At 41.6% G+C, this 72,089-nt stretch overlaps 1 protein-coding gene across 1 annotated transcript; it reads left to right on the top strand.

The window, feature by feature from the left end:
- Positions 1-54,613: 54,613 nt before the first annotated feature.
- Positions 54,614-67,541, top strand: LOC104610221 (hydroxyproline O-galactosyltransferase GALT2-like). The gene is made up of 7 exons (XM_010276733.3): positions 54,614-56,351; positions 57,840-58,072; positions 58,655-58,945; positions 59,205-59,333; positions 66,399-66,572; positions 66,769-66,876; positions 66,985-67,541. The coding sequence occupies exons 1-7, from the start codon at positions 55,445-55,447 to the stop codon at positions 67,189-67,191; spliced, it is 2,049 nt and encodes a 682-aa protein (XP_010275035.1). The 5' UTR covers positions 54,614-55,444; the 3' UTR covers positions 67,192-67,541.
- Positions 67,542-72,089: the final 4,548 nt, after the last annotated feature.

The raw sequence follows: 72,089 nt of genomic DNA, 5'->3' as shown, positions 1-72,089 counted from the left end.
CAATCAAAATTATGTACTTTATGAATTTATTGTAAATGAATAAAAGTGCATATTTGATTCATGTTCCCTTGGTATGTTTCTATGTACTACCCTTAAAATGGACACTTGATGAGACTCGTGTTAGTTTAGAATGTTCACAGCCAGTGGATCGGTCTGGGGAGACCTATCCTGACAAGGTTGACACTGTGGTGCCACCAAATCGGTTGGGGTGGCCTGTCTCAGCTGCCAGGGTGAGACCCTAGGCATATACAGTGTAGGATTAATTAAATCTTTGAACTAGACCAGATTTCCAGTATTGCCCTGGACCTTGGAGATTGATGGGCAAAACTGGAAAGTTACACCCGACCCCTAGACTCGATTATGATACTGCACTAGGTGTCGGATTGGGCTGTCTTTGATGTACCAATCAGTGAGATCCTTAGCGGGGGTCAAAACCTGGGTATGTTGGGACAGTCCGAGAATTCATCTGAGTGGGTGATCATAGTGATAGGATCAGCCCCTTTGTCGGACAAAGGTAATGATCGGGGATGCACTCTCACTGATGGAAACCAAGACTGCCGGCAGCCGATTTCAACCGTTGAGATTTGTTTTGCAAAGTATATTTTATATGAGATATAAAAGTATATATATTATGGTTTCTCAAATATTTGCAAGAAGGTTTTAATTCCCGGGATCCATATAAGTAAAGAGTGCAACACTGTTCCTTGCAGCCGAGGGAGAGGTCCTCTCTTGTCGGGTAGTGTATGATCATTATGGGCTGAGAGGTTATGTGTAAGACCATTGAGGATAATACCTGATGGGCTAATCTTGCATCTACCCACAGTCCCTGGGTGTTACAAGGTGGCTTGGCCCAGGGACCACTTAGGGTAAGTGTTGGGCCCATAGAGTCCATTCGATGGGTTTTAGGGGGTGCACTGTCTTTAACAGTGTATTCGGCCAGGCCTTGTAACAAAGGCTGGGCCGAACCCATGTGGCTGATGTGTAGATCAATGCTTGGGTCCCACACCATACAAGGAAGCCCAACTGGGCAGCAGTTAGGACGGTTAAGTGAGCATAAGACCCTATCCACTCAGAGAGTCCAGATCTGAATGTGATTCAGATCTAGAAACCTCCTAATGAGATTAGGAGAAAGCTAATCTAATCTGCAGATAAGATAAGGGTTTGTCCCTATCACCTAAAGAGAGGTCTTATCCAAAGATGATTTGGATAAGCTACTCCTAATTGGATTAGGTGCTGATCTTTTAGGTTAACAAAAGAAGGAGGGGGCAGCAGCCTTTAGGGACACACATCAGATTTTCTTTAGTGCTGAAATCAAGAAGAGAGAATTCTGCACCCTATGAATACTCTCTTGCCGCCTCCCTGTTCTTGCCACCCTGTTTGCCAGTTCGATCTCCAGTTGTGGGAGAAGTCAAGATTCGATCTTGAGATCAGTTCTTTGAGAAAGAATTGATAGGAAGTTGTGCTCACGTGCCATCCTGCTGATTCTTGTGAAGGACAGAGTTCTTGGAGAAGAACACTGCTGATTCTGCTCCATCCTGCACTGCGCCATCTTCAGTGGGAGCAGTCTTTGGATCCTTCTTTGGGCGTGAACACCTCCATTGGGAGATACTACTTCTCCGTATCAGGTATAATTCTCTCCTACTCCTTTTGGTTCAGATCTGGTTCAGTTTAAGGTTCAAGAATGATCCTTGAAAATATGATTTTCTAAATAGGGAATGTGATTCCCAGTTGAAGGGAGAGAAAAATTTTTGAAATTCGCCCCTTATTCCGCAATCTTTGGGCGTCCATGGGATGGATCTCTCATCCCTTCAGTAGTATCAGAGCCAGGTTCAAATCTTGAACCAATTTGTTTCAGATCTGAACCTGCGCAAATGGGCAGAAGGTGTTCTACTCGATTTGCACGGATAAGGGTTTTGGGAAATTTGTTCCCAAAATTAATGGGCGAATAATCTGAAATTAATTTTACATAAATCTGATTATTATTTAGAATTGTTCTTTATGATTTTCTTGATTTATGGGCTGTTCATTCAAAAGGAGATCGAAATCTTGATTTGCGCAGGGAACCTGCGTTTTTGTAGTTATTGAATTATTCTTGGTTTGTAAATATTTTTTTTATTTTTTAGACTCAATGTATAGGTATTCGATCTGATGTAATTATTAATAGAAATAGGATTTCTATTTATTTTATTTTGGATCGAAGATGGCGGCGCAGAAAAGGAGATTTCGCAGATGGGAGAACTGCAATCTGTGATTTGCAGTTTATGAAACTGCAAACTGTGATCTAACTTCTGTTTTGCAGGATGGATTGTGCGAACAGCCCTGATTGACTGATTCTTGTTTTTCTTTTATCAGTATTTAATTTTAGATTATTTTCTTGAATTAAAGATTTAATTAAAGATCAAACCCTAGACCCATTCGAATCAAGATTGGTTCAAATAGTTTGAACCGAATCTAGGTTTAATCAAGGCTGAAAGTCAGCCCTAATTTTTCCACTAATGGGCCTAAGGATTGGTGTTTAATTAAATGGTTAATTCGGCCCAACCTATAAAGGCCCAGTTTTAAAAGGTTAAAACTGCTAAAAGCCCACTTGACATTTAAAGCTATATGGGTTGAACCATTCGGCCCATATACCTAGATAATATTAATGGTTAATATTATGGATTTAAAATGGGCTTCAAATGGGCTTTACAGATGATTAATTGATTAGATCAATTTATACCTACATGTGATGTATGGATGTGTGATGTGCTACGTACATGGGCCATAAGTACTTGGCCCATGCTCCATCGACAGTGACTCTTGCACACACCATGGCTGAATGCACATCATCGCCATGGTGTCCCTTTTGGTCATTGGATGACCTCCCTCAGTGGTGGGCCCCACACCTCATCGAGAGGTTACGTGCGGAACCCTAGCCGTTTTAGGCCCAACGAAATCTGCCTTTATGAAAGTCAGTGGGAGCCACTTTGGTTTGACCTAAAATAAGAACTAGGCGTAATTAACTATTCCCTCCGGCTAATATGAGTGCATGTGATAGGGAGATTCATATGATGAACTCTCTAAAGGCCTTCCATCATTAGCATGAGAATGGGTCCTTCAGTAATGAGGAAACGCATCAGAAAATGGGCTATCCATTTGCTGTTGGGCTTATCTGAGTGTTTCATAAGATGATAGGGGCGTCATAGACCGATGTGGGAAGGGCTTCACCAGAAAATGGGAACTCTCTCACGGTACCTTGGCATTCACGAACATGATGGGTAAGCACTCACTGGACAGAAAGGTTTACCTAAAAACGGCTCTGAACCTTGTCTGACATAGGCCAAAGGGAAAACTCATATGATGAGTGGATATGATCCTTCACAGAAAGGTGGTGGGGTTTTGCAGCTGAAACAGTTGGCTCCACACACCCTATGTGATTTCCCACATTTCCAGAGACGACCCGTATTCTCTGTCACTGAGAAAGGAGGGAAATCTGAAAGATGAATAAATGGAAATGGAATGTAGATTAAAATCCATATCTATGAAAAGAACATGAATCAAATTAGGTTGTGGACTGATGTTTGCTCTTTTATCAGAAAATGGCAAATGGATCATTTGCAAAATTGCTTGATGATAACAAGTTGAAGGGCCCAAACTATGCCGACTGGTATAGGAACCTTATGTTGGTCTTAACCTCTGAAAAGCTGGATAAGGTAGCCAAGAATCCTGCCCCGGATCATCCGGGAGATAGGGCTTCCGAGGCCTGAAGAAGAGCATACCAAGAATGGGAGGAGGAAAACTCCCTTGCCCGCTGCTATATTATTGCCTCTATAGACAATCCTATTCAGAGGCAGTTCGATTAGATCGAACTAGCTAAGGACGTACTGGATAGTCTGAAGACAATGTACGAAGAGCAGAATTGTTCTACTCGACAAAAGGTCTTGAAACAGTTCATGACCGCGCAGATGTCCAAGGGCCAACAGGTTCACGACCATTGTCTTTGGATGATGGGCTATATCAACGAACTGGAGGCTCTTGGATCCGGGCTGGACCTGGTAACACAGATCGATGCTATTCTCAACTCTCTGCCTCCATCCTTTAATCCATTGTAGAGGGCCGAAGAATTGATTAAAAAGGATGAGCCCATTGCCATGCTTGTTGAAACTGGCAAATCGGGCAAGAAAAGGAAGGCAAAGAGAAAGCCCCAGAAGAAGGCTGCCAAACCCAAGAAACAGAGGAAGGACAAGGCATCAGATGCCTGTCATTTTTGCAAGAAGACCGGCCACTGGAAAAGGAACTGTCCTGCCTACCTGGAATCCAAGAAAGGTAATTTCTGCGTCCTGGTGTATTGACTCCGGGGCTTCAACTCATGCATGTAACTCACTGCAGGGGTTCAAGGTAAGCAGAAGGCTGAGTGAATGAGAAGTCACACTCTACTTGGGGACTAATGCAACTGTTGCAGCCGCGGCCATAGGAACCGTGGAGTTACTTTTTAGAGAAGGAACAATTGTACTGAAAGATTGTCTTTATGTGCAAAATTTAAGGAAAAATTTGATTTCTGTCTCAAAATTGTGTGCAGATGGTTATTCTGCCTTCTTTAGTAATATGATTACTATTAAAAGAAGTAACAGATTCATCGCATACGAAGAACTGGAGAACGGTCTCTATGTTCTACATCCTTCTCTAGAAACTAACATAACCGAAACTACGTCGGCTGAAATCCCCAAGAAGAGAGCCCGTGATACAATTAATCCTAGATGTCTGTGGCATTACCGACTTGGCCACATCGGTGTTGACCGAATCACAAGGTTGGTAAAGGATGGTCCTTTGGATTTTCTAACTGTAGAAGATTTTCCCACCTGTGAGCCTTTGCCTATGAGGCAAGATGACGAAGTGGCCATTTAACGGTAAGCCTGAAAGATGTACAGGCACACTTGACCTAATACATACTGATGTATGTGGTCCCCTGAGTGTTAGGACACAGAATCAACATGTGTATTTCATCACCTTCACAGATGATTTTTCACGATATGGTTATGTGTACCTAATGAGACACAAATCTGAATCCTTTGAAAAGTTCAAAGAGTTTAGACAAGAGGTCGAAAAACAGTTAGGGAGAGAAATTAAAGCCCTTCGATCAGATCGAGGTGGTGAATATCTCTCTGACGAATTTAGGGACTACTTAAAGGACAATGGGATAGTATCACAGTTAGCTCCTCCTGCTACACCACAACTTAACGGTGTTTCAGAGAGGAGGAATAGGACCTTATTGGATATGCTCCGGTCGCTTCTCATACACTCAGAGTTACCCACATCCTTTTGGGGTTACGCATTAGAGACTGCGATCTATGTGCTGAATCGGGTTCCAACCAAATCGGTTCCGAATACTCCATATGAACTTTGGACCAGAAAGAAACCAAGTGTCAGACACTTGAAGATTTGGGGTTGTCCAGCACATGTTAAAAGAACGACTGCAGAAAAGTTGGAATCCAAGACCAGCCATTGCCTATTTGTAGGCTACCCAAAAGGCTCTGTAGGTTACCTATTCTATGACCCAAGTGAGCAAAAAGTGTTCTACAGTCGAAATCTGCAATTCTTGGAAACCGACTATATCCTGGACACCCATCGTCAGGAAGTTGTTCTTGATGAGGAGAGCTCAGGAGCAGTGGGAGATGTCCCACAAGTTCCAGGTAGTGACCAACCTAGAAGATCCACTCGGGTATCCAGGCCACCAGTCCGTTATGGTTATGACCAGGATAGTTACTTGGTGGAAACCTTGACTAGTGAGGAGGATCCCGTGACTTACGCGGAAGCTATGTTGAACATAGAATCCCAGAAGTGAGTGGAGGCCATGAGAGCAGATGGACTCAATGGAGACCAATGGAGTCTGGACTCTAGTAGATCCGCCCTCCGGGGTAAAAGCAATCGGTTGCAAATGAATTTACAAGAGGAAGAAGGGCCCCGATGGTAAGGTTGAGACCTTCAAAGCTCGTCTGGTGGCGAAAGGGTACACTCAGAAAGAAGGCATCGATTATGAAGAAACATTTTCGCCTGTGGCCATGCTTAAATCCATTAGGATCCTGCTAGCTGTAGCAGCATACCATGATTATGAGATTTGGCAAATGGATGTCAAAACTGCATTCCTGAATGGAGATCTTACTGAAGATATCTATATGCAGTAGCCACAAGGCTTCATTGCTGCAGGTCAGGAAAACATGGTATGTAAACTTAACAGATCCATTTATGGACTTAAGCAAGCTTCTAGAAGTCGGAACATCCGTTTTGACTCTGTTGTCAAATCGTTTGACTTCGAGCAGAATCCGGATGAACCCTGTGCCTACAGGGTCCTACACCATACAAATTGAACCTAAGGCCCATGATTAATTTGATTAATCAAGATGTCACATAACAACTTAAGCAGTCATGTGACATAGGAAAATATGGGTATGGATATGGGTTTGGATCACCCATTCTCATAAGAGGATAGCTCTTATCCTCTAATCGATTCCAAATCCAAATAAAGATTTCGAATTAGGAACCTCCTAATCTAATTAGGAGAGGTGCTCTTTTAAGTCTTATAAAAGGGAGAGGTTGAACTGCTCTAGATTATCTTCTGCTCTCAGTTCTCTCTCTGCTCTTGCCGCCCAGACTCCCTTGTTCCACCTCACCTTTCTTGGACTGATTTTGATCAGTTCCTTCTCTAAATTTTGCAAGAAAATTACAGAGAAAATTCATGCTCATCTCCCTTGTTCGATCCATCCAGTTAGATTGTAGTTTTGCTAAAAACTGCATTGCTAAACTGGCTTCATTCCAAGCTGCGCCATCTTCATTGGAGGCCGGTTTTGGATTCAATTTGTGTGTGAACTACCACTTTGGGAAGCTACATCTTTGGATTCCATATCCGGTATTTTTCTCCATTCTTTTGGTTTCAAATCTGATCCGATTTCGGTACAAGAACAATCCCTGAAAAATACAATTTTTCTAAAACCGGGAATTCATTTCCCGAAAGGTGAAAGAAAATTTTTGAAATTTCACCCAACCATCCTGCATGGTTCATCCATCCATATGATGGATTACACCTTCCTTCATGAATAGCTTGGGCTCCTGTTGATTTTTGTTTGGGTTGTTATTCTGGCTAGTTACTGATTCGTGAAAGCATGGATTCCTTGCCTGATAGCAATTGGGTAGTAGTGGAGCTTATCAATTCGTCTTGTGTGTAAGACTGGAAGGCGCCACTTTGCAATGAACAAAATGTGTATTGTTTATGCGATGCAAAGTGATTTCACTCTTTAGGTAGGTGATTGTACCCAAAGTATATGACGATTGTTGCATACAAATGGTGGGCTGCCGCTCTGTTACCACCTGAGGTTATGCCACTCTGTTGCGGTGTGTAAATTGCTTATCGCTATTGCAGTCATGCCTATTGTAGTCACCATCTCGTCCCGGGCATTCTATACGATTGCCTCCTACAGAATGTGTAATTGCATGTGTGATCCCTTTTCAGACCATTGTGGGGTGTCCTGGTCATTTCATCACACCTCAGAATGCTAAGTTCTAAGATTCATTGACGCGCTTGATGTTGCTGCAACTTGATCAAGTTAAGTACTAAGGCCCATTGTTGTGCCTGCTACTACTACGACTTTTTGTAGTTCTTGTTTTTCATCGTCCTTGGGTTTCCAAGGTCGTCTTAGGTTTGCAAGGGCATGTCAAGACTTATCGTCGTACTTGGTGTTGCTAGGACTTATTGCCGCACTTGGTGTTGCCGCTGCTTCCTTGGGTCTATTAGGGTAATTCGTCGCACTTGAGATGAACAAGTGCTAGGATTTTATATCGTGCCTAGTGTTCCAGATCTTCCCGGGGTTTGCCAAGGTAATTCATTGCCTTATATTTTAGATAGATAAGTGTTGGGATTTTGTTATCGCACCCAATTTTACCAAGGTCTTCCTGGGGTTGCCAGGGTATATGTCATCACTTCTTAGAAAACTCATTATTGGACTGGTTATTAGGGCCGTTCATAACAAGACCCAAACCAACCAAACCGACCAACTCGGTCCGATCCAACCCGAGTTGCCCATTTTTTCTTCAGCACTGGTCGGTTTTGGGTTATGAAAAAATATAAACCGATGGTTCGGTTCGATTTCAGTTTTCATGTGTGAAAACCGAAACCGAACCGACCCAAACCGACTTAGATATATATTATATATATAATATATTTCAAATATTATATATTTATATATTTCATCTTTATTTCAGAAATATACATATTATATATAAAATTTCTAATATATAAAATATCAATTTTAATCCATCAAATCATTTTTAATTTCCAAGCATCCAGCCTTTGCTTTCTTAGACTTGAATCCTTTACCGTTCACACCAAGAGAATCATTCACAAAACCGACCCAAACCGACCCAAACCGATTCAAACCGACCAAGTCGGTTTTACTTAGTACTGGGTCGGTTTCGGTTTCATTTCTAGGTAAACCGACCAGGTCGGGTCGGTTGGAAAAATGCTAGTAAACCGACCCAACCCGACCCGTGAATAGCCCTAGGACCGGTTATCGCTCTTGGTGTTCATAGGGCCTTCCAAGCGAACTAGGGAATATGTCACCGCTCCTACCAAAACAGGGCCTTCCTAGAGGACCAGGGAATATGTCATCGCACTATCAGAATAGGACCTTCTTGGCAGACTAGGGTATATGTCATCACTCCTACTGGAACAAGGCTTTCCTGGAGGACCAGGGAATATGTCATTGCACTTGTCAGAGCAAGGCCTTCCTAGCAAACCAAGGTATATGTCATTGCACCTACTGGAACAAGACCTTCCTGGCAGACTAGGGTATATGTCATCACACCTACCAAAACAGAGCCCTCTTGATGGACCAAGGTATATGTCATTGCACCTGTCGGAACAGGGCCTTCATGGCAGACCAGGGTATATGTCATCGCACCCACTAGAATAGGGCCTTCTTGGCGGACCAGGGTATAGATAATAATATAGATAGTAAACACAATTGTGGAAGATAACTTTGATCAATGTATTCAATATTGATGAGAGGTACATAACATTCTTTACTCAAGATTGACGGAGTGCATGAAAGTAACATAACATGCTTTATTCTGGATTAATGATATGTACGAACATAACATGTTTTTATGATACGTATAAAATATAACATGCTTTTTTCAAGGATCTACATTCAAGCTTGAAAGGGTTTACATCATTACTCATTATATAGCTACAACCAATAACCATTCATTGTTTCATCTTGTTCATCTATGGATACATCTTTTAATACATAATACCCTATTGGGTGAACTTCTTGGATAATGTAAGGGCGTACCCAATTAGGGGCAAATTTGTCAACTGATTTTCTTTGTCTGACATGGAGTGTTGTTTTCAATACCTTGTTGCCCTCCTTGAACTTTCGGGGCTTCACTAGTTTGTTGAAGTTAGAGGCCATGAGTTGTTTGTATTTAATTTATTTCTATAATGATTTCTCTCTAGCCTCCTCTATGCATTCTAGTCTATCGCTAAGCAGTTGGTTCATCTCTTCTGTCAGGAAATGTTTTCCCATTACATAGGCTACTCGGGCGGACACTGTCTGTACTCCGCCGGTAGAATTGCTTCCTGGCCATATACCAAAGAATAAGGTGTTGCTTGTGTACTCTTTTTGATTGTTGTGCGATAAGCGCAAACTGTTTTGGACAACTTGTCTACCCAATCCTTTTGGTTCTCGACCACCATCTGGCTTACTATTTTCAACAAGGTCTTATTGGTTGCCTCTGCTTCTCCATTCCCTTGTGGGTAAAAGGTTGTGGATGTGCCTAGTTTTGCCCCATACTGTCCCAATAGGTTCCAAACTTCCTGATTCTTTATTGATAACCCATTATCCGTTAGAATCCTCATCGGGACCCCAAACCGGTGAACTATGTGTTGTCTTAAAAAAGTTCACAATGTTCTCTACACAAATTCTCCTCAGTGGTATGGCCTCTGTCCATTTTGTGAAATAGTCAGTGGCCACTATGATAAAGCAATATCCCCTAGAAGGTGGGTGTATTTTGCCTATCAGATCTACCCCCAGGTGTGGAAAGGCCACAGCATGATAATGGGGTGGAGGTCATTGGATGGTCGGTGTATCCTTTTGGCATGTACTTGGAATTTGTGGCACCTTCGTACATGCTTCTAGGTATCTTCTAGCATTGTAGGCCAATAGAAGCCTAAGTGCATGACATGATTGTGTAAGGCTAATTGTCTTTGGTGTGAGGCTGGTTCAAAACTGTGGGTCGCATCTAGTGCTTCTTCTATTTCCTCACCCGCTAGGCATCACAGGGGTTTCCCAGTGTAAGACTGTGGCCTCTGTCCATTTTCTAAGAGCTTTCTTCTCATAACCGGGTTGGCTAGTGTGGTGTTGTTTTCAATGTAGTCTATGTACATGTTTCTCCAGTTTATATCACCTACTATGAGGCACTCATTCTTGTCTGCCTCTGGTGTACACTTCTCACAGTCATTCTGAGTCTTGGTTGCATCTACTTTCATCTCTGGCCAATAGTAACCCAACCTTTGTAGTCTCCTATAAAGTGTTGTAGTCACATCTCCACAGTAAGTTTTATGAGTTTCGTTCAAGACTACTTTTGCCCCTTTGGGCCCTAAGCATCTTGCCCTGACTCCATCCGCCATTTTGTGGTATAACATCCCACTCACCAGTTGGAACCTTAGTAAGACCTTCCATCCTGCATCATCTCTGTTGGGTTGCTTAACTTTTGTATAATGTTGCCTCTCCAATCATCCATTGTTATGTCATCTTTTTTCTTTACCCAGTGTCCCAATCTTTCTGTCGATGGTTCATAGTGCATCAAGATTGTTATTTTGGTTAGGTTATCACTTGACTATATTTTGGATCCCAGTGTGGCTAATGCATCGGCATTTCATTTTTGGCTCTGTTCTAGTGCTCGTAGGTTACTTCTAGGTCCTTGGTTAACCTCTGTATCAGTGTTCTATATGGCAAGATTGTCAACTCCTTTACTATTGTGCTACCATACATTTGCCTGATCACTAGTTTAGAGTCCCCAACTACTTTTACTTTCTTTGCTCCAGAGTCCCTGGCTACTGTTAGGTCCAATACCAATGCCTTATACTCTGCCATGTTGTGTGAATAGGGAAACTGTAACATGAAGAAATAGGCTAGAGTATCTCCGATAGGCGAAGTCAACGTGACTTCTACTCCCATCGAAGGTCAAGGTCCACTCTCCATCTTCTACTACTGCGATCATGAGTAGCTCTTCGGTTATCTCTTCAGAGATGGGGAAGCTGTCATTGGTGGGGAAGGAAACTAGGAAGCTTGCAACCGCTTGGAACTTGATCACCTTTAGTTGGGTGTACTCAATGCTATACTCATTCAACTGCATCATCCACCTGACTAGTCTTCCTGAGAATGGAGGTTTGTCTATGAAGTACTTGATCGGATTGCTCCTTGTGTGTAGCTTTACTTTTTGGCCTAGGATGTATTGTCTGAACTTCTGTGTGGCAAATACTAACGCAAAACATTGTTCCTCTATATGGGTGTAGTTCTTTTCTATTGGTCTCAAGGTTCTACTGGCATAGTATATCAGACACTCAACGCCCTCATCATTTTCCTAGGCCAACAGACATCCTACGGCCTTTGAGTTTGATGCGATGTACACCTTAATCTCTCAACCACTCTTTGGAGGTGACACGGTTGGGGCTATGGCCAACGTTTGTTTCAGCTAGTTAAATGCATATTGATGTTCTGTTGACCATTTGTACTCTGTAGACTTTTTGTCCACATTTAGCAGGGGCATTGCTGCATGTGCCAGGTCGGGGATAAACCTTCTAAGGTAGGAAACTTTCCCTAAGATGGTCTTTAGTTGTGACTCGGTGTTTGGAGGGGGTAAATCCAAGACTGCCTTCACCTTTACCTCATCTAGGTGGATCCTGGTTTGGTCAACTCTGTACCCTAGAAACTTCTTGGACTGTACTCTGAACGCACACTTCAATGGGTTGAGGCTTAGGTTGAAAGCCCTGCATCTAGTGAACACTTTTCTAAGTACGTTAGAGTGATATTCTCTTTTCTTTGCCTTCATCACTATGGCACCACATAGCACTCAATCTCCTTGTGCATCATGTCATGAAACACACTCATCATCACTCTCTGTTATGTGGCTCCAACATTCTTCAGTTCAAAGGGCATCATCTTGTAATAAAAGTTCTTTATTGGCGTTCTGAATGCTGTGTAGGGTGAATCTACAAGGTCCATGTATATCTGATTGTATCGACTATAGGCGTCTAGGAAGGAAAATAATTGGTTCCCCGGTTGTTGAGTCGATGAGGATGTCCATATTTGGCAGTGAGAAGTCATCTTTGGGGCAAGCCCTGTTTAGGTCCCTGGAATCGACACAACACCTAGGGTAGGGGTGGGAAAAAATCAGTATGCTAATTTTGTTCTGATGATTGTAAACTAATGTACTAGGATCTAGATACCAACCTTAGTTGTCCATTCTTCTTTTTGACTGGAACCACATTGGCTAACCATTGTGGGTGAGCGATGGATTTTATGAAGCCTACTTTCAAAAGTCACTCGACCTCCTCTTTGATTTTCAATGCTATTTCTGGCTTGAAGATCCTCTATGGTTGTTTCATAGGTTTGAATTTGGGATCGGTGCACAGTGAATGTTTGACAAGTGCTCCAATCTGGGCATCTGGTCATACAACCAAACAAAGACGTCCTTGAATTCTGTCAATATGAGAGAAAACACTGTAATTTCATTCTAATATGTATCCTAGTCTTGCAATGAGGAGGAGAAAGGTTTTTGTACCTTTCAAAAGATCTAGTAACCTTTGTTTTTCCTCAGGTTCTAGTTTGGATGAGATAAATAATGGCCTTTCCACTGCTCCTTCTATGGTCATATTGACCTCTTCTAGTGACTCTTCCACAGCGTCAATGGAATCTTGCATGTGCTTAGGTGGCGTGTGGACTTCATCTTAGTATTCTACAACTTCTTTGTTTTGCTCCTGCTATTTGAGTGACTTTTAGTATTTCTTTATGTTGTTAATTGCATGTACTAATGTGACGTGTTGTATCTTTGATTCTAGTGGCCTCTGTTTTGTTTGATCACAATCCTTTTGTGATGAGATCATCGCGATGTCCTTTCGTAGAGATGGTATAGAAAAATAATTCTAATTGAGGAAAAATTTAGAATGCAGGCATATATTTCTCTAATTATGGATATAATTTACAATGCTTATTTGATTTCAGTTATAGTAGTAAATGTATGTAACCTAGGGTATAGCTTATAGTAATCATTTGATGGCATATAACAAGTAATAATCAATCATAAACTCATACATCGGGGATGGCTTTCTTAGTGGCCAGTGCGTTGGCATCCTCGTATTCCTCTACGATGGTGTAGTAACTGTCCCCATTTTCGCTGGTGACTCATACACACCTGGTCCATTTCTTCTTTTCCAGCACGACAGGGGTTCACTCGTAGGTTTTGGTAGTTGTACACCTTCTAACTTGGCTACTCTAGTATCACCTTCACCGGCCAACTCAGTGTAATAGATCGTGTCCTGCAAATGGGTCTCTGTCTTGTCAAACGGAACACAAGTCGTCAGGGTTGCCGCATCTCGTAGCCCCGATCTTGGCTATGATTTATAGGGACCAGTTGTGGTGGGGGCCGATGGCTCGCATGTCATCCGGCATGAATTCCACATGAGATTTATCCAGCTGATGGGGCTCCAATGGCCTTCTGAATCCTTTTACCAGTGCTCTTATCGCAAGTCATCTTGTCGAGGCACTGTCTCCCTATTTGCTGAAAAACTATTGTAACTCTATGCTCAACTCAAACCTCTGGATTAGCATGTCAGGGTGGTCTTGGCCTAGCACTCCTACCACATTGATGCTTCCTCCTTGGGTGTGCGCAGGGAGGCGGTTTGTCTCTACTTGAGCCAGTTTTCTCTTAACGAATTCGTCGAGCTTCACCATTTGTACAAACAGCCGCCAAAGTGTGAAGCAGTCCATTAAATCATGGTTCGATGACTGGTGGAAATTGCACCACCTCCCTCCATGTCTCTCCTTCTCTGGGTCAACCCTTGCTGGTGGTGGCGATAGGTTGATGACACGGTCCTCTACTAGCTTGTTCATTATCATTATCACTTCTTCCTTGGTGTAGGCAAAGGGAGGAGGGGGTGGTGGTAGCATGCTGCTTCTCCTGTTCTGGTTTCCGCCGCGGTAGTAGGCCCCTAGCTAGGCCCTCTGGTGTTCTGAGGCTTCTTGTCAACAATGTAAGCCTCATTCTTCCCATACTATGCTGATGTTGTAGCAGACTGGGATGTGGTGCTCTTGATGGTGCGCGTTGTCCTCTCTGCACACTTCCATAGCTGGCTAAAGGTCTCAACTTCAATATTCTCGATGCCTATTCGGTAGGCGGGCTACATGCCTTGCACACACTACTCAAAAAAACTTTTCTCAGTGGCATGCTCATCAAAGACTGAATGAGTTAACTTCTGGAACCTCATGACATAGCCCAAGAGGTCCTCGCCTATGCGTTGCTCTGTGTTACACAAATCTGCCATCATCAATCTACGTTCCAGTGTGAACCACTGGACAAAAACTCCTTTGCTAACTCCGCCTACGAGTCTATGCTACTAGCAATCAGATTGACAAACCAAGTATATGTTGGTCTGGTTAGTGACTTGGAGAACTCTCTAGCTTTCAAATCTCCATCTAAGACAAATGACCCCAAGACATCCTCAAACTTATTTACATGTTCTTGTGGGCTCCCTTTCTTATCGTTAAACTGTGGATACTGCTGGGGTGGAACATAACCAATAGGATACATTTTATACAAAATCTGGTCAGAGTAGGGTTTCTGAAGGACAAGCAAAGCTTGGGCTTTGTTTTGGTTCTCCACCATCAGCCCCTAAATGTACTCCTTTAGTTTTTCGCGGCTGAGGGGTGCTTCTTGAAGGGATGGGAGATTCATCATATGGATGGCCAAACCCGAAAGGAAGGTTGGACGAAATTTCAAAAATTTCTTTCTCTCCCATTCGGGAATCGTGTTCCCCAATTTAAAAAACTATATTTTCAAGGTTCATTCTTGAAACAAAATTGGACCAGATTTGAAACCAAAAGAAGGGAGAGGGAAATACCTAATATAGAATTAAAAGCAACTCCCAACTTAAGTGTTCACGCCCAAAGAGGACACCAAATCCGCCTCCACTAAAGATGACATAGCGTATGTTGAAGCAGGATCACCAAAGAATGATTCTTCAGCAAGAACCTAGGATTCTTCACCAAGAATCGAGTAGGGTGGTGTGACTGCACATGATCCCATCATGAAGATATAACCAAATGTAGACTTTCTATCATCTAGGTCTAACTGTAAATCGGCATCAGTATACTCTTGGATCTATAGTGAACTACCATCGAATACTTGACAAAACTCTTTTATCCTTTGAAGGTATTTTAGTATGTTTTTCATAGTGGTCCAGTGCTCCTGCCTTGGGTTGATTGGTATCTACTTACCACACTCACTGCATGAGCAATGTCAGGACGAGTGCACAGCATGGCATACATGATGCTCCCTATGGCTGAGGCATAGGGAACCTTTTTCATGACCTCAATCTCTTTGGGAGTCTTGGGAAACATACCCTTGGAGAGAGTGACTCCATGCCTAAAAGGAACATTTCCTTTCTTTGAGTTCTCCATATTGTATCTCTTGACAATCTTGTCAATGTAAGTAGACTGGGATAATCCTATTATCCTCTTCGATCTATTTCTATAGAGTCAAAGTCCCAAGATGTAGGAGGTTTCTCCAAGATCTTTCAGGGAGAATTGCTGTAAAAGCCACACTTTCACTGTAGTTAACATTCCTACATCATTCCCAATGAGTAGAATGTCATCTAAATACAGAATCAAGAATGTAACCTTATCCCCACTGGCATTTCTGTAGACATAGGGCTCATCCGGATTCTGCTCAAAGTCAAACAGTTTGATGGTAGAGTCAAACCGGATGTTCCAGCTCCTAGAAGCTTGCTTAAGTCCATATATGGATCAATTAAGTTTACATACCATGTGTTCCTGACCTGCAGCTATGAAACCTTGTGGTTGCTGCATATAGATATCTTCAGTAAGATTTCCATTCAGGAACGCAATTTTGACATTCATTTTTCAAATCTCATAGTCATGGTGTGCTGCTACGACTAGCAGGATCTTGATGGATTTAAACATGGCCATGGGCGAAAAAGTTTCCTCATAGTCGATTCCCTCTTTCTGAGTGTACCCTTTTGCCACAAGACAAGCCTTGTAGGTCTCAACCTTACCATCGGGGCCCTTATTCCTCTTATAGATCTATTTGCAATCAATTGCTTTTACACTAGGGGGCATACCTACTAGAGTCCAAACTCCATTGGTCTCCATTGAATCCATCTCAGCTATCATGGCATCTACCCACTTCAAGGAATCTATATCCAACATAGCTTCCATATAAGTCACGGGATCCTCCTCACTGTTCATGGCTTCTATCAAGTAACTTTCTTGGCCATAGCCAAAACGAGGCCTGGATACCCGGGTAGATCTTCTAGGTTGGTTAATTTCTAGAGCTTGTGGGACATCTCCCACTACCCCTAGGCTCTCCTCATCAAGAACAACTTCCTGATGATGATTATCCAGGATGTAATCTTCCTCCAAGAAATGGGCATTTCGACTACAGAACACTTTCTGCTCTCCTGGGTCATAGAATAAATATCCTATAGAGCCTTTGGGATATCCTACAAATAGGGAACGAATGGTCTTAGATTCTAATTTGTCAGTACTTGTTCTTTTAACATGGACTGGACAACCCCAAACCTTCAAGTGTCTCACACTTGGATTCTTTATGGTCCATAACTCATAGGGAGTCTTAGGAACGGATTTAGTTGGAACCCGGTTCAGCACGTATATTGTAGTCTCTAATGTGTATCACCAAAAGGATGTAGGTAACTCTGAGTGGACAAGAAGTGATCGGACCATATCCAATAAAGTCCAGTTTCTCCTCTCTGACACACCATTTAATTGTGGTGTAACAGGAGGAGCCAGTTGTGATACTATCTCGTTTTCCTTTAAGTAGTCCCTAAATTCGTCAGAGAGATATTTGCCTCCTCAATCTTATCGAAGGACCTTAATGTGTCTTCCTAACTGTTTCTCGTCTTCTTGTCTGAACTCTTTGAACTTTTCAAAGGATTCAGACTTATATCTCATTAGGTACATATAACCATACCGTGAAAAGTCATAAGTAAATGTTATAAAACAAACATGCTAGTTATGTGTCCTAACATTCATGGGACCACATACATCAGTATGTATAAGGTTAAGTGTGCCTGTAGATCTTTCAGGCTTTCTTGTAAATGGCCGCTTCGTTATCTTACCCTAAAGGCATGGTTCATAAGTTGGAAGATCTTCTATAGTTAGAAAATCCAAAGGACCATCCTTTACCAACCTAGTGATACGATTTATATTAATGTGGCCAAGTCGGTAATAACACAGGCACGTGGGATTAACTGTATCACGAGTTCTCATCTTGAGGATTATTTCCAACGTAGTTTCGGTTATTTTTGTTTTCAGAGAATGATGGAGAACATAGATACCATTTTCAAGTTCTCCATATGCGAAGAATTTGTTATTTTGTTTAATAGTAATCACATTACTAAATAAGATAGAATAACCATCCAAACACAATTTTGAGACAGAAATCAAATTTCTTCTTAAATTAGGTACAAAAAGACAATATTTAAGTATAATTTTTCCTTCTCTGAAAACTAATTCTACAATTCTTATAGTTGTAGCTGCAACTGTTGCAGAAGTCCCCAAGTAGAGCGTTACTTCTCCATCACTCGGTCTTCTGCTTATCTTGAACCCCTACAGCGTATTACACGCATGAGTAAAAACCCTGGAGTCAATACACTAGGATGCAAAAGTAACCAATAGATTGGTTTCTATGACAAAGAATTTGAAATTACCTTGTTTCTTAGTCTCCAAATATTGAGGACAGTTCCTCTTCTAGTGGTCAATTTGTTTGCAGAAGTGACAGGTATCCGATGCTTTGTCCTTTCTTCTGCTTTTTCGGCTTGCTAGTCTTCTTCTGAGGCTTTTTCTTTGCCATCCTCTTCTTTTTACCCAAATTGCCACCTTCAACAAGCATGGCTATCGGTTTATCCTTAATCAGTTCTTCAGCCCTCTACAACATATTGATGAGTTCCTGAAGGCTAACATTTGGCTTATTCATGTTGCAATTCATGATAAACTGATTGAAGGTGGGAGTCAAAGAATTTAGGATGGCATCAACTTTGGTGACATGATCTAGCCCTGACCCAAGTGCCTCTAGTTCATTAATGTAACCCATTATTTTAAGACAATGGTCATGAATCATCTGGCTCTCGGTCATTTTTGCGGTCATAAACAACTTTAGGACCTTCTATCGAGTAGAACGATTTTGCTCTTCATACATCATCCTTAGACTATCCAGGATATCCTTGGACACTTCAATCTGATCGAATTGTCTTTGTATTGGATTGTCAAGGGAGGCTATGATGTAACACCAGGCAACAGAATTCTTATCTTCCTATTCTTGATACTCTCTCCTACGTGCCTCAGAAGCCCTATCACCCAGACGATCCAGAGCAAGGTTCCTAACAACCTTGTCCAATTTCTTGGACGTTAACACCAGCATAAGGTTACGGAACCAGTTAGCATAACTTGGGCCCTTAAGTTTGTTATCATCCAATAGCTGGGCAAATTGACCATTTTCTATTTCTAATAAAAGGCAAGGCAAATTATTAGTCTACAACCTAAACCGATTCATGTTTACTACATAGATATGGCCTTTAATCTATGTTCCATTTCCATTTGTTTATCTCTGAGATTCCCTTCCTATCTCAATGATGGAGACGCGAAGTATGTCTCTGGAAATGTGGGAAATCACATACAATGCATAGATCCAACTATTTCAGCTACATAACCCCACCACCTTTTGTGAATGATCATATCTACACATCTCATTAGCTTTCCCTTTGGCCTCTATCAGAAAAGGTTCATTGTCATTTTAGGTTAAACCTTTCTATCCAGATCATATTCGTGAACACCAAGGTACCGTGAGAGAGTGTTCCATTTTAGGACCCAATTTTATGGTGCATCTCCTCATTACTGAATGACCCATCTTCATGCTAACGATGGAAGGCCTTTAGAGAGTTCATCATATGAATCTCCCTATCACATGCACTTATATTTTTCTGAAGGGAATGAATAATTATGCGCTAGTTTTATTTAGGTCAAACAAAAGTGGCTCTCACTAACTTTCCTAAAGTCAGATTCAGATGGGCCCTAAATGGCTAGGGTTCCGCACGGTTCCTCTTGGGGAGGAAGCTGAAGTGGGGCCCAACAAGAAGGGAGATCATCCAATGATCTTAAGGACACCATGGCAATGATGTGCATTCAGCCATGGTGTGCAAAAGAGCCACTATCGAAATTAACATGGGTCAAGTACTTATGGCCCATGTACGTAGCACATCACATACATCACATGCATTCACATTCACATAATTGATCTAATCAATTAAAAGGCTGTAAAACCCTAATAAAATTAAAACATTATCATCCCATTACAGCCTATAATATTATCATATAACATTATCTGGGTATATGGGCTGATCAGCAAAGTCAGTTCGGCCCATATAGCATTTATGCTTATTTGGGTTAATGCAGTTTTAAGATGTTAAAACTGGGTTTTATAGAGGTGAGCCGAATTAAAGCTTGAAGTGGGCCATCAAATATTTGGCCAAAATCAAATTTGGGTCAGAGAAACCAAACCCATTGAACCAAGAATTCGGTCCAAACAGTTTGGACCAAATCTGGTGTAAATCGGCCCAAGTTTCGGTGTCCAATTCAAGATTTAATTCAAGATTAATGATCTGAAAAACAAATTAAGTCCAGATAATCATAGTTATCAAGAAAACGAAATCAAAAGGCTGCACTATAACCAAAAGAAGGGAGAGGGAATTACCTGATACGGAATTAAAATGAACTCCCAACGTAGGTGTTCACACCCAAAGAGGACACCAAATCCGCCTCCACTGAAGATGACACAACGTATGTTGAGGCAAGATCAACAAGAATGATTCTTCAACAAGAGCCTGAGATTCTTCACCAAGAATCGAGCAGGGTGGTATGAGCACGACTTCTAATTGTTTCTTACCCAAAAAATAATATCAAGAATACTTTTTGATCACTCTAGAATGCAGAGATCGAAATGGAATGGTGCCAAGAACTGAGGGAGGAAAAAGACTACAAAAAGAATTGTGTATCTTCTGTGGAGTTCGCCCCCTATTTATTATCCTTTCAGGATCAGCTTCCTAATCTAATTAGGAATGAGATTTCCTAATCTAGATCTTATATTTAGATCTGGACTCTCAAGTTCATAAGACTTATCTTATCCAACTACTAATCCCAGTCATATTATAAATTTAGAATGGCCCAATTTAATTAAACCATTTAAGCCTAGTTTGAAATGGGCTTTAGGCCCATTAAGTCATATTGCTCACTTAGCCCATCATGCTGACTCGTTCGGTTCTCTTTGTATGGCGTGGAACCCTAGCATTGATCTACACATCAGCCACATGGGTTCAATCCAGCCTCTGTTACAAGGCCTGGCCAAATTCACTGTAGGACACAGTGAACCCCTTGAGTCCATCATCATGGGCTCTTAATGGGCCCAACATTTACACTAAATGGTCCTTGGGTCAAACCACCTTATGAAAACCCAATGACTATGGCAGATGCAAGATTAGCCCATTATATATTACCCTCAATGGTCTTACACTTAACCTCTCAGCCCTTAATGATCAAACACTGCCTAACAAGAGAGGACCTCTCCCTCGGTTGTAAGGTACAGTGTTACACTCTCTACTCACATGGATCCTAGGAACTAAAACCTTTTGCAAACAATTTGAAACCATAATATATAAGTATATCTCTATATAAATATATTTTGCAAAACCAAATTTCTAAAGGGATGGGAGATCCATCATATGGATGGCCGAACCCTGCAGGAAGGTTGGGCAAAATTTCAAAAATTTCTCCCTCTCCCATTTGGGAATCGCATTCCCTATTTTACATTTTCAATGATCAATCTTGAACCAAAACCGGACCAGATCTGAAACAAACAGGGAGCAGAGGGATATACCTGATATGAATTAGCAGTAACTCCCAATGAAGGTGTTCATGCCCAAGGAGAAAACCAAAACCCGTTTCCACTGAATATGACACAGTGTGTAGTGAAGCAGGATCAGCAGGATGGCTCTTCAGCAAGAACCGAATTCTTCATCAAGAATGGAGTAGAGGACTGGTGAGCACGACTTCAGATTGCTTCTTCTGTCAAGAAGCAATATCAAGAACAATTCTTGATCACTCCCACAAGTGGAGCTCGAACTAGGTAGGGACGGCAAGAACATGGAAGAACTCCGCAGATTGTTGTGTTGTGTAACTGAGGAATTCGCCCCCTTTATTTATAGCCTTCTCCGGATAAGCCTCCTAATCCAATTAGGAGAGAGTTCCTTAATCCAAATATGATATTTGGACCTAGACTCTTGAATGGATAAGACTTATCTTATCCTTCATCTAATCCTAATCAGATTATAAATCCTATCTTGCCTCCTTTTAATTAACAAATTTAAGCCCAGTTCGAATTGGGCTTTAGGCCCATTGATGAGTGCACAAATTACACATATTTTATGAGGCTTTATGCATGGTTTTTATGCTAGTTTGTGAGAATTTTACCCCAATTCAGCTTAATTTCAGGAAATCTTCAAGGGAAACCGATTCAGGAGAAAGAAAGCATAAAACAAGGAAAAAGAAGCTAAATTGAAGGTAATTCAGCCCAACTGGAACAAAAGCCCAGCTAAGAGGTCAAGAGAGGGTCATTCGGCTCATGCAGACCATGTTGCACTCTTTGGGAGATGCCCAAAGAGAGAGCCTAGCCGTAGCCTTCCAAGGGAGCCTATTCGACCCAGCAAGGAGGAGGCCCATTTGTAGCTCAAGAGCAGCCCAAAGTGCATTCAAAAGAGGCTAACACCAGCAACTTCTAGAAGATTCAAGAGAAGTTAAAGGCGGCAACTTCTAGAATTCTTGGAGAACTGAAAGAAAAACTATTTAAGGAGAATTATTGGAGGGAAAACCCCTCTTCTTTTTTGTTCAAACACTTTGAGACTTCAGCCCTTTGGGGAGATTCAAACCTTGAGTTCGAATTCTTGGAGGAAGAAGAGAGAGATAGGCACAAGAGAGGAAAATAAAGGAGATTCAAGAAACTTCAATGAAAGAAGAAGCTGAATTCGAAAGGAGAAGAAGCCATTGGAGATCTAGGTTGTTCTTCCTTGATTTCTACACATTTGGTAATCGAATTCAGCTAGGGGTGATATGTATTTTTCTCCATTAATTTTTCTTTCTTGTTGTAACTGAGGCATGATCTCTGTAATTTCAGATCTGTAATTAGATTTTGAGGTTCATTCGAATAGATTAGATGCAATCTTGATGTTTCTTGATTAGAAATTTAATTGTAGAACTGCTAGCCGAATTGATCTTGATCTTTGTAATGTATGAATTGCTTGAGAAAGAATTCAGGCACTTTTAATTCTGTTTGGCTGAACTGTTCTTCTTTCTTTGAGTTTTTAGATTGCTTGAGAAAGAGTCTAGAAATTTAGATATGCTAATCAAGAACTGAATTGAGTGCAAGGTTAGAGATAACTTGCACAATTCGGTTGGTGATCATTCAATCTGAATGATGCCCTAGAATTTCTAGATCTTAATGCATGCATGGGGATTAGATTCTTGCTAGAGATAAAAGATTCATCACTCATGCATAGAATGAACATGCACTTGAGAAAGGTTGTTCATTGCCTTGGGGTTTCACCAAACCAAGGATGAATCCTAATCTACTCGAATGGCCTAGAGAACTAATTGCTGAATCATTTTTGTGCTTAATTAGCTTGTCTTCTCAACTTGCACGCAAGGTGTTTGATCTAATTCCTTAGAGATAGTTTTGTAGTTAGGATTTCAGATTTGCATTAGATTTGCATTTCGGTTAATCAGATAATAGATGGTTGATATATTATTGGTAGTTGTTGTATAAGTCCTCGTGGGAACAATACTCTATTCATCACTCTATTACTTGTGCGGCTAGTGCACTTGCTAGTGTAGCAAATACCCATCACCCATTAAGTTTATGTATTCACTTAACCTCTTAACCTGATGCTCAGTTGGCTCTCTTTGCATGGCATGGGACCCAAACATTGATCTACACATCAACCACATGGGTTCAGCCCAACCTTTGTTACAAGGCCTAGCCAAATTCACTGTAGAAGACAGTGAACCCCTGAGTCCATCACTAAGGACCCTTAATGGGCCCAACATTTACACTAAATGGTCGTTGGGTCCAGCCACCTTATGAAAACCCAAGGATTGTGGACAGATACAAGATTAGCCCATCAGGTATTACCCTCAATGGTCTCACACTTAACCTCTCAGCCCATAATGATCAAACATTGCCCGACAAGAGAGGACCTCTCCCGCGGCTGCAAGGAACAGTGATACACTCTCTACTCAAAAGTGTCCAATTTAAGGATATTACACAAAAATATACCATATCACATGAATCAACTATGCACTTTATTCATTTACAATAAATGGCATAATGTACATCAATCTGATTGGAGCTAAGGGCATACACTATCTAACACTTCTGCCACTAGTTGGTTTCCGGGGTAACTCAAGGTTGCTCGATGGTGGGGAAGTGAGTTCTTGGTTCTGAGAATTGTGTGAGCACAAGGTTGGTTCTGGGAGGTTGTTCAGGGTTGGCGGTGTTTAGGTTAGCAGATTGGTGACTAGAAGGGATGGATGCGAAGGGGCTAGCTAGAGTGAAAGGGGATTATTCGGTCTCTGATGGCTGTTGGAGGAGTAACTACATGGTGTTCCTCATCTCATTTTGCATTTGTTCCATTCAATCGAAGCGAGATTTGAACTCGTACACCTTACTAGAAAGAATCTCATTGTTAACTTGTTCAATCGACTCCGAGCCGACCTAATCTCTAGTTTCCAGGCCGATGTTTTCCTATTTGTTAACTTACTCCTCTGGGATGGGGGAGAGGTTGATCCTATGAGCGGTCATCCTTTGTGATCAAGGAATAACCAGAGATTCTAATGTGAGTGTGGTGGTAAGGCTACACACGGGGTCTCCTTGAAGGACAAAGGAAAGCCAACAGCAGAGGGTAGGCTAAAGGCTAGGGTGAGCAAGATGATAGAATGATGTCCTCGTTATGAGTTGGACCTCTATTTATAGGGAGAGATCCCGAGGTCCCGAAAGATAGGAGATAAAACTGTTTGATTCCTACTAGGGAAGGGAATCTTGGATTCGGTGTTAGTTGTTAGGGAATATCTTTAGAGTTTCGCCATGTGTCTTATAAGATATCTCAAGGATGAGGTTTCCTTTCATTTGAGGATTCTTATAATACTAGTGTGCTACTTCCTTTCACGAACCTCTTAGGGTGATGTCAATGCTTATCTCACATGTCTTTTCTAATCCTACTGGATGTTTTGTCACGTCCATTATTAATGAAGCATGTATATTTTTACTCGCATCTATCCTACGATGAACTTGAGCTCATCGCAGGTTTGCGATGGATTTTGAACTCATTGCAGCCTTGCGATGAGTTTGGACTCGTTGCGGGCTTACGATGAGCTTAGACTCATCACAGGCTTGTGGGGTCTCGAGTCTACCCTCTGTATGTGCCTTTGAGTCTGTTGCGGGCCCATAGTGGCCTTGAGCTCATCGCAAGCTCGCCTTTGGCTCCGAGTTCATTACAAGCCTATGTGGGCTCAAAACTCATTACGGGTTGGTGTCGAGTCCTAGACTCATCATGGTTGCCTCTATGACATTCGTTTAGCACCCTTTGTGCTATTACGGTTGTGGTAATCACCATGTACCTACACAAGGTAAATACACTTACCTACCCATGTTCTTTTTATTTCCCAGGTGAATAAGACAATGATTATTTATCCATAAAAGGCCATTACTAAATGGGACAATTTTGTCCCATCCAACTGTTGGCAACTTTCCCCCAGGTGGGAAAATTACTTATCCACTTGGGATGTGGGTATTACTTAATTGGGTAAGTGATACCTAGGAAAAATAAATTTTCCATAGAACCCGCATAAATCTTAAAAAAAATAACATGGGTATCTTAGTCAATGGTAACCAAAATCTCATTGACCAACTTTCCCTCCTTTCAAAATCCAAAAAATGAACAGGCCCTAAATATAATGAAACTCAGGTTTTGGGATTTTTTTTAGAACAGATAGGGCCAAATGCTAATTGGATCTAACTAATGTTGGTCTAACATCCAAATCCAAGTAATAAGATTAGATATCTAATCAGGTATAAGGATTTATTGAATCAATTGGCTAAGAGCTCATTGAACATTGTGTCAATAGTTTTTGCTATCATAGTCAAGTTTGTATCAAGGGAAGCCAACATCTTTAGGAATCCTTGGAATATAGGAAAAGAAATAGTCAAAATGCCTCCGATCACCCAAAACTATTCATCAAGCCACTAGTTCTCAATGCCAAAAACTCTCCAATGCAGCTCTAATGACAAATTGAAGAAGTATAATTAGAAGGAAATTTGTTTATCATGTCTAACCTATCTTCTTCTTCTTCTTCTTCAAACTTATCTTCAACTGGTTTTTAGATAAAGAAACTTCAATAACCAATATAGAAGCAAAACCAATGATTTGAGTAGGATACCAATTGGCCAAATATGAGAAAGGATTGGTTGAATTTGATAATTGTTTTACTAGTTGTGGGATCAATCATTTTGTTTCACACCAACCATTAAGTGCATATGACATGTAATCACTCAATTAGGGATGGCAATTTCTACCCAACCCAAGTATCCACCCCTATTCATCCCAAAGGGGAGGGCTTTTTCTCTTGAAAAATGGATTTTGGGGTGGAGATGGGTTTTGGGATTTCACAACCCATATGGGTAAAGTACAGGTAGGGTATTATTAGGCTAAACCTAACCCTCCCTTACTTGCATATGGTTGTAAGGCATATGAACTTATGTACTAGGTGTTAAGTGTAATAATATTTTGAATTTTATGTGAATGATAATTCATAGTTTATGTGTTTTTAAGGTTAAATACTTAAAGTAGCCCAAAAGTTTAGCAAATGAACAATAATTTATCCTATTATTTGAATTATTACTTAAAGTACCCTTAAGCTTTTTGATAATTGATATCATCATTAAACATTAATAAAAAAAGTGAATTTTCAAATTTGCCCTCCATTATTCCTCAAAATTTCAAAATAAAACCCAACTGATGAAAATTTTCAAGAACCATAAGAAAGTCTAAGGAAGGACAGCCCTTGGCCTATATAGTTAACCTAGTTCAACTTCACCCTCCATCATCTTACTAGAAACGCTCACCATTAACAGAAAAACATGACTATTTTGCAAATTTGATAGCAAAGCTACTAGAATAGTAGTAACTTCTCAAATTTGTTAAATAAAGAAGTTACCACTAGACCTCATTGATTTTTCCCCTCTTTCCTATTGATTTCCCCTTGCTAAATGCCTCTTAGACTTTGAATATTTGCAACAAGTTTGGGCTTACCCAACACCAAAAGCCTTGGCCTTTATTAATGTTTTTCTTTATGAACAAAGTTAGCTTACATGTAGTTGGATCACTAAGTTACATGTAGATTATTGCAAAGAAAAACTAGGGAGTAAGTCGTAAATGGAGATGAAGGTAGTTAGGATAGGACAATGGAAGAGAAGTTGGGAGATAAGAAGGTGAGTTTGAGGTGAAGATGCTCAATCTCTTCCAAGTTGGTTGTCCAATTGCTTTCAAAAAATGATGTCCAAGAAGCTGTTGATGATCTAGACGTTGAAGCTATTCCTTAGTGATGGATGCATATGTGTGTACGCATGTTGACACAAATTTCATGTATTTTGATTAACACAAAATATGGAGACAAATTACAAAAATAAATTTGTAATAAAGAAAATACAAAGGATTTGAACTCTCTTTGATTTCTACTCGATGATGTGAGCAACCTCTGATTAACGGTCGAATTTGATGAAGATGAGGGTCGTCGGTGTGTTTCTCGGACTTCTTAAGTGTTAATGTAGATTTCCTTGAATTTGGTGCTTCTGAAGAGTTGATGTAGATTTCTTTACTTCGGGCTTTGGTCTTGATCAGCTGTGAAGGATGTTTCTCTAAGAAGGGTCATTTTGTAGTGGCTTGATTTTCGTTGGAGAGATTGAATCCAAATGTGTTGTAGAGAACTAAGAAGTTTTTCCCTTCTTTCTTCTCTCTTGATCTTGAAGTTGTTGGAGCTTGCAGGAGCTTGTGGTTGCTTGCAATCCTCAAGTTTTTGTGTGTGAGAGCTTCTTGAAATGTGAGTTTGAAAAAGGGGGCTCTTTCTTCCTAGGCAAGGCTATTTATAGCCTAAGATTGGGATTGCCACCCCAACCAACTTTGCTAACCAATCCCATGTAAGTGAGGTGTTAGATTAGGGTTAACTCCCATACATGTACCATTATGTAGGAGTTAATGGTCTTGCTAATGGGACCATCCTATTACAATAGGACATAGGCCATATTGGGCTTAGTACACTTGGACCCTTAGGCCACTAAGTCATATCTATGTAGACTTGGGCCTTAGGCCCATGGAGGTCCATATTAACTTGTGAAGGCTACCATGTAAATTAAGCCCACTTATTTGTCTTAAAAAAATCACATGTCTACAAATGTCACCTCGAGGATGAGGTGACGGAGTTCTGTACAGCGCCAATGTCCTCAACAATGTTGATATCCATGTTGGATGCTTGTTCAATTTTTCCATTTAGGAAGACTTCCATATAACTCACAATCCTGAAGGAGAAGCTACATGTTAGCCTTTATTCCAAAGTAATGGATTAAAGTTTTTGAATCACGATGCATGTGGGAGTTGAGTTTGGCTTTAGAAGAAGTGGTCAATATGAGTAAAGGTTGAGTCCTTAACAAATTAAAACTCTTCTTGGTAGTAGGTCAGCAAAGTTGTTCTCGGAGGAGTCTACACTCTAGTCTCCTATTTTTAATAGTAGTGTAAATATATAATTATAGATGTATTCAATTGTTTTATATTTTTTTGTATTTCTATGTGTAAAAATAATTAAGATATGTTACGCTTACTTTTTCGTTTAATATGATAAATATATGATATTATACATGTGGTTGGACTTTTTTGCAAAATTTATGTATTTCTTTCACTTTTGTATTTTTTATATTTATTAAATTTTATTATTCATTTATGACATTAAAGGTTAACACATTCGACCAAAAAGTTGAACTATTGATCTTTGTCAAATAGTAAAATAATTTCATTTTTTGTCAATTTTAAATTATGTGTTTCATATTCATTGTCAACAAAAATAATTCTTGTTTATTACACTTATTTTTTTTAATTTGATTAATAAAAATATCATAAACGTGTCTATTTTTTTATATATTTTCATAATTTTTATATTTATTTCTATTTTAGAAATTTTATTACCTAGCTATGAGTTCATAGGTTGAATAATTTGATTCGGATGTTTGAATTTCTTAGCACCACTTGGATAAATAATGGTTTTGTGTTTTAGTCAATTTAAAATGTATGGGTTTATGTTGTTAAAAATGTTGATATAGATCTAATTAGTAGCATTTATTAGTAAAAAATAACTTAAATATAATATTTAATAGAGAAAACGAGAGTTAATACTTTAAGTATAAGACTTAATGGGAATGGAATAAATGAGGTGGAAAGTAATAATTGAAACTACATTTTCAACCCTTACAATTAAAGATGGATTAAATACACAAATATGGGCATTTTAGTAGCCATTTAAGCTGTCATTAATGCTATAATAAAATGACTTTTATACCTAATGAGGGAAAAATTGGCCCTCCACTGACATCATGACACATGGCATCTCAGAACAACTAGATGACATCCCAACATAACCTAGGCGACGACTTGCCTTAGCCAAAATGATGGAGTCCCAACTGGCGACCTGGCGACCTGCCTCTACCGCCGACCTAGCGAATTGCCTCCATCGCCAACCTGGCAACCTGCCTTTGTCACTGGCTTGGCGACTTGCCTCTACTTCCAACCTAGCGACCTGCCTCCGCCGTCGACCTGGTGACCTACCTTTGTCACCGACCTGACGGCCTGGCGAACTACCTTTGTCGCTGACCTAGTGACCTGCCTTCGTCGCTGACCTAGTGGAAATCTAATTGGCAACCTCTTGAACAACTCAAGGTGGCTAGCAGCACCTCGTCTAGGGCTGACCTGTGGTACCTCATCAGTACCGGCCGAAGTGACCTCGACGTGAGGAGCGACCTCCCTCGAAGGCTTGCCAGCCTTATTAACGTCCAGGTGGCAACCTGTGAGATGTGCTTGCCGGCCAACTCTGCATGCATCCCGTCACTCCCGGGTCTCTCGGAAGTCAGGTCTCACACTAACTATTTCGAAGGAAACCGAGTAAGTTGCAAAGATTGGCCTATGTGCACGACTACCTCCAAGGACTTCGGACCAGTTAGGCATGTCTTCTCGGAGATCTTAGACATAGTGCATGATGCCCACGCTAAACAATGCCTATATAAAGGCCTCACTTCCAACCTCAGAAGGTACTTGCACAATTTATTTCTCACAGCTCTCCAGCTCTCTCATATTTAGCAATCTAAAAAATCTCTGATTCGCTGACTTAAGCATCGGAGTGCCCACCCCAAGTAAAGCAACCCGGGCACTCTGACACTATTTCCTTGCAGATCGCACCAGTAAACTATGCAACTCGCCACCTTCAACTAGGGACAGTTCAGCTAGGCATCAAAGCCACCTACCAGGTAGGTACAATTCAGCTAGGCGTCAGAGCCACCTTCCAGCTTGAAACCATTCAGCTAGGCATCCAATCTACATTCCAGGTAGAGATTGTTCAGCTAGGCATCCAAGTCACCTTCCAGCCAAGAGCTGCCAAAATGCGCAGCATCAATTGGCGTTGTTTGTGGGAAACGCTACAAAAAGCTAAGTTCTCACCCAATTCTCTAAGCCTCAAAGTAATAGCATCCTCAAGCAACAACAACAATGCTTGATCGAAAGAACCCCCAGAGGGGTAGAATCAAAATGGTTAGCCCAGATGAGTTCTCATAGTCTTGCCCAAATAGAGTCTCCCTAATTGTGAGGCCACCCCCATAGGTCGAGCACTACGTGCTCTCTGTGAGAGTTGACGGCCAATAGAATGTGAGGCCACCCCGCAGGTCAAGCCTTCTGTGGTTCCTGTAGGAGTTTATAGCCAACAAACTATGAGGTCGCTCCGCAGGTCGAGCCCTCCATGCTCTACGTGGGAGTTAATGGCCAACAAGTTGTGGAGCCACCCTCGTAGGTCAGTCCTGCCGAGGTGACAAGGTGTTTGTAGGCTGAGATGCTGTGAGAAAAACTAGACTGCCAAAATTCTGCCGACCTGGTGACCTAGAGACATGCTTCTGCCAACCTGGCGACTTGGAGACCTGCGACCACCGACCTAGCAACACACGTAACCAGCCCGAACAAGCCTTGTTAGCCTTGTTCGCGAGGTCGCCTGTACAGGTTGAGCCCTTTACGGCTCCTACGGGAGTCAGCGGCCAACGGACTGCAGTCGCCCTTGCAGGTCAAGCCTTTCAAGGTTCCCATGTCAGTTGGCAACCTATAGTTAGTAAAGCTGCCGCCACAGGTTGAGCTCCCTATGGCTTACATAGGAGTAGACGACCAAACTGCTTTCAGCATCAAGGACCCCTAAGCCGACCTCGAAATATGTTGCTAACAGGCCGAAGGACCTACTATAAAGCTACTCCCTTCGCTGAGCTAACCTCAGCTCAAGATTGGGGGGGCAATTTATGAGGGTAGAATTGGCCCTCCACTGGCATCATGACACATGGCATCTCAGAACAACTGGATGACATCCCAACATCACCTAGGCGATGACTTACCTTAGCCAAAATGATGGAGTCCCAGCTGGTGACCTGGTGACCTACCTCTGCCACCGACCCAGTGACCTGGTGACCCACCTCTGCCGCTGACCTAGCGACCCGCCTCTACCGCCAACCTGGAGACCTACCTCCACTGCCAACCTACCTTTATCACCAACTTGGCAACCTGCCTCTGCCGCCAACCTGGCGACCTGCCTTTGTCACCGACCTGGTGACCTGCTTCCGTCGTCGACCTGGTGGAAATCTAACTGGCAACCTCGTGAACAACTCAAGGCGGCTATCAACACCTTGTCCAAGGCCGACCTGTGGTACCTCATCAGTACCGGATGAAGTGACCTCGACATGAGGAGTGACCTCTCTCAAAGGCTTGCCGGCCTGATTAAGGTCCAGGTGGCAACCTACGAAACGTGCTTGCCGACCAACTCTGCATGCATCCTGTCACTCCTAGGTATCTCGGAAGTCAGCTCTCACACTGACTCTTTTGGAGGAAACTAACTAAGGCGCAAAGATTGGGCTACGTGCACGACTACCTCCGAGGACTTTGGACCAATTAGGCACGTCTTCCCGAAGATCCCGAACGTAGTATGTGATGCCCACGCTAAACAATGCCAATATAAAGGCCTCACTTCCAGCCTTAGAAGTTACATGCGCAATTTAGTTCTCACAGCTCTCCAGCTCTCTCATATTTAGCTATCTTAAAAATCTCAGATTCGCTGACTTAAGCATCGGAGTGCCCACCTCGGGTAAAGCAACCCGAGCACTTTGACATTGTTTCCTTGCAGGTCACACCAGTAAACTATGTAGCTCACCACCTTCAGCTAGGGACAGTTCAGCTAGGCATCAGAGCCACCTACCTAGTAGGGACAGTTCAACTAGGCGTCAAAGCCACCTTCAGCTAGGGACAATTCAGCTAGGCATCAAAGCCACCTTCAGCTAGGGACAGTTCAGCTAAGCGTCCGAGCCACCTTCCAGCTAGGAACCATTCAGCTAGGTGTCCAAACTACGTTCCAGGTAGGGATTGTTCAGCTAGGCATCCAAGTCACCTGCTAGTCGGGAGCTACCAAAATTCGCATCATCAATACCCCTTCTCAGACAAAGAAATAGAGGATAGTTTTAGTCCAAAAAAAACTTACACCTACATCTGCACTTTTATATATAGTATAGATAATAAGAAATCAGATGTAGGTTCTAGACCCAACTTGCCAATCTGACCCACCCCACCTTGAAATGCAGGAGGATAAGGTTGGGGAGGGTTTTGCATTTTCGTGTGTGGGGAGGGTTTGGGTTCTAAAAGTCCAACCCGCTACTGATTTTGGGGAGGGTACAGGTTGGGAGGTCTAGGGAAGCGAGTAGGGTTTAGAATCAAAGGGCCGAGTAACTGGTTTAACCAGAAAACTAGTGAACCAGTCCCAATTTCATGAAACCACCTCGGTCTTTAGCCAATTGAAATTTTAAAATGTGTAACAAGATTTAAACCCATGACCTCTTATTTTCATATATTGCTTAATTATCATTAGTCTATCTCTTAATTTGTGTTAATTAATGACTATTTATTGTACGTATATATTATTTTATTATGCATGTATTTTAAAGTAAATATAAATTAAAAGACTTCAACCCTAGTTATTTGCTTTAAAAATTAAGGAACTTGCCACCCATACACCACATTTAAGTATATTAAAAGTTGTAAAATATATTATATATGGTATTTATATAACCTGTAATATATATGTATGTATATGCATCATCATCAGATTCAATCCCACTTGAACCTCTAACTTGTGAACCTCTCCCTTCTCCGGTTCTACTCTAAACATTGATCATTAGTCAAGCTGCTAAAATACTCTGATCTTATTGCAGATGGAATACTGATTGTAAATCTCTCTAAGGTTAAAAGTGGCAGCAATCGTCACACTTTCACGGTTTAACTATCTCGGTGCTTAATTTGAACCTCTGCTGCAAGATGAATAAGCCTTTGGATTAAACCTCATGACATTTCGTGGAGCAGATGGGTCAGATTTTAAAACAGTGTACACATCTGTTAGAAGGGCAAAATTAGATTTTAAAATATTAAACGAATGATGTAACATCATGTATGAAATGCAGGTAAGATCATGAGATCACTCACGGATGAGTAATTCTTGTCCAGTGACATAATTCGACAAGCATGTTTAAGTCCTATCAGAAACACTGAGGTTATGTTTAAGTATTAAATGGTCTGATCCCTCTTACAGTAACCCCCTTCAATTCTTTACAATGGTTTCATCATTCATAACTCTTTGTGAGTAATTAATTGGATCTATTAACTGCTCATTAATGCCACACTGATAAATGATTCAATCCAAGCCTCCTCATATGCAACCAGCTTTGCATGAAACTGTTGATTACAGTTATAGATATACTAAACAAACCCTAGCTAAAACTGTTTGTGCACTCATTCAGTTCTAAGTCTCTGCTCCATCTCATAGCTTGGAGGGTTAGTCAAGAAATCCTGTAATCAGATACTTCATAAGAAAAAAACAAACCAAATAACACCCACAACAGAAAAAGGTATGTCTCAGTGGATTTGATTGGCTGGATTTGGTAAAGAATTGCCTCTTCCTTCCATGAGGCAACTGTGTCCTATCATGCATACCCTTAAAAGCAGGATAGGTTTTGAAGCTGGGCCATGTTTTCCACAGCCCAAATCGGAAATTGGGATGCCAATTCTCTTATACCTCTGTATGATTGTAGTGCAAATCTGAATCAGATATAAAATTTGCACTCTAGCTCGGTTTTGCATTCATTTGTTTGTTTAGAATTATAGTTTGCACTCCTACTTAATGCAAAATTTATATTTTGTCTCCTTTACACTCATTGGCAGTACAAATTTGTCTGCATTCCATAAGAGTGCAAACACTAAACCGAAGCAAATTGATGCTTTAGTTCAGTTTTTCAGGCATTTGGTAAAAGTACATTTTTTTCTTGTAATAAATTTGTTTTTGCATTTGGGAATAATGGAAGAAAACCTTGCATTCAAAAGTTAATCAATGTAAAAAAAGGTAAGTTGCAGGTTTAGAATTTGCATTTGTGCCTATCACAACCAAATATATTTGGTAAGAATACAAAACTTGTCAATACAAAATCAAACCAATTTTTTTTTCATGAACCCTACATATTTGCATTTACACCCTTACCCAATGCAGCCTAAAAAGTTGGTGAAAATTTTGCACACTTTCTTCCTAGTAAGGTTTAAAGTATCGATACTGGCCGATACACCGCTTTTTTTTCGGTTTTGGTTCAGAGGGGCCGGTGTAAGTCCCAGCTACCCTCTGAACCAGGCCCTGACCCGATACAACTCTTGTAGGGGCATATCGGGAAGGGCCTGATACGATACGTATCGGCCAATATGGGCTGATACATAACGATTTTGTGAAACTTGCTTCCTACCTTGATTCTCTCTCGTATAATTTGGAATTTTGGAGAATCCGTATACAGAGCAGGTCTGGATGAGCTGAAACACTATAGCAATTGGATGCGAGAGCCAAGCCAGAGAGCCTAGCATTAAACCATCATGACTTACTAGTCTTTTACCATGAGTTAATATATTACTCCAAGGACTGACAATGGGCCCAAATTTGGTGTCAAACCTGCTGCCTCATTGCAGGTGCAGTCTCGAGGCCCAGTAAACCAGACCCATGCATCCATTGGTAGTCAATTATCTTTAGTCATAAAGTGTTGTCACAGAACCAATTTCAAAGGTTCATGTGGTCCTCTTCCCACTGTGCTAGAACACGGGTTGGTCTTGGAGAGACTTGGACCCGCCACTGGCTGAAAATAAAATAGATGTAGGTGGTGTTTAGCACCTCTTTTTGGTCTTACTTTCCATTTTGCGGGAAGTTCAAAAGATCTAAAAATGGCTTTTTTTTTTTTCTTTTCATTTGGTCTCGCATAGACCGAAAGACTCGAAGATGAGTGTGTCTGTGTGTGAAAAACCTAAAAAAGTCAAATTGGGAAGCTTTAAATGAAGTTTTTGATCTTTTCACTCCTTTCCAACTGTTTTTAACAGCCCGGTAGACCATGATGCTTATCAAACAGTTTTGATCTTTAAAGATAATACCCCAAAAGTTCAATGCATCTTCCAATCTACTGGGCTATTGAAAGATTTACCTAAAATGAATTGCCAAATAGCCCCTAATCAGACCATGCAGGAAACCATTGGATTATCTCTTAAAGCTGTCTGGAATCAAAATAAACATGAAACAATAAATGGGTCAAAACCAAATCAACATTTCTAAGAAACTGATGCAAAAAATAAAAATAAAAGCTTTGATTGTCGTTTCAGTATTCTGGCAGTCCGACCATCCAGTTCGGTTTAAGTCTGACAACAATTATGGTGTGTCGAGGGTGAATGCCTCAGGGTTTACATTTGAGTTTGTTGATTCAGTAATCACCACCAAACCCTTGTACAAAATTCCCCAAACACCTCTCTAATGTTCTATACTACCACTTCTCTTAAAAATAGGCCTGCAATTTAGGCAGGTTCATGTTGGACTTTTGTCAAAATTTGAATGGGCTTAGTCAATGGTCCAAACCTGAAGCAGCGTAAAATGTAAACTTGGGCCAATCCAAGTTGCAGCCCTACCCGAAAACATTATTCTGATGATTACTGTTTAGCCATGCACATGATTTAGAGAAACACTTTTTGAGTGTTTGGTGAGTCACTTTTTTAACAGGCTTTTCTTTATAAAATGACTTCTTCTAAATGAAAAAGATAGAAGCTATTTTTTGGCTTCTTTTAAGCATGCTTTTATGGCTTTTTTGGGGTGAAAAAAGCTTTTTTGCATTTAATCACCAAACAGCATTTGAGAGTGTTTTTGGCTTCTAAAACACAATAAACTGCAAAAGCACTTATTAAAACACCCAAATGCAGTCTAAAACAAGTCCTCTAAAACACCTTTCTAGTAGGGATGCAAATCATAGTTTGTTTGAATGTTATTTATTTACAAAGAGTCATATATTCAAATCTCATAGAAATTATTTTAAATTCATTTTTTTCATGATATACAATATCAAAGTCATTTTTAGTTCATTTTATCAATAATACATTATAATTTTTAATTCATTTTTTTCATCATAGAAATAACATTATTAATGGTGTAATTGGTCTTCAATATGGGTTCAACTATGATACTGAAAGGTTGTAATCAATCAATATAAAGATGGTAACCAATGAGGTGGTATTCATCAAAATTCATGAGGAGAGGGGATTTAATTGGTCAAAGATCATCCAATATCATACCTTTCTGGCAACATAGATTTACCCATTCAATATTCAAACTTAAATCTGTAATAAATCTGAATCCAATGACTAAGATTTAACCCAAACCCAAATATTAACAAATTAATTAGATAGGTTTGTGATGGAGCGCAATCCGGCTGGTCCTAGCTGTCAACGATTCTGCCTCTAGGCTAAGGTACGGGGAACCTGAAACGGAGAAGATGAGGAAGCTCCGGGGGGAACTCGGTATGAATGCTCCGAAGCTCAAGTTAGAATTCTCTCAAAGGCGGGACAAAACCAGATGGCGCAAAGTTCACATATATATTGTTCTCGGGGGGTGGGGAGCCTTTTATAACCACCTCGCGCACTCACTTCTAAGCTTCTGTCAGGTCGGGTATGATTACCCCTGGGCCCCTGTCAGTTCGGGTGTCATTACCCCTGCTGGACAGAACCGCCACTACTCTCTTTGTCGGAGCCGTCTCTACGACTGGCGATGACGGTGGCAGGTGGCGGTGGCAGGTGGCCGTTGAAGTGCGGCTGTCAAGCGTCAGATCCCAAGTCAGTCAGGTGCGCCGCCCTTGGATACGGACCTCCTCAGTGTTAGGTATGGTACGTTTGTTCAGCTCGGCATCCTGGAGGCGAAGTGCTGGAGTGGTGAGCGAGGTGAAGTCTTGAGTTCGGATAGGGGAGTGTCGAACTGCCATGAGGCGGGCCAGTTCGGGTCACTGCCTTGTGTGAGGCTCGGGGCCCAAGGGAGAGTTCGGGCTCCTAGTAGGGAGTTCGGACTATTGGTTCCTCCCTTCGGTGCTCGCGCCTTAGGCACGCTGCTGTGCCGAGCTGTTCGTCTTTGACACGTGGAGTGATTACGAGGTCAGGCCAAATCTTCCTTCATCAATTGCCCCCCACTCCTCGCGCTAAGGGTCTTGCCCTGGTGCAGGGAGTTCGTGAGCTAGCAGTGAATTTGTCCCGTACTTCGAATCTTGGTTGACTGATAGCGCGGAAGATGCGCCAACCTGCCTACAAATGCTGATAGACGTGGCAACGTGCTCCTTATTTTGAAAATTCAAAAAGCGCGCCGCTGAGAGACGTGACAGCAGGCATCTTTTCAAATTTGAAAATGTGCCACTGCCGCCTTTAATGTGAGGAGACGTGCACTGGCGTGTTGTCAGTTTCTAAAAGACGTGCACCGGCGCATGTCAGTTTCAGAAAGACGTGCGCCAATCACATCTCGGTCTCAGGGGATGTGCGGTCAGCACGACTGTGAGCCGTCGAATCGACTTTGATCTACGTCGTTGCTTCTCGGTCACTGTGGTTATAAATAGTGGGGGACCCCAGTCGCTTTGTCACTTCTGCACTGCCTGAGCTCGCGTCCAGGTTTCAGCTCGCGTCCGGGCTTTCAGTTTGCGTTCAAGGTTTTTTGCTCATTCAAGTTCTTGTAGTCTCGTTCAAGCTTTTATCCGGGTGAGTACTTTCCTAGAATCCACCTTCTTTCTTCGATGTCTAGCTCGGATAGATCAGACGGTTCTTCCGGTGAGTCAGATGCAGGTTCCATGAACCGAGTAGCATCCCCTGATAGTTCTAGCGAGCCGGAGGTAGAGCTCGAGGAAGAGTTTGAACCCGTTGGTCGAGTCACCTCGGGTAGTTTGGCGTCCACCTCCCGTCAGGGTCGGTTGTTAGACAAGTTTGGCCCCTCAACCATGACCCCCGAGGGGCTCCAATCCCTTATTTCCTATTATAATTTGCCCGGGGAGTACGCTTATTTCATACCTTCGGGTAGCTTTCCTTGGGAACACGGTCCTGATGAGATCGTGATATTCTGATAGCAGCTCGCTGCAGGGCTGCGATTGCCTTTCTATCCCTTCCTTGTCGAGGTCTTGAATCACTTCGGCATTACGGTCAGACAGCTTCACCCGAACTCAATTCGTAATTTGGTGGGGACCATCTCTCTATTTTGCGAACAGGGCTTCCCTTTAGATTTGGAGATTTTCTCTTCTATCTTAATGCTTAAGAAGCAAGCGGGTCTCCTCCCGGGGCGTAGGCGAGCGTACTACCTGTCTCCTCGCCCGGGTTTTAAGCTTTTACATGAGCTCCCTAATAAGGTCCCGGCATGGAAGCGGGACTACTTCGGGGTGCGAAGTGTGCTGGGGTGGCTGTTTCAGACCGGGTGGGGGATGGCCGCCCCTAACTCCGGGGTTACACTTGACAAGGAGACGGCGAAGGGCCTCTGGCAATGGGCGCAGCTTGGGCTAAAGTGCCAACAGTATCTGACAGAGGCCAAGCTCATTGCGGCTAGCCTGAGTTTAGGTAGGTTCCTTACTTAGAGGTTCTATTTTGTTGTCTCTTGCTTCCTTCTGATGCCGAACTCTTTTTTGCAGGTGTGATGGACTCAAGAGGGACCCGTGGTGGGCACTTGTTTCAAGGCATGAAGAGGACGAAGCGAGTCGCCAAGCGAACTCGCGCCGAGCCGCCCCGGGATGCGGAGCCCGAGGTTCCAGACTACCCGCCAGAGGATCCGCCCAGGGAGCCCGAGATGGCTCCTCCAATGCAAGAAGCAGCAGGGGGCCCGTATGCTGAAACTACTTACACGGGGGCTCCCACCTACTTTGGGTCTGCTTATACGCGAGCTGGGCCCTCAGGCTCGGGGGCCCCAGGGGAATTCAGGAGTGTGTTGTCGCCGACCCACGCTCTTCAGAAGAGTAAGGAGGCCATTTTTCCCGAGGAGGTCGCGGCGTGGACTAATCTCCCTCTGCACTAGTTGGCCTGTCGTGCTGTTACTCATGCCATGGTGGTAAGTCGACTTTTTATTGAGCTCTTCTGCTTTTATCCTTCTCGATGTTGGTTCTTTTAATCACTTGTTCTTTCCTTTTGGTAGGTGAACTCTTCTATTCATGCCTTGGCGGCCCAAGTTGAAAGGAGCTCGAGGCAGGCGTGAGCTACCGAAGAGGCTCTTCGTGCTGTTGAGGCAGCTGCTCGTGCTGCACAGTCCAGGCAGGCGAGGTCTCAGAGAGATGCCAAGGCCATGGGAGTCGTAGTGAAACATATGGCGGACTTGAGGCTAGATCTGCAGCAACAGGTCGAATATCTTCAGGAGGACATTAGGGAGAGGGCGCAGATCTTCTCTCAAGGTATTGAAGATGCCAAGAAGAAGATTGTCGATGATTACATCGCCTCGCCGAGCTTTGACGACCTGATGGTGGATTCGTACCGAAGGGGTTTCAAGTTAAGCCGGTGGATGATCCGGAATACATACCCCGAACTTGATATTAGTGCCATATCCACTTCGCGCATAACTTAGGAGATGGCCAATGCTGCGGATGGTGAGCCAGATTTCGAGGGCGAGGCAGGACCTTCGGGTATTGTTGAAGTGTCTTCTGATAATGAAGAAGTAGCTCCGGGCCTGTAAAATTTTTTTTTTATTTTTGAAATGTACTCCCTTATTTTGAAATGGAACGTCTTTCCTTTTGGCTAAGTGTTGGTTGTTCTTTCTCCCGAACTGAACGTATTTGCCGAACTGACCATAAGTCTGGTCTCTCCTGCCTAGGTTACCGCACTCGTGTGGCCTATTTTGGTGCTCTAAGATGCCGGTCCCTATTAGTTTGTTCTCCTTTTCGCCTTTGGCTTTTTCTTGGCTTGCCTATGCCGAGGTTCCTTCGTTAGCTCGGCATCCTAGTTGACGATGTTCCACTTCGCTTGGTGGTCTATAGGTAGTATCACCTTAAGTTGACGATGTTCCATGCTCGGGGTACTTGCTTACCCTCTAAGGTTTTGAGCTCGTATGCCCCCCCGAGTGCTTTCTTTACTCTGTACGGTCCTTCCCAATTTGGTCCAATTTTTCCCACGCCGGGTTCGGGTACCATGATCTTACGGAGGACAAGGTCGCCAACGCGGAAGCTCCGCTTTTTTACTTTGGCGTTGTAGTACCGAGCTACTTGTTGCTGGTAGGCCGCTGTTCGGATGTGCGTGAGGTCTCTTACCTCATCCAATAGGTCGAGGTTGGTGCGTAACTCATCTCCATTTGTCTGGTCGTCATATGCTTCTAGTCGCAGTGTAGGTATTTCAATTTCCGCTGGGATTACCGCTTCGGTGCCGTAGGTGAGGTTGAAGGGGGTCTCTCCTGTGGTGGTTTTTTCCGTGGTTCGGTGAGCCCATAGAATACTTGGTAGCTCGTCTGCCCACAACCCTTTAGCTCGGTCTAGTCGTGCTTTCAGTCCGCGGAGGATGGTTCTATTCATTACTTCTGTCTGACTGTTTGCCTACAAGTGTGCGACCGATGTGAAGTTCTAACGAATTCCCATATCTTGGCACCATTCTTGGAACTTGATATCCTCGAACTGTTTGCCTTTGTCAGAGATTAGTACCCAAGGTAGCCTGAAGCGACATACTATGTTCTTCCAAAAGAAGTTCTGTATGTTTCGGGCTATGACTGTTGCCAGAGGTTCAGCTTCTATCCATTTTGTGAAGTAATCTACTGCCACCACTAGGAACTTTCTCCCACCTGTTGCTGGTGGGAATGGCCCCATGAGGTCGATGCCCCATTGTGCGAAGGGCCATGGAGTGGTGAGGTACTTTAGGTCGGCGGCGGGCTGATGTTGGATATTGGCATGCTTCTGACACTTGTCGCATTTTCTGACGAGCTCGACGACTTCTGCCTTCATCGTTGGCCAGTAGTATCCTTTTCAAAGTGCTTTTTGGGCGAGGGCTCTGCCCCCCAGGTGTCCGCCGCACAGACCTTCATGAGTGTCATGGAGTACGAGCTCGGCTTCGGCAGGTCGCAAGCAGCGCAGGTAGGGGAGCGTGTAGGACCGTCGGTACAACTGTTCGTCTATCATGACGTATTTGACTGTCTAGCGCTGCACCCTCTTGGCTGCATTGCGGTCCGCAGGGAGGGTCCCATCTATCAAGAAGCTCGTGAGTGGGACGATCTAGCTCGGCTCTGCTTCAAGGACGGGAGCGACCTCTGCCCCACCGAGAATCCTAGGCCGAGGTAAGTCCTCTATCTACACGGTTCTCATGGTGTTGTGACTCGTGCTGGCTAACCGAGACAGGGCGTCGGCCTCCATGTTCTCTGACCTCGAGATTTGCCTGATGAAGTGTGACTGGAAGTTGAGCAGAGCCTCTTTTACTTTGGCCAAATATGCGATCATAGTGAGCTCGCACGCTTTGTATTCGCCCGTAACCTGGTTGACCATGAGCTGGGAATCACTACAGATAACTACGTGCTTAGCTCTTACCTTGTGCGCTAGGTTCAGTCCGGCTATCAGTGCCCCGTACTCTGCCTCGTTGTTGGATGCCGCAAACTCAAAGCGTAGTGCGTATTCCAATTTCGTGCCACTTGGGCCGCGTAGCACTATTCCAGCCCCGTTGCCCTCCTGGTTCGAGGAGTCATCTATGTGAAGGATCCAGGGCTCCTCATCCCAGTTCGCGTTTGGCCTAACCAGGAGAGATGTCACACTGGCTGCTACTTCACGGGGTTCAAACTCTATTGGCTCGGGAGCTCCGGGCTCGCCCGGGCTGGGGATCTTGGGCTCGGCCGGCCCAAGGGCTTCGAGGCTAAACGTGCACTCGGTGATAAAATCTGCTAAGGCTTGGGCCTTAATAGTAGTCCGTGGCTTGTATTGGAGGTCGTACTCGCTGAGTTCGACGGCCCATTTCGTCAGTCGACCGGAAACCTCGGGTTTGAGTAAAACCTGCCTCAAAGGTTTGTCAGTCAAGACGACGATAGTGTGAGCCTGGAAGTATGGGCGGAGTTTCCGGGCTGCTATCACCAGTGCGTATGCTAGCTTTTCTATCTGCGGGTACCTTGTCTCTGCTCCCTGCAAGATTTTACTAACATAATAGATGGGTTGTTGGACCCGATCTACTTCTTTGATTAGTACCGAACTGACCACCTCGTCGCTTGCCGAGAGGTATAGTTCCAAGACTTCGCCTTACTCGGGCCGGACTAAGGCTGGCACACTAGCGAGGTAGCTTTTCAGCTCATCGAACGCGATCTGGCAGTCTCAGGTCCACTCGAACCCTTTGCCTTTGACTGCTTTGAAGAAAGGCAGGCAGCGGTCTGCTGACTTGGACATGAAGCGGCTCAGGGCGGCTATACGGCCGTTTAGCCTCTGAACTTTTTTACTTTCCGGGGTGGTCTCATATCTAGGATGGCCTTTATCTTGTCTGGGTTGGCCTCAATACCACGCCGGTTGACAATGTACCCTAGGAACTTGCCCGATGTGACACCGAAGACACATTTGTTAGGGTTCAGTTTCATGCTAAATCGACGCAGGATTTGGAAGACAGAATCTAAGTCTTGTATTAATTCATGTGAAAACTGCGTCTTAACTACCATGTCGTCTACATAACATTCTAATTTCGTGCCAATTAAGGGCCGAAACAAACTATTTACAAGTCTTTGGAAGGTCGCACCGGCATTTTTTAATCCGAAGGGCATGACCTTGTAGCAGTATAGGCCGAACTCGGTTATGAAGCTGGTTTTTTCCTCATCGGTCCGATCCATCCTGATTTGGTTGTAGCCCGAGTAGGCATCCAGGAAGCTTAGCAACTCATGTCCCGAGGTCACGTCTACTAGGCGGTCAATTCTGGGGAGGGGGAAGCAATCTTTAGGGCAAGCCCGGTTTAGGTCGGTGTAGTCGACGCACATGCGCCACTTGCCGCTTGCCTTTTTCACCAGCACTGGGTTGACTACCCAGCTTGGGTAATGAACTTCCCTTATGAAACCTGCTACGAGGAGCTTTTCGATCTCCTCGTCGACCGCCCTCTAGCATTCTGGGGCTAAGTTGCGTTTCTTCTGTCTAACAGGTCTGACTACAGGGTCAATATTAAGTTTGTGAGTTATAAGGCTGGGGTCAATACCGAGCATGTCGGCCGCGGACCAGGCAAAAATATCTAAATTTTGAAGAAAGAAACTCACCAGTTTGGTTCGTAGTGGTTCCTTGACGGAAGCACCGATCTGTAGTGTGCGAGCTGGGTCTGTAGCCGAAGTCGGGCTGCGACCGTTTCCTCTGTGAGCAAAGCTCGTTCCTCGCCTTGCTCTGTAGGCCACTCCAGTTCAAGGTCGTCGGTCGCCTTGGTTTTTCCCTTCAGGGCAGCAACATAGCACTTGCGGGACTCAAGCTGGTTGCCCCGCACTACCCCCACACCGAAGTCTGTAGGGAACTTCATTGCCAAATAGTACGTGGAGACCGCTGCCCGCAGGATATGCGTAATTGGCCACCCTATTATGGCATTGTATGAGGAGGGGGTCGCGACCACCAGGAAATCGTGGTTGAGTCTGACTGCACAAGGCCATGCGCCGATTTCCACAGGTACTGTTATCTTTCCGATAGGCCTGACTTCCTCTCCGCTAAAGCCCACCAGAGGAGTGCTTGCGGGCTTCAGCTCGCTTTTCCACAACTATAGTTGGTCAAATGCCGACTTGAAGAGGATGTCCGCCGAACTACCCGAATCCACAAGTACGCGCCTGATTTCGAAGTCGCTGATCTTGAGTTTTATGACGAGCGCGTCATCGTGGGGGTAGTGGACACCTCGCGCATCATCTTCAATGAAGAAGATCGGTTCTTCTGTCTTCGGCCTCTTGGGAGGGTTCTGTTCTTCTCGGGCTGCCTCGCGAACTGACGTCCGGGCTGCTGCCGAGGTACATCCTGCTACCACCGAACCTCCCACTATCACATGGATGGTTCCCCGAACTGGCCTTTCTTCTGGAGGCTGTGGCAACACCTCGGCTGGTCTACTGTTGGATTCGGGGGTGTCCTTCCCGTGCTCCCCTTGCCGACCTGCCTTATTGTTATTATTGTTATTATGCTGTACAAAATTTCTCAAGTATCCGCGACGGATGAGTCCCTCTATCTCGTCCCAGAGATTATTACACTGTTCAGTACTGTGACCATGATCCCTATGAAAACTACAGTACATATTTTTGTTTCTCTCGTTTGGATTCCCTTTTAGGCAAGGTGGCCACTTGACGTATGGGGCGTCTTTGATCATCATCAATATCTCAGTCCTCCTGGTGTTTAACGGTGTATAATCCGTCCGAACTGCTAATGGTGCTCGGGATGGTTGGTTTGGCTTCGCCTCCTGGGCCGTATGTCTTCTGTCGCCTGGGTTGGAGGGTTCACCCTCTCTTTTCCTTTTCTCGACCCCACCTTCGGTCCTTTGGTTGATCTCTTCCTCTGTTCTCATGAGCTTGTCTGTGAGCTTGAGGAATTCGGCCACGGTCGCGGGCTGGCTGGCTACCATGTGCCATTTAAACTCCTTGTACGCTACTCCTCTCTTGGCTGCCGCGAGCTGAACTGCGGGGTCTAATCGTGGTATTTGTAGGCACGCTTCATTGAACCGCTTGATGTAGCCCCGGATGGATTCTCCTTCTCTCTGGACTACTCCGAAGATGCTTTCCTCAGTTCTGGGGCACCGCTTCCTGGTAACGAAGTGCGCGGTGAAGACCTACACGAACTGGGTCCAGCTTCTTATTGACCCTGGGGCTAGGTTCCTATACCATGTGCGGGCCACCCCCTGAAGGTGGTGGTGAAGGCCACGCACATGCATGATTCACTGGCCCTGGTGAGGTGCATTTGGGACTGGAAAGCATCGACGTGGTCGTTGGGGTCAAAGGATCCGTCATACTTGTCCAATGGTGGAAGCTTGAAGTCTCTGGGCATGAGGACTGCCAGGAGTTCTGATGCGGGGGGGAAGGAACTGAGAGATTCATGGCAGCTTTTACTCCGTCTGAGCTCGTCTCTTCCTTACCTCTGAGTTCGGGCAGGACACAGGTGGCAGTTCGGCGACTTCGTCGGCGCCTTCGTTGTTGAGTGGGCCTGGTACTGGCACTGTTGGCCTCTGTGTTGCCGAGCTCGATGGGTCCAGAATGTTGGTAGTCTGCTGCTAGGGTGCTGAATCGGTTCTCTATGAGCGGGAACTCAAGCTTGGAGCGCCGAGGTGCTGACTTTGTGGGTGAGTTTCCCGACCCGCCTGCGAGCTGCGAGGCGGGGGTGATTCTTTCCTTTCGGCCTAGGGATGAGGCCTGGCTGTTGGGGAGGTTCTGGGGTTGGGAGGGTTCTCCACGGCAAGGGCGTCCACCCTGAGGGGAAGCCTTAACTGGCTTCGGGGTGGGGTGCCGAGGTGGAACCAGCGACTGGTTCAGGGGCAGTTGGGGGAACTGCTGCTGATAATGTTGAGAGAGGTGGTGCAGTACTTGGTGCTGCTGGAGTTGATGTTGCTGGAATTGTTGCATTTGGGCTTGCATTGCCCGCATGCATTGCATCAGGTCGTCAAACTGACTCTGGCGGGTCGCCAGGGGGACAGCAGTTGTTTCGATAGGGAGTAGAAGGGGAATGCTCATGGCAGGAAGGCTTATGGGCGCCACTGTTTGTGGCGCATTCAAGCTAGGGATCCCATCCACCGGAAGGGGGATGGTGAACTGCCCGATGCACACCACGGGGACCTGAGGTTGTTCCCCTGTGGTGTTTGTCTCCGTGCCATGTCCGGCGTTGCTGGAAGAAGCCATGAGTGTTGGAGCTTTTGGAGAAAAGAGGTTATGAGAGTTTAGAGGGAGGCTTCTAGAAGTGTTTCCCACAGACGGTGCCAATTGATGGAGCGCAATCCGGCTGGTCCTAGCTGTCAACGATTCTGCCTCTAGGCGGAGGTACGGGGAACCTAAAACGGAGAAGATGAGGAAGCTCCGGGGGGAACCCAGTATGAATGCTCCAAAGATCAAGTTAGAATTCTCTCAAAGGCGGGACAAAACCAGATGGCGCAAAGTTCACATATATATTGTTCTCGGGGGGTGGGGAGCCTTTTATAACCACCTCGCGCACTCACTTCTAAGCTTTTGTCAGGTCGGGTATGATTACCCCTGGGCCCCTGTCAGTTCGGGTGTCATTACCCCTGCTGGATAGAACCGCCACTGCTCTCTTTGTCGGAGCCGTCTCTACGACTGACGATGACGGTGGCAGGTGGCGGTGACAGGTGGCCGTTGAAGTGCGGCTGTCAAGCGTCAGATCCCAAGTCAGTCAGGTGCGCCGCCCTTGGATACGGACCTCCTCAGTGTCAGGTATGGTACGTTTGTTCAGCTCGGCGTCCTGGAGGCGAAGTGCTGGAGTGGTGAGTGAGGTGAAGTCTTGAGTTCGGATAGGGGAGTGTCGAACTGCCATGAGGCGGGCCAGTTCGGGTCACTGCCTTGTGTGAGGCTCGGGGCCCAAGGGAGAGTTCGGGCTCCTAGTAGGGAGTTCGGACTGCTGGTTCCTCCCTTCGGTGCTCGCGCCTTGGGTGCGCTGCTGTGCCGAGCTGTTCGTCTTTGACACGTGGAGTGATTACGAGGTCGGGCCAAATCTTCCTTCATCAGTTTGCAGCACTATTATGGTTGTTTGGCAAATGCTGAAGTGGCTGAACTGAATGACCTATTATTATGTTTTTAGAGGATAAAATATTGAAATAATAAAATATTCAAGGACAATAAACAATCCAACTTCAGCTTCAGCCATTAAGCTCACACCCTCAAAAACTTATTTAATAAAAGATAAAGCATTAAGTCATCCAGCTTAGCCATTTCAACTGCGATGGAAGGGCCTTGGGCATTATTGGGATCGGACCACAACACATTGCTGGTCACATTTACCTAAACTCACATCTGTAACATCAATTGTACTTTACATAGGTTATGTTTGGTTTGATAGAAAATAAAAACTTTTCTGTTTCTCTCCAGTTTTCTATTAAACCAAATACAGTTTTGGTGTTATTTAATAAACAGAGTTTGGAACATTCCCTAGGGCTTTAAATGCATCAAATTGAATCAAATATAGGTAAATTTAAATTTGATTCATTTATATCTGAATTCCAGTCAGATTTTATCCATTGAGTTTAAAACAAATCAAACTAAAAATGATAAAAAAAATATTTAAAATATTAATACAATGAACCATATATGATTGATATCGTATTTCATGAATTAAATAAATTGAAAATTACTTGTATATATGGAACTTGAACTATGACAGTTAATAGCAAAAACACAACATTCACGCCAATCGGATACTGTTAAAAACGGATATCCATATTTGATATTTGATCCAATTAAAAATGGATCAATTTGGGATTTACATAATGGATTAAAAACGGACCAATGGAATTGCAGCCCTAACCTGCCCCTAGTGTGTACTGGTGGTATGTACAAGTAGCAATAACTTATGACAAGGTTGTCTCTCCACCATTTTTCTTATACCCCTTCTTTAATTGATTCTGTTAATTAAAATGATGGAGGTAGGTTTATTGTTCACGAAAATCTCTCTCTCTCTTTGTGTGTTTAAATGTATGAGAGTGCAAATAGGCTGTGTAAATTTTAATTCATTTTTGCTTTAGATTTGATATTGTCTTATTTGTTTGTGACAAGTAAAATAGAAATTAAGGGCCGGTTTGATTCATGGGAATAGAGATTTGGAATCATAATCCCATTCCCGTTCCTGGGGGAATGGCATTTCTCCAATTGAGGCAATGGATCATTCTCTTTCCATCCCATGGGAATGAGATCTCATTCTTGTTAATTCTAATTTTGATTCCAATTCCTATCAAAACTAGACAGGATATGGGAATAGACCATTCCAATTCCAATTACGAAAGATTTCAATTCTGATTTCAGAAGTAAACCAAACACACCCTAAAATGGTGTGCTCCCACCTTATATGCAAGAGAATGGAGGTAGGATTTGGGGTATTTGTTTGAGAGTGAGGTAGGAAGCAAACACCACCTAACCTAACTCTTGGATAGGGATGGCAGTTTCTACCCTACCTAGTGGGTACCCGCCCCTACCCTCCCCGACGGAGATGGGTTTTTTTTTTGCTAAAAAGATGGGTTTTGGGGCGGGTTTAAAACAGTGACTAAAATGCCTACTTACCAAATCGAAGCGTTTAGCCCGGGTTCGACCATTTAGCCCATCATTTTAAAATGCCTACTTACCAAATTGAATTTAAAACCCATCATTTTGGGGTGGGTCGTCATTTCAGTCATTGTTTAAAAAACCAGACTAAACTGGATGGTCGAATCATTTGGCCCAAGAATCGATCAGGTCTCCGATTCCGTTTTGGCCTTGAACTGTTATTTTATATATAAAAAAAAAAACAATTGAAATGGTTAGAGAATCGCTAACCTGGACAGTTTAACCATTAAAATGTTCAGTCCAGTTAACGGTTCTCGGGTTGCTTTCAAACTAATTCCAAAATTTTTTATTTATTTTAAAATAGAAATTAGAAAATAAAAAATTGAAAAAAGAAACTTTCATATCTCATAATCTTGTTCGATTTAATCCTAATGGCCAAAATTAGTTAGGGTTTTTAGTTTTTCCATTTTGATTTTGAGTTTTTTCATTTCTGTGATTTTTTTAAGTTGTAACAACAAAAAATTGCAACTCCAATGAAAATCAAAAAATTGATGCAAGAGATGAGAGATTAAACACCGATCTTATATTAAAATCTAAGATACACCAATGAAGCAAACAATCTATGATTTAAGAGAGATTTAGAGAGATGTAAGAAGAGGGCAAATAGTGTTATAACGGTGGTGATGATGAGCATAGAGATAGCTGCCACTGATGATTCCTTCTTCTTCTTCTTCTTTTTTAGGGCAAATGGTTCTACAACAACAATCGGTGAACATGGTGACAACCACCTCCGGTGATGCTTCCTTCTTCTTCTTCTTTCTCACCTCTCAGCTTTAACCAACCACCTTTTTTCTCAAAGTCTCACTCTCCTCTCATAATAATGTATATATATGATGGACTTTAACCTAATCTCAATCTAACAGTCGAAATAAAAGCTTACATTAAATTTTACATCTTATCGGTTTGACCCACTCAAATTGGATAGTTGAACCGCTGACCCAGAAACCAAAAGACAAAGTGGTTCCGTTTCTGGGTTGGTTTTTAAAACCTTGATTTTAGTCAAAGATAAAAGTTCCACAATCTTATTTATATTTTTAATAGTAGAGTAAATATAGAACTACAAATGTTTTCAATTTTTACTATAATTTTTTTGTGTAAAAAATAATTATGATATGTAACACTTTTTGTTTAATATGATTAATACATGATATTATATATGTGCTTGAATGCTTTTTTGCAAAATTTATGTATTTTTTTCATTTTTATATTTTATATTTTATTAACTTTTATTATTTATTTATGGCATTAAAGGATAACACATTTAACCCAAAAGTTGAACTATTTATTATTAATTTTATATTTCATTTTTTATCAATTCTAAATTATGTATTTCATTTTCATTATCAATAAAAATAATTATTGCTTATTACACTTATTTTTTTTTAATTTGATTAAATAAAAATATCATAAATGTGTCTAATTTTTTTATATTTTTGTAATTTTCTATATTTATTTTTATTTTAAGAATTTTATTACTTAACTATGACTTCATAGGTTGATCAATTTGATTCAAATGGTTGAATTGCTTAGCCACCACTTGGATAAAGAATGATTTTGTTTTTGAGTCAACTTTAAAATACATGGGTTTATATTGTTAAAAATATTGACATATATCTAATTAGTAGCACTTATAAGTGAAAAATAACTTACAAATATAAGATTTAATAAGAGAAAATGGGATTTAATACCTTAAGTATAAGACTTAACGAGAGGGGATTAAGTGAGGTAAAAAGTAATAATTAAAGTTGCATTTTCAACTCTTACACTTAGAGATGGATTAAATACACAAATATGGCCATTATAGTAGCCATTAGAGTTGGCATTAAATCTATAACGAAATGACTATTATTACCCTCTCTTAAAAAAATAGAAGATCATTTTAGTCCAAAATATGTTTCACATTGCATCCACACTTTTATATATAATATAGATATATCGGCTTGAACCTTAGAACTTAAGTGCAAGATCAGAAATTTCTTGATCATATTGGAATATCACCCCTATATTGTATGTTGTGTTGAGTTTTTAAGTCATATTCATTTGCTAGATGACTAGTAGTTAAATTGGCTGCAAGGCATCTCTCTTACTACAATGGAGGCACAAATCATACATGCACATCTTTTAGGCTCTTCATGGTATTGTTAGTGGAACTTTTGTGCTTCCTGCTCTGTCCGCAATCCCATTCTCGAATCTAGTAAAGCAATGTGGATGGGCTTGGTTGGGTTTTTGTCAAAATTTGAATTGGCTTGGCCATAATTATGTAAAAATGTTAACTCAAGCCAATCCGAGTTGCATCCCTGCCCGAATCCTTAATGGTGTAATCTGTAACACCCCCCCAAAAAAAAGTCAAATCTGTTCAATGCCTAAACGGCTAAACCAAACTATTGAAGAATCCAGTCCTGAACCATACTAGTCTACAATGTGCTCTTGATCCAACCATCTAATCTAAGTTTTAAGTAAATGTTTTGACATTCAGGATGACTCTGCTATCAGTGTCCTAATAGCACCTTTGGGCTGTGTTTGGTTTATTAGAAAATCCTGCATTTGAAAGTGATGTAAATGTACTTTTACACACTAAATGGCTATAAAATCGGACCAAAATGTAAAACAACACCAGTCTAGTATTTACTCCACAAACAAACGGAACGTAAGGGAGGAGTAGAAAGTTGAGGGAAAGTTAAACTACACTGAGCCTAGGGTTGTTCACGGGGCGGGTTGGGTCAATTTAAGACAGTTTCTTCAACCGACCCGACCTAGTTGGGTTACTAAATCATCGAACCAAAACCGACTAACCATGAAGCAAAACCGACCCAAACATGAAGGGTCGGTTTATTGGTTTATCGGTTTAAATATATTTTGAAAATATACATATTTGATATATTTCAGAATATATATATATATATTATTTAAAACTAAAATATCTATATATAAATATCTATTTATATTTAAGTTTATTTCTTTTCAGTTTTTATGCAAAATCGAAATATCTATATTTAACAATTTTAAATATACAATATATATTTAAATTAAAACCGAAATATATATTTAAATAGATTAGTTTTTTTTATACAAAACTGATTTTTTTGTGTAAATATATATTTAAATTTATACAAAACTGAATTAAATATTATACCATTGTATTATATTTGTATTGGTTTTACTTTTTTAGTTTTTATCATAAATAGCCGGATTCTTTTCAAATCTCAAACAAAACACAAATAAAATATATCAGCATTTAACATGCATTAAAATTTAAAAGTATTAAAGAAAAAAATAAAATGCCAACTTGTGAATGTGATGCTTGAGTCTTGAGAAGTTGAGAGAATGAGAGTTAGGAAGACGGGAGGAAAACGACAGTACTTATAATTGTAATGGTGGATGAAAGAAGCCTTGGGAGTTGCAAACTTGTAGTGTGAGACGGACCAGGTAATAGAAAGATGAAGATCGGAAGAGTCAAAGAGAAATCAAGATTAAGTCTTCAAAACTCTAAGACTCTTATTTGGTGTAAAGCATGGAATTTTTCTTTGACTCTTCCCAAAAATGCAAGACTCCAAGTCTCCAAAGTATCCATTGTCCAAGACTCCATTGAGAAGAACAATTTTCTAAGTTTAGCAAGTCTAAAGGTGAGGGATCTTACTTGCAATGCTTGCTAATCCCAAAAAAAGTTTTTGAAATTGACTCAAATTATATCTTTTTCCCGATATCGGATATTTCCTATTTGGTGCAAAGTTTCCAACTCAAAAAAGAAAAACAATCCCAAAGACAAACCAATTCCCATTTAGTTAATGTTTTGTTTTTTCATTTTTTTTTATGTTAAAGCTAAGTAGCTAATTAGAAACCAAGGGTAGGGCTTATCGGATTAGGGAAAGAATACCTAGGGAATAATTACTTAAAAGCTTACATATTCAAACCGAACCAAATTATCAGTTTATTTACCTATATAAACCGAAAACGACATGTAATATTGAAAAACCGACCAAAATCGGATTGGGTCGAGCCAATTTGGTCGGCTTGCCATCAAACATCAACGCTGAGCGTTAGGTTTTTAACCAGTCACCGAAAAAATTAGATTTTTTTGATTGAAAAATAAAAAATATAATTAGGTTAATGTACTAGGTAAGTAGGTAGTCGCGTAGTTGGTAACTAGGTACAACTCCACAAAGCAGGAATCTTTTACAGGTGCAACCATCCGTGCCTTCCACACCTAATGTTATAATGTTGAGTAAATCCCAATCTCACGTGTTAAATGAGGGACACGTGTCCTTAGGGACAGGACCATTGATCGAATTTTGTGCGCTACGTGTCAGGAATTAACTAAAAAATAACGATCTCAGGCTGTTCCTTAAATGGACAAAATGATCCTTATCGAAACCGAAAATTACGACTCGCCCTTCCCGCGTTGTACCATTTTATTCACTCTTTTGAATTTTGATTTTTGATTTTTATTTATCTGACAGTATAATATCTGTTTTTTTTTTTAATAGAAAATGAGATTTTTAAATTTTATGAAGGATACATCATTGGACAGTATAATCAATATACCAATATATATATATTAAGCTGAAATGTGTACTTGAGAAGGCGTTGTAACGAGGGAAATGGAATCTAACAATATTTTTTGCATTTTTTTCATAAAAATTATAAGAATACTACTTTCTACCAATTCTCTTTTTTTTTCTTTTAAATTACAAGAATGCCACTCTCTCTCTCCTACCAACTCTCTTTCTCTTATTTTTTTCTTTCAAATTACAAAAATGTCACTTTCTCTCTTATCAATTCTCTCTCTCTTTCTTATAAATTACAAGAATGCCATCTCTCTCTCTCCTTATAAATTACAAGAATGTCACTCTCTCTCCAACTGAGGGAGACTTTAGCTTGGCATCTTGTCTGCTAGGGGACCTACATTCGAAGGTAGTCAAGTTCGAGCCGAGCCAAGCTCAAACTTTTGATCTCAAGCTCAAGTCTCTAATTCAAATCGACCACTAAGGGAGACATCGGCTCGGCACCTTGTTAACTAAGGGAGACCTTAGCTCGACACCTCGCCTGGTAGGGAAACCTTAGCTCGACACTTCAACAGCTGAGAGAGACCTTGGTTTGGCACCTCGACAATTGAGGGAGACCTCAACTCAACACCTCAAATGCTTGAAAGACCTGCAATCAAAGGTAGTCAAGCTCGAACTTCTAAACTTTTGGCTCGAGTCGAGCTCAAGTTTTTAATTCGAATCGATATCGAGCTTGATAGTTTATGAGCGAGCCCTACAACGCAAGGCCCCCTCCGCTAGGTGTGGGCACAGCTTGCAAGCAAGAACCTAAAAGGAAACTCTTAGGATCAAATAGAATAGTCATGAATATCAATATATATATATAGAGAGAGAGAGAGAGTGTGGCATTCTTGTAATTTCAAAGAAAAAAGGCAAAAAATACTGTACTTGAGCTAAAATGTGTACTTGAGAAGGCCTACGAGGGAAATGGAATATAACAATATTTTTGCCTTTTTTCTTTGAAATTACAAGAATGCCACTCTCTCCTACCAATTCATTCTCTCTCTCTTGCTTTTTTTTTCTTTCAAATTATGCCATTGTCTCTCCTACCAACTCTCTCTCTCTCTCTCTCTCTCTCTCTCTTTTTCTTATAAATTACAAGAATGCCATCTCTCTCCTTATAAATTACAAGAATGCCACTCTCTCTCCAACTGAGGGAGACCTTAACTCGGCATCTTGGCTGTTAGGGGACCTGCAATCAAAGGTGGTCAAGTTCGAGTCGAGCCGAGCTTAAACTTCTGAGCTCAAGCTAGACGATACCTCGACCACTGAGGGAGACCTCAGTTCGGCACATCGATCACTGAGGATGATCTCGGCTCAACACCTCGCCTATTAGGGAAACCTTAGCTCGACACTTTAACAGTTGAGGGAGACCTCGGTTTGGCACCTCGGTTGCTTGAGAAACCTGCAACTAAAGGTAGCCGAGCTCAAACTTCCAATCTTTTGACTTGAGTCGAGTTCAAACTCGAGCTCAAGTTTCTAATTCGAATCGAGCTTGATTTTGATAGTTTATGAGCGAGCCCCTGCAATGAAGGGCCCCCTCCGCTAGTATCTGTTAGGTTGCACCGAAAAAATGGATTTTCTCTTCTCAAATATCAGAAAAAAGTAAAGACGATTTATTTCCATTAGGAAGTATTAGTTTAGTGTGATGCCAAACGGGCCTTTGAAGACAAAAGTAAAATTTGAATTAAAGGTAAAGCTTAAAGCACGTTATTAGACTCATGCGTGGAGGTGGAACCCAAGAAAAATTGTAGAAACTAATTAAAATATAAAAGGAATATTTTAATAATTTGTCGTGTATATTCTGTTTCTGAAAGCAACAGACATGGATCTTCACGGCGAGAGTTTCTGGGGTTTCCCTCTGGATAAAATCAATGATCAAGACATTAATAGAAATTTAGAGCTCTTTAACGTTTCTGGACTGCAATTTCTTCTGTTCTCAGTTTCCTGGGTTCATTTTATTCAGTTTCTTCTGTTTGTCTGCTCCCCTCTTCTAGTTTACTCGAATCATTGTGTTTTTACAAGGAGTGCTGGTTCTAGCCCTTGAACAGATTTGTGGATTTGGGATGGTGAAGGTGTCTGTGGGATCGGTTAGGGATTTTGATTTGAATTGTTCTTTGGCTAATGGTCGTGGGTTTTCTAATTGGTAAATGGTCGTGGGTTGGGAGAGACAATTGGTTTTGGTTCTAACTTCTGAGAATTTTCGTTTTATTCCTTTTGTTATTTGAATTTAAGATTTTATCCTTTGTCAATTTTAGTAAAGCTTTGGTTTTCCTTGTACATTGCTGTATGAAGTAGTGACGGTTGATTAGTAAAGGTGGACCCTTTTGAATCTATAAAGGGTTTCTACCTGGTTCTTCCTGTTTGCTTTTTTCTATTCCTGGGTCCTTTTCTTTTTAGCTTTTTGCTGAATTTGGAGTTCTACTGGTAGAGTGGTTTGAATGGTTGCTTTGAAAGATTGAAATTTCACAGTCGGGCCTGATTTTTTCGAGTTTCTTAGTTTGTGGGTTCAGTTCATTTTCGTCCCCCACCGCCGCCGCCACCACCACCACCACCATGGAGTACAGTTGCCAGTTAGAGAATAATATTTGAAGAGATTTTGATATCTTTGAGGAGCTAGAGATTCTCTCTTCATTTCTGAAGATGAGGAGATTCAAAGGAGAACCTCTTGGTGGGAAGAGATTTAAGTTGTATCATTCTCTGTTGGTTGTAGCGTTATTGTACTTGCTTTTTATCTCCCTCAAGTTCCATCGGGTCTTGGAGTTTGCGATAGTGTTGAGCGGAGATGACAGTTTCGTTGGACTGGATAAATCTGCAGCAGTCGAGGAAGATGGGGATATAAGCAAGCCCTTCTTTAGTTCAGTTTACAAGGATACTTTCCACAGGAAATTGGAAGATAACCAGTACCATGATGCACCTTTAATGCCTCGGAAGGAGCCATTTGAAGAGGAAGCAAGTAAGTCCCCAACTATAAAGCCTCTGCAGCACCACTATGGTCGGATCACGGGTGAAATCATGAGGCGAAGGAATAAAACAATGGATCTGTCTGTGCTGGAGAGAATGGCGGATGAGGCATGGACATTGGGTAACAAGGCATGGAAAGAAATTGAGAATTTCAATTCAGAGGAAGCTGATCAGAGTTTTCTGATTGAAGGGAAGCCTGAGTCATGCCCTTTGTCTGTATCAATGACTGGAGTAGAACTTGGGAGTGGGGAGGAACATGTCATGTTTCTTCCTTGTGGGCTTGCTGCAGGTTCTTCTATAACAGTGGTGGGGACGCCTCATAATGCTCATGAGGAGTATGTGCCTCAGTTGGCAAGGTTGAGAAATGGAAATCCTAAGGTCTTGGTTTCACAATTCATGGTTGAATTGCAAGGGCTGAAAGCTGTGGATGGTGAGGATCCACCAAAGATTCTTCATTTGAATCCTCGATTGAAAGGTGACTGGAGCCATCAGCCAGTGATTGAACACAATACATGCTATAGGATGCAATGGGGAACGGCTCAAAGGTGTGATGGATTGCCATTGAAAAATGATGATGACATGCTAGGCAAGTTCTCATCTTGCTTTTTTTCTGTTATATATCTATTCCTGGTTAATGTGTTAAGCAACTAACCTACAAGCAAAAACCTTACAACTTTTATGTTGCTTTGTGAAAAGATTATAGTGTAACAAGTTTGTTCAGATACAAAGAAAAAATGTTAGGAAATGAGCACTATTTTTCCTTGTAGGTAGACTTAAGATTTGAAAGTAAAGGAAACCTTGGCTGTGTTTGGTTTGAAAGAAAAGCTAGGGAAAAGTAGGGAAACCTATACACAACCTTAGTGAAGAACAAGCTTGGACACATGGTCTCGGTTATATGATAAAAAGAAAAAAATGTGATGCCGAACCATTCCTCCCAGGACATATTTCTCAATATTGCACTAATGCAGATGCAGAAACTTATTCATATACATCACACAACTAACCTCTGATCCTTAAACCTAATTGAATGAATTACAACCAAAGTCATAAAACCAACCTTTGATCCTTAAACCTAATTGAATGAATTACGGCCAAATCGTAAAACCTACCCCCTTTTATATGCGAGCCAAAGATTCTGGTCAGAGGTGTGCCCCTGAACTTTCCACATGGGCTTGTTTGGGTCCACTGGACCTCCACCTCCATAAAGGCCCCAATCTCTTACAATTGGGAATACAAGACATCTAGCATCACACTAGCTACTTGTGGTAATGCGATAGACAAATACATTGAGAGTTTCACATTCTTGAATTGCCAAGCACTTGAAGCATTTGGTACAATACACATCTATTTGCTTTCGCTTTCAGTTTGAATTTGCCTTACATATTATGCTCATATGTTTTGATTTTAGCCAATTTGATGTTCACTCCCAGGAACATGGATGCTAGACAATTTTCTAAGTGTAGGTTTGGTGTAAGGCTCTATGTTCGTAGTTTCCTTAATAGAGATACAATTAGAAATGAATCACTTATCGTTTTTAAGCTGAAGCTTGCCTGGACTCTTGAGTCCCATGTGTGATCAAGTAAAGGTTTAACCAATTTTCTTTTCCTATAAACTTACATTTCATTCTAGACTATCTTGCAATCTTCCATGGTTGTTCTTGCATCCATTTATGTGGCCCTTGTTTTTCCATCTCTTGTATTTTTTTTGATAAATAATTAATCTTTGTTATCAAAAATCAACTCAGTACAAGTGACCCTTGGAGAGGCGTTCACTGCAACCCTTCCATTAATTGTAGTACAAATACAAACAGAAGAGAATGATTCCACCTCCCTTGCATTCTAATTCCCCGATGAATGCACCTGACCAAATGGTCAATGTTTCATACATATGGCATGGTGTAAAGGAGTGGCAATTTCTGTAACATTTAGAAATGGAATTCATTATTCATGTTGTTACTATTTCCTGCTTCACAGCCAACAAAGTTCTGTATTTTCTTTTTTACCTATTGAAAGAATTCAATCTCACATTCTCGGCTTTTTTGTGTTGTCCGTATTTCTCAACTTCTATTGGACAGTTGATGGGTTCGGGAGATGTGAAAGATGGATGCGGAATGATATTGTAGATCCAAAAGAGTCCAAGTCAACCTCATGGTTCAAACGATTCATAGGGCGTGCCCAAAAGCCAGAAATGATGTGGCCATTTCCTTTTGCAGAGGAAAGACTGTTTGTCCTGACACTGCGAGCTGGTGTGGAAGGATACCATATCAATGTTGGTGGTCGACATGTGACTTCTTTCCCTTATCGGACGGTATGTAACTAAATCATCTAAAGGCACTTGTATGAGGACTATTACTGGTGTGGAAGCATGCAAGTGATTCCATGCTGGTTAATTATTGTCTCCTACCTAGGTGATATCCCAGGAAATAAATTGATCAATCAGATTATCTTGAACATAATCTACCACATTATGATGATGAAAAGAATACATGGCAAGATCCAGAAAAGGTGTGAAAATCAGATAGTCAATATGAATCATGAGCTAAGAGACCTTGCTGGATAGGATTGAGCAAATGGTAGATCAGCAGATTGTGCTGTGGTTATTGAGCATGGAAAGACCCTGTATCCATCATCATAATTTGACACATACAACATGGTTATTGAGGATGACTTGTTTTCATCCTCCCATTATGCTGTGGGTGTTCTCTCTTTTATATCATTTTCACCTCTTCTTGAAATTTGCTCTATATTAGTAACATTGAATATGTTTTTCTAATGTATATTTACATGGAAACTTTTTTCTCTACATGTTTCATAACCTTTGTCATTTCTTGTATTCTGGACTTGAAAATGCAGTTCTGAGTTCTGACCAAGGTATGTCTCTTTCTTTTAGGGTTTTACTCTTGAAGATGCAACAGGATTGGTAATTAAAGGTGATGTAGATGTGCATGCAGTATATGCAACCTCTCTTCCTACCTCACATCCAAGTTTCTCACTTCAGCGAGTATTGGAAATGTCGGAGAAATGGAAGGCTTCTCCTTTGCCAAAAAGTCCAGTTCAACTTTTTATTGGGATTCTCTCTGCTACAAATCATTTTGCAGAGCGCATGGCAGTTAGAAAAACCTGGATGCAGTTTCCTGAATTTAAGTCTTCAAATGTGGTTGCCCGTTTCTTTGTGGCATTGGTAAGCTTTATTTATCTATGTGTTTGATCTATATGTGTGGGAAAATAGTTTTTATGATGAAAATGGAAATGCGTTCTGCTAATTTACCAGGATATGCAGTTTGGGTCCAATATAAAGCTGCAAAGAATCAGGAAAATAGCAAATTCTTTGCTGTGTTTCTGCCATTTATGATGGTGGAATTGTAATGTGATTCTATTTGCATTTGATTATTTTGGTACACATCAATAAATTTCTACTCATCTATAACATCAAACTGTAGAATCCAAGAAAGGAGGTGAATGCAGCACTAAAGAAAGAAGCAGCTTACTTTGGTGACATTGTAATTCTGCCATTTATGGATCGTTATGAACTCGTGGTTCTTAAAACACTTGCCATCTGTGAGTATGGGGTAAGTTCATGTTCAGTCCCTTTGCTAACTCTCTTTTATTGAATCAGTCATGTGGTGATGGTTATCTAATGCATGTAAACATTATTATCTTCCATCCTGAGTTTGTTTGATTTGATAGTAAGAGAAAATAATTTATTTAATAGAAAAAGGATATTAAAGTTGAAGTTATAGGGGTTTCACCTAAAACAGAAAATGGAAACACTTATTGAAAAGTACGAAATACAAAGCAATCATGCACCATCAGAAACCAAATCTAAAGTGTTCCAGAAAACAGCACCTAATGACAGTCTATTGACATCTTCAAATTCTGGGTGCACCATCAAACACACCATGATCTCAGAGCATATATTAGCAACTATGTTTCTGAGATTACAGTGCCTTCTGTAAAATATTCTTTTATTTTCTCTCCGTCCGTATGTTTCTACAGGTCACAAATTCTCCAGACATCTTTTGCCTTTTTAACCATAGAGAAGGTAGGCCTAGAAGAAAATATTTTATCAGGTTGACTTGGTCTGAACAGTTGTTACCGAAATAGATGAAAAAGGGATCAAATGAATTCTGCTTGGAATGAATTAATAAATCCATTAAAAAAAGAGTAAATAGACACATGGATCTAAGGTATGCTAGAGCCATTCTAGTGTCACAGATGCCGCTGCAGTGGAAACAAAGGCCTCCCTCGAGCTCTTTGGATGATTGGCCAAATCCAAGGTATGCTAGGGCAAGGTCGGAGGAGTCTGAGGATGGCAACGAAGATTGGGTTTCTTTTTCAGATACCGGCAGTGAAGAAATACAGTCAATGGAAGGCTCCAACATAGGAAGCATCATTTTTAGGGTAAATTGGTGGATGGGGAGGATGCCATGGATTTAAACACTGATCTGTTGTTCGGTGGAATGGAGGATCATGATAAATCTTCTTACCCTCAACAAAATCTGGAAGAGGAAGGAAACTACAACACATTAGTGCAGAGGACACAAACAGAGGAGAAAACTGAAATCCCGGCTGAGGGGAATTCAAATCCCAAATTTCAACATCTGCAAGGGGTCTGGGAAGAGGGTAACTCTGATCATCAAAAGCCTAGTAGCTATGCATTGGTAAGGGATGAGCAAAAGATGCTTGAAAGCAGTCCATGTAGTTACAGTGCCATGGCAGTTCAACCCAACTCAGTGATACCTCTAGTGGAAGATGCTGCACCTAGCTCTAAGCTGGACTGGAAAACAAAGAACGAAATGCTAACAGTGTTAGACCATCCATCTCCAGAATCAGGTGTTGGAGTCAATTCAGTTTTTAGTACTGATCCTTCTTTTGTGCCTGAAATAGGTGTTCCAGTGTCTTCTTCTCCTGTTATTCAAGAGCCATTGAAATCTCAGATCCAATTTGGGTGGCTGAAGGGGAATACCTAATTCTTGAGGGGAAGGGAGTAGAGGAAGAGGAGAGGGAGAGAGGAGAGAAAATTCGGAGTAATTAGTGACTTTTTTGAGGATTTAAAAAAGAACTGGAAAAGATGAGAGAGGTCTGAAATAGCCTTAGCAGAATCCAATGTTTTAAAAACTGACCCGGAACTGGAACCGCTTTGGCCACCAGTTTCCGGGTCAGTGGTTTGACTGTCCGGTCCAAAAGGATGGTCCTTTGCAATTAAAAAAATAATTAAAACTAAAGGTCAAAAACTTTTGTTTGGGTTGAACAGGTCGACGGTTTGACTACCTGGTCAGTGGGTTGCTGACCAAGTCGGTGGTTTTCTGGCAAAAGACTGGGTCAGGGGTGAAATGGAACTGGCTGCTTGAATGATTTCCAGGCCAACCGGTCTGGCCGTCCAGGTCAACGACGGTTCAAAAACCATGGCAGAATCAGGAGTGAGAAAAAAATGATGGGGGGGGGGGAGGAGTCGATTAGAAAGAGGGCAGGTGAGAAAGATATTGAAGTAGCCGAAGACTCAATTGCTGGCTTTATTGGAAATTTAGGCTGCAAGATCAAGTATCCTAATGAACTGAAGCATACCTTAGAAAGATTGAAGAAGGGGAAAGAAGAAGGAAGACGAAATTAAACGAGGCTAAAAGACTAAGATTAGATGTTGAAGGGGATAAGAAATTTAGTGGTAGAGGGGAAAGAAGAAGAGGGGAGAAAAGAAGTGAGAATTAAAACAGGGGTCAGCAAAAAGGGGAGGCTTTAAAAAGTTATAATGAGGAGGATAATAAGCTGGAATGTACATGGACTGGATAGTGCAAGGAAAAGAGCTGTGATAAAGGAGGTGTTCAGGAAAGAAAAGCCTGATGTGGTCTTGTTGCAGGAGTCCAAATTGGCAAACTTTGATATCAGATGGGTAAGAAATCTATGGAAGTCCAAGGGTATAAATTGGGCGATGACTCCCTCTTGGGGGGCCTCGGGCATCATTATTACTTTATGGAGGAGTGAAGTATTGGAAGGAGTAATTGATTGTTAACTTTTCAGTTTTCATTAAGTTTAAACAGATTGAGGACATATTTGAAGAGGTTCTAACCAATATATACAGACCAAATAGTTATAGAGAGAGGAATGAATTGTGGGGAGAATTTAGTGCTATTAGAGACTTGTGGGAGGGGCCGTGGTGTATTGGGGGTGATTTCAATGTTGTTAGATTCTCAGAGGAAACAAATAATCCAAGGCAAAGGATCACAACCAGTATGAGGAAGTTTAATCTCTTCATAAATTCCTTTGAACTCAATGATTTGCCTTTAGCCCATCACAATTTTACTTGGTCAAACCTCCAAGTTAACCTTATTTGCTCTAGGCTAGATAGATTTTTGTTTTCAGTGGATTGGGAGCATTGGGGTGGATTAGTTTTGAAGGCATTATCAAGAGTAACCTCAGACCAGCATGTGAATTGTTTTCTATTTTTCAAAAATTTTATGCTGAAATACATACCCAATTTGGTGTTCATATTAAAATTCTTCGCTCCGATAATGCCAAAGAGTACACCTCAATACCATTTCAGCAATACTTAGAGCACCATGGGATAATTCATCAAACTTCTTGTGCCTACACCCCACAACAAAACGGTGTAACTGAACGGAAAAATCGACATCTTCTTGAAACTGCTTGGTCTTTGATGCTTAATATGAATGTCCCAAAGCATTTTTGGAGTGATGCCGTCCTCACATCCTGTTTTCTCATCAATCGGATGCCCATGTCCATCATTGAAAGTCAATCCCCGGTGTTGTTTCCCACCTTGTCTCCATTTCCTCTGACCCCAAGAGTCTTTGGATGTGTTTGTTTTGTTCAAAACTTGGGGCCTGGTTTAAACAAGTTAGATGCACGAGCTACTAAGTGTATCTTCCTTGGCTACTCAAGGACTCAGAAAGGGTATAAGTGCTATAACCCTAACTTCCATAAGTCATTTGTGTGCTTCGATGTCACATTTTTTGAATCAGTTCCTTTTTTCTCAGATACTGTGGTTTCTTCTCCTTCCTTCGTAGTTCTTCTTCCCGTCCCTGTTGCGGATCCCCTTCCCGTGGTTCCCATTCCAGTTGCAGATTCACCTCCCATGCCAGTTACTACTGAGAGGCTACCAATCAAACAAGTGTATACTCACAGAAGAGCACCGACCCCTCCTCCAATCCAGCCCTCGTCGACAGATCCTGTCATTGCTTCTTCTCCCATAGACCTTAATCTTCTTATTGCCCTGCGGAAAGGTAAACGCACTTGTACTTCTCATCCTATTTCATACCATGTTTCAGCTGCTCACTTTTCTGCTTCTCATCGCAACTTTATATCATTGCTATCATTTGTTTCCATTCCCAAGACTGTCCAGGAAGCCCTTACCTCCCCAAGGTGGCGGCAAGCCATGGAAGAGGAAATCTCTGCTCTACAATACAACCACACGTGGGAACTCACTACTCTTCCTCCTGGTAAGCATGCTGTTGGGTGTAAGTGGGTCTACATAGTGAAGTATCTTCTAGATGGCAGTGTGGAGCGATTAAAGGTTAGGTTAGTGGCCAAGGGCTATTCCCAGTTGTATGGTGTGGACTATATGGAGACATTTTCTCCTGTGACTAAAATTGGTCCAGTTCGGGTGTTGATTTCATTAGTTGCTATGTATGATTGGCCTCTTGTGCAACTTGACATAAAAAATGCTTTCCTACATGGTGATCTCATTAAGGAAGTGTATATGGAGCAACCGCCAGGGTTTGTTGCTCAGGGGGAGGATGGTAAGGTTTGTAGACTCAAAAAGGCAATTTATGGACTGAAACAATCTCCACGCGCATGGTTTGGCAGGTTCAGTGTAGTGAAAGACTTTGGGATGAAACAGTGTCAGGTAGACCATTTTGTGTTCAGCCATGACTCAAAAGATGGGAAAATCTTGCTAGTGGTGTATGTGGATGATATTGTCATAACTGGGAGTGACAGTAACGGGATTGACAGGTTGAAGAAATTCCTACAGGACCACTTCAATACGAAAGATTTGGGTAAACTGAAGTACTTCCTGGGAATAGAAGTTGCAAGGTCAAGGCATGGAATTAACTTATGTCAAAGAAAATATGTTCTTGACCTACTTGAAGAAACATGACTGTTAGGTGCTAAACCAGCAGAGACTCCTATGGAACTTAATGTCAAGTTGAGTGTTGATGCAGGTGAAGAGTTTGATGATCCTGGAAGATACAGGAGGTTGGTGGGAAAGTTGAATTATCTGACTATTACCCGACTAGATATATCATTTGCTGTGAGTATGGTGAGTCAGTTTATGCAACATCATCGGATTCCTCATTGGGAAGCAGTTCTAAGGATTGTTAGGTACCTGAAGGGTGCTCTAGGTCGTGGTTTGCTATACCAAAGTGGAGGGACTCTTGAAATAGTAGGGTATACAAATGCTGATTGGGTTGGTTCTATATCAGACAAGAGATCAACTACAAGGTATTGTACCTTCCTTGGTGGCAATCTTGTAACTTGGAAGAGCAAGAAACAAACAGTGGTGGCAAGGAGTAGTGCAGAAGCTGAGTACAGAGCTATGGCTCATACCACATGTGAACTAGTATGGTTGAAGAACTTGCTACAAGAGATGGGGCTCTTGGTTGACAAACCCATGAGACTATACTGTGATAACCAAGCTGCTGTTCACATCTCTTCCAACCCAGTCTTCCATGAGAGAACCAAGCATATTGAGGTCGATTGTCACTTTGTGAGAGAGAAAGTGATAAGTGGAATGATAACCACATCTCATGTGAGCTCAGGAAATCAGTGGGCAGATCTCTTTACAAAGGGATTGTCTCGGGGCAGAGTAGATTATATTTGTGACAAGCTGGGACTATATGACATATACTCTCCAGCTTGAGGGGGAGTGTTAGAAACACAAATCAGGGGTATTTTGATCATTTGGGTTTCTATTTGAGAGTGAAAGGTCTATTTTATTTAAGTTTAAGTTATGTGTCCCATCACTTATGAGGGACAATATGGTCTTTCTTGTAACTATGTTATTGGAGATAAATACAAGTGGATCGGATAGAGGTGGACTGATTTTTCCTAATCTGGCCGAACCCTTCTTCTCCTCCTTCTCTTCTTCTTCTTTCTCTTCTTCTCTACTTTAACCTAGAATTGAATAGGGATTTTACAGTGATAACAGTTTTTTTTTTTTGATAAAAAAAACTGTTACCATTTACTTATCTCTTGTACTTTTACTGCATATATTTGGGAATGGTTTCTCTCTCTGTTTGGATGTAGGTGGAATCCTCCAGTTGATGTGCAAAGCCTTTTTCACTCCTACATTCTTCCGGTAGCCAAATAAGAGGGGAAGACTAATATGGAGATGCACTAAAGTGGCAATTTTATGGACAATATGGGAAGAAAGAAACTCAAGAATATTCTTGGAGAAGGAAAGAAGCAAGGAAGGCTTGATTGAAACAATAATGATTAGGGTGGCTCATTGGATAAAGTCTCTAGAAGTCTTTTCTAATGTTACTACAGATGACATTCTTAGAAAATGGAAGTGGAGGTTTCTGCCCCATACATGTCTTACTACTCATCCTTGGTATCCACCAGAAACAGGATCTATCAAACTTCGATGGTAATAGCATGGGAAACCCAGGACCATCAGGCCTAGTGGGGGAGGGAGACCCTCTCAGAGCAGAGGTTTTGGCAATGGAAGGAGTTCAAAGGGCAAGGTCTTTGAACATTAGGAAGCTAATAGTGGAAGTGGATTCACAGCTGCTTGTAAGCTGGCTTCATAGTGATGAAATGAAAATGTGGATCTACAACAATGAGAAGAAAAAAATTCAGATGGCTAACAAAGGACATGAAAGTATCCTTCAGCTGGTGTAAGCATAGTGCTGATTCCTTTGCTGATATGCTAGCCAAGCTGGCTTCATAATTTTTAGGAAAGGATGCTTCTAAGGGGAGAGACAAGTTGCTTTATCTCTCATTGTCTTTCACTTTGTATTTTGGCTCATTGTACTATTCCATCCTTCTAATTTAAATGAAAGTTACAGTTATTGATAAAAAAAATACACATGGCATCCTCTTTCTACCTCTTGCACATGAAATGCAGGTTGTACACTATGCAAAGATAGTAACCATGTGAAAGCCTCCATCCAGGAGGTAAAGGATTACCTCAAATGCCTCTCAAAGGAACTGCTCCAGCCTGATTTCTGATCATGGAATCACCCAAAAAAAAAAAAAGAAAGAAAGATTCCACTGTAAATCTGCTGCACATGAAACACAGCTTATCAAATGGTATCCTCTCAGTTTTAGATGGCTGATGGTCAAAACGCTGTGCAAAGATAGTAACCGTGTGAAAGCCCCCATCTAGGAGGTAGAGGATCACCTCAAATGGCTCTCAAAGGAACCACTCCAACCTGATTTCTGATAATGGAATCATAAAAATAAAAGATTTCACCTAGCATTATCTGAATCCAAGCTGATCCTCATTATCTCTAGCTTAGAGAACAAATTATTACTCTTCTGTTTCTCTATCTAGAAGCGACCTTCAAAGTATTGGGTTCCATACCACCTGTCCTCCCTTTTGAAAATTTCTCCCTACCATAAATAATATAATCAATTTCCTGATCAAAAAAAGAAATAATATAATCAATTTCCTGCAGGTTCACAACTTAAGTGCTGCATATATCATGAAATGTGATGATGACACCTTTGTTAGGGTGGATACTGTATTGAAAGAAATTAAGGGCATCTCTCCCAAGAGGTCTCTGTATATGGGTAATCTCAACCTCTTGCACAGGCCCCTCAGAAGTGGAAAATGGGCAGTCACATATGAGGTATGTTGTCAAGATCCATTTGTTAACAAATTGCACAACAGGACATCTTAGTTTAAATTGCTAATTTGAGAATTTATCAACGATATTATTTGTCTCGAGACATTATTTCTACTACTCAGCAAAGCTTTCTGAGCAAAGAGGATCTTCATTAGATTTAGGTGGAATACTTTATCTGATGCATTCTTTAATGTGACAGGAATGGCCAGAAGAAATATACCCTCCTTATGCCAACGGACCTGGATACATTATTTCGGTTGACATTGCCAAATTTATCATTGCTCAACATGCCAATCATAGCCTAAGGGTTTGTCCAAGCGAGAAATCTATTGTTTTCTTGTATTCTTCTTTTGCATCTATCATCCTTTCAACCTGGTAGTCAAATGACCAGATAATCCTTTATTTCATTTTGCAGCTATTTAAGATGGAGGATGTGAGCATGGGAATGTGGGTTGAGCAGTTCAACACTACAAACTTTGTCCAATACTCCCATAATTGGAAGTTTTGTCAATATGGGTGTATGGAAAATTACTATACTGCACATTATCAGTCCCCAAGGCAGATGCTCTGTTTATGGGACAAGTTGGCAAGGGGCCGGGCTCATTGCTGTAATTTTAGATGACAACATGCAGCTATTATTACTGAAGAGGTTTTAGAAACCTTCACTTTATCCTTCATTACTTTCCCTCAAATTTTGCATGCAAATCACTTCTTCCGAGCATTGTAACTTTTCATGCAATTTTGGTCTGTTTCTGAGTTTTACCAATTGATGATACATCATTTACTTGGAAACAACAATGTATTTGGTTGTAATGGGTTATGGCTGGATCCCTGCTTGTGGCCCAATTGTATCTGAGGCCAAGTTGTAAAAGTCTGTTATATATGTACTTAGGTTAGGCAGTTCAGAATTTAAGATTTTGATCATACTGGGCACGATATCTTACTAGAATCACTTAAAATATCATTCTGCTATTACTTATACTTTGTATCGATTACTGAAGCTTCTCACATAAGCTAGTGCAGATCACATGAAAAGTCTCAGACAGTTTTAAGTCGTCCATGTTCAGCTCTTATTGCCTCCAAGTTAAAAGCAATTGTTCTTGTCTAATTCCTTAGCCGGTAAGAGCTGAGGCATGTATTCTCCAAGTACAACAATTTGTTTCCCTGTCTGCAGCATGTGCAAATAGGAAGCTCTCTTTAATTGGAATTTCTCAGTTACAAGCTGGATTGGTTGACATTGTTAAAACGTGGGGGTGTGGGACTGTGGATTCACCGGTCTTCCTGAAGGCTTGGGACCCAATGGATTTGCCATTTGTCATGTGGACAGTTCCATCACTCCCTACTTGTCATATTCCTGTATTGTTCTCTTTTATCATAATGTACTTGAATTTTCATTTGGTTTGCAGTTTAAATCTGAACGGATATGAATTTTGCATCCATTTGTAATTAAGATTTGTACTCTTATTTGATACACTACAAATACATACAAAATAATAAAAAATACAAGGTTTTGCATTCTATATATTTGTATTTGTACTAAATGAGTGCAATTACAAATATGTACAGCACAAAGACTTGTATTTTGTATTTCTAAACCTGTATTTGCATTGTACATATTTATATTTACTCTCTTTCCAATTTGAATCTTATTTGTAAGGGAAAATTCCTGATTAGTGCCCTGAACTTTAGGGTTGTGTCAAGTCAGTCCCCTAATAGTATCCCAAACTTTTAGAATGTGTCTAATAGGTTCTTGTTGTTAACAGTCCTTGGTTAATTATGGAATATGTCAAAACTACACATTAAGTGTCATCTAGTTTTCTTTATTTCCCACTTCCACATAAACTAATTTAAACAAAGCTCTTTTCATTTACATCTTGATTCCAGTAAACTATGTTTTCCGGCTTGTGAAATGATATATTATTGGTTATCAAGGATGAATATATGGTTAATGAAGTCAAATCCAAGCAATAAATTATGAAATTAGCAAAGGAGAAACTAAGTTATACCATTGTGATGCAACATTAATAATCAACAGAACTTTTCCCTTGTAAAGGCTAAAATTGATATCATTTCCCCTTGCATCTTAGCTGAGATAGGAAGGTTGCAGCAACTATCCAAGATGGATTTTAGAATATACAGAAAACCATAGCAATGTCTGTTTCAGCCGTCGCTGAAACTTGGTTAGTTCCCGGCACTGTTGTTGGTTTGTTCAAATCTGTTCTTGGCACCGTCATTAGTTCCCAGCATCACCATAGCAATGGAGCAGCTCTTTAGTTGCAAGGTAAAAGACAATGAACAATGTCTTCTTTCAAGGGTAGTTTTGATATTTTAAAAGTTTAAAGTGGACATGTCATCATGTGATACAGAGAACTGACGGACCGTTAACGACAGGGATCTATTAAACACACTTTGAAAGTTTGGGGGTACTGCATAGACACATTTTGAAGTTCAGGGACTGACTTGACACAATCCCTAAAGTTCAGGGTACCAATCAGGAATTTCCCCTAGAAATTATACCATTTATGGATAACAATATTAATTAACCAGATTTTTTGTTTCAATTTTGAAAACAAATAACACATACATAATCAAGAATGTGTTTTTTTTTTTATATTTATTTTGAGAAACAATCTATTTTATGTGTTTTTTTATATTTATTTTTTATTTGATGCACGATGAATCAATAGGACCTTTCAACAGTTTGATTTGTCCAATTTATCTCTCTACGTGTCTCTCTAAATTTGGAGAAGCTGCTCGCAAAGGAGATCTACACGACTCCTTCAGTCGTTTGGATATAATAAACAAACTTGCTAACAAGACAAGGGCCTCTTATTAGTTAGGCTCTGTTGGTTTGCAGTTATAATATACAATCTGCCATGGTGATCAGATTTGTATGGATTTCTTTATAACATATTGTCTCTATTTGTTTGAGAGCAAAAGTTGCACTGGTTCAAATGGATGGGAGTGCAAATGAGTTAAATGCAAAGTCTGGTTTAGTTCTGTTTGAAGTTCTATTTCAAAAATTTCTCCCATCTTTGCAGGGAATCAAATTCCCTATTTCAAAAACATATTTTCAAGGATCAATCTTGAATCAAGAACCAAATTAGATCTGAACCAAAAGAAATAGGAGGGAGGATATACTTGATACAGAGAATCAATATCTCCCAATGGAGGTGTTCACGCCCACTGAAGATGGCACAGTGCAGGATGGAGCAGAATCAGCAATGTTCTTCCAAAAGAACTTGACCCTTCGCAAGAATCAACTGGATGGCTTGTGAGTACAGCTCCAACCAATCTTTTCCCCAAAAGATTGGAATCAAGATCAGATCTTGATTTCTCCCAAGAACTGGAGATCGAACTAAAGGCAATAGCGGCGGTAGGAAGGAGGCGGCAGGAGAGAATTCGCAGGGTGTAGAAATCTCTCTTTTTGTGATTTTTCTTAGCTCTGAAGAGAATCGGGTCTGTGTATCTTTCTTAGGCTGCCGCCCCCTTCTTTTGTTAACCTAAAAGATCAGCTCCTAATCCAATTAGGAGCTGCTTATCCAAATCATATTTGGATAAGATCTCTCTTTAGGTGATAGGGATAAACCCTTATCTTATTTGCAGATTATATTAGCTTTCTCCTAATCTCATTAGGAGGTTTCTAAATCTGAATCACATTCAAATCTGGACTCTCTGAGTAGATAGGGTTAAGACCCTATCCTATCTGCTAATCTATCTCAGAATTCGCCCCATATAATTGACTGATCAAATCAACTCAGTTCGAAATGGGCTTAAGGCCCATTTAAGGTTATGTACTCAATTAGCCTTCCAAACTGCTGCCTAGTTGGGCTTCTTTGTATGGCGTGGGACCCAAACATTGATCTACACATCAGTTACATGGGTTCGGCCCAGCCTTTGTTACAAGGCCTGGCCGAACACACTGTTATGAACAGTGCACCCCCTGAATCCCATCTTATGGGCTCTATGGGCCCAACACTTACCCTAAGTGGTCCCTAGACAAAGCCACCTTGTAACACCCAGGGACTGTGGGCAGATGCAAGATTAGCCCATCAGGTATTATCCTCAATGGTCTTACACTTAACCTCTCAGTCCATAATGATCATACACTGCCCGACAAGAGATGACCTCTCCCTCGGCTGCAAGGAACAGTGTTGCACTCTCTACTTATATGGATCCCGGGAATTAAAACCTTTTGCAAACATTTTAGAAACCATAATATATACTTTTATATCTCATATAAAATATACTTTGCAAAAACAAATATCAACGGTTGAAATCGGCTGTCGGCAGTCTTGGTTTCCATCAAAGAGAGTGCATCCCCGATCATTACCTTTGTCCGACAAAGGGGCTGATCCTTTCACTATGATCACCCACTCAGATGAATTCTCGGATTGTCCCAACATACCCAGGTTTTGACCCTCGCTAAGGATCTCACTGATTGGTACATCAAAGACAGCCCAATCTGACATCTAGTGTAGTATCATAATCGAGTCTAGGGGTTAGGTGTAACTTTCCAGTTTTGCCCATCTATCTCCATGGTCCAGGGCAATACTGGAAATCTGGTCCGGTTCAAAGGTTCTATTAATCCTACATTGTATGTGCCTAGGGTCTCACCCTAGTAGCTGAGACAGGCCACCCCAACCGATTTGGTAGCACTACAGTGTCAGCCTTGTCAGGATAGGTCTCCCCAGACCGATCCACTGTCTGTGAACATTCTAAACTAACACGAGTCTCATTAAGTGTTCAGTTCAAGGGTATTACACAGAAACATACCAAGAGAACATGAATCAAATATGTACTTTTATTCATTTACAATAAATTCATAAAATACATCATTCTTGATTGAAGCTAAGGGCATACAAAACTGTCTAACAGGTCCCCTGAACTCCTCTTACCCTCGCTCTGTCAGCCACGGCCCACATGCGGTAGGTGATCACCTCTCTACTCGCCATTTTAGCACTTGCACCAAGCAAACAATAGATTAGTACACAGTCACATAGCTCGAAAAAAAAGAACAGATCAGTAGAATCAGCAAAACAAAAGACTGGCCGCCTCACTCATATGACCAGCACGAACCAACACCGAGAAGGACGTGTAGTATATCAAATTGACCTTCTTGATTATTCCTATCGCCACCCTCTCTTCCTCGGTAAGCTGGGCCAGCTTTGATTGCTTCACCTTTGTCTTCGACTTCTGGAGCTCGACCGGTAGAGACGAGCCTCCAAGACAGTGCACGAAGAAGAATTTCTCCTTCTAGTGTTTTTTCTGAAGATGGAGCCCCAACCAGCACTTTGATGCGTTGTCGAGCTGAGAAGTAATAATATCCCTACTGGCTATCAGGCTGTGCTTATACACATCAGAAAATCTCAGCCTGGCTATCAGGTTGTGCTTATACACACAGAGCTCGCCTGATCGAGCACTAGTAGGCCTCTCACCAGCTCGAGGGCACCTAAGCTTGAACCCCTCCAGAATATAGTACAGGGCTTGGATTCGGGCTATGTCCACGGGCGTCAAACA

This window comes from Nelumbo nucifera, chromosome 3, assembly GCF_055504915.1.
Source record: "Nelumbo nucifera cultivar China Antique chromosome 3, China Antique-T2T, whole genome shotgun sequence".
Taxonomy (NCBI): domain Eukaryota; kingdom Viridiplantae; phylum Streptophyta; class Magnoliopsida; order Proteales; family Nelumbonaceae; genus Nelumbo; species Nelumbo nucifera.
This window is presented reverse-complemented; position numbering and strand designations above follow the sequence as displayed.

Coding starts and splice junctions, on each gene's coding strand:
- LOC104610221 (XM_010276733.3), top strand. CDS start 55,445: ATGAGGAGATTCAAAGGAGAACCTCTTGGTGGGAAGAGATTTAAGTTG. Junction 58,946..59,204: donor CCCGTTTCTTTGTGGCATTG/GTAAGCTTTATT, acceptor ATCAAACTGTAG/AATCCAAGAAAGGAGGTGAA. Junction 59,334..66,398: donor TTGCCATCTGTGAGTATGGG/GTAAGTTCATGT, acceptor AATTTCCTGCAG/GTTCACAACTTAAGTGCTGC.